This window comes from Mytilus californianus, unplaced genomic scaffold, assembly GCF_021869535.1.
Source record: "Mytilus californianus isolate M0D057914Y unplaced genomic scaffold, xbMytCali1.0.p SCAF_9, whole genome shotgun sequence".
In the NCBI taxonomy this organism is placed as follows: Eukaryota; Metazoa; Mollusca; class Bivalvia; order Mytilida; family Mytilidae; genus Mytilus; species Mytilus californianus.
In genome coordinates this window covers 96,958,543-97,019,490 of record NW_026262745.1, presented here as the reverse complement: position 1 = coordinate 97,019,490, position 60,948 = coordinate 96,958,543, and the positions used below count along the sequence as shown (strand labels likewise).

The 60,948-nt window shown below is 31.7% G+C and overlaps 1 protein-coding gene across 1 annotated transcript; it reads left to right on the top strand.

Annotated features, from left to right (window-relative positions):
- The first annotated feature begins 273 nt into the window (after positions 1 to 273).
- Positions 274 to 20,766, top strand: LOC127714551 (transcription intermediary factor 1-beta-like). The gene is made up of 9 exons (XM_052220632.1): positions 274 to 318; positions 626 to 1,466; positions 5,192 to 5,236; positions 6,295 to 6,312; positions 7,595 to 7,627; positions 8,291 to 8,323; positions 9,111 to 9,128; positions 11,369 to 11,395; positions 20,594 to 20,766. Exons 2-9 carry the CDS (start codon positions 703 to 705, stop codon positions 20,634 to 20,636), a joined length of 981 nt encoding a protein of 326 aa, XP_052076592.1. The 5' UTR covers positions 274 to 318; positions 626 to 702; the 3' UTR covers positions 20,637 to 20,766.
- Positions 20,767 to 60,948: the final 40,182 nt, after the last annotated feature.

The following is a 60,948-nucleotide window of genomic DNA, read 5'->3' as shown; positions in this document are numbered from 1 at the left end:
ATGGGTCTTTGCATTGGAAATAAACACTTTTATTCTAAAACCTCGAAAAACTGAGCCCAATTCCCATTTTCATTCAGTAATGGAACATTTAAATAATTTAATAAGAATAATAGAAAATGTACTATATCACTAACTTATAGCACTAACCAGGGTATATACCATTTTTAAATGGATCAATATATGCATGTTTACTAGTTAGCATCCATGCACTAAATAAATGTGTGTAGTCAGTCAGGTAAAACGTACCAATATCCTAGTCAGTACAGGTAAAGATATTTGTTCATGGCCAGGTTTGATTATTTATCATTGTAAGGTCTGGTGAGTTAAAGGTTATGAATTGCTAACTAATTAAGGAATCAGATCAAGCTAATGTGATTCAATATACACCAATTGATTAGTGTTAAAAAAGTATTTTATATGTAACAAAACTTCTTTATGAGTTAGATTTCAATGGTTGGTACAATGTGTTTTTTATTCAATATTCAATTATTGATTATGTTTGGAACATTGGATATAATTTGACATATTTGTTGTATAATGTTTTAAAAACACTTATTCATTTCAAAAGCTATGTTGATTAAATCATTTATAAAGATTGCTTATCAATTATATTATATATTTATAGTTATGCGGCCAGAGTACGCGTTAAAGTTAAACGAACTAGACAAAGGTTGTTGCCAGTGATAACAAGAAAGAATCAAAATGGCTCAAACTGCAGACTCGACTTGTGAAATCTGTACCGGCGAACCAGGTGACCATTACTGCCAGCAGTGTGATCAATTATTTTGCGGAAACTGTAAATTATCTCATTTACGCACAAAGATAAGTAAAAACCACACGTTTCTAAGTGGAATAAACATCAACAAGGAAGAAAAACTCCTCTGTACAGAACACGAAGAAATGTTTTTTTTCTTCTGTCAAGATTGTGATACTCCTGTGTGTAAAACTTGCAACGTAGAAAAACACAGCCGCCATTTGATGACAGACCTTACTAAATCTACTGAAAAACTTAAATCTGAACTTGCTGAGGACATTAAATCGAAGGTAACAACATCGAGGCAAAATGTCAGCAAAATTGAAAAAGAAACGAAAATCTACAGCGAAGAAGTCAAAGCAGTCATCAAGACCATTACTGATGAGGGTAAACACTGGAAGAAATTGATCGATCAAAAAGTAGAGAGTTTTATAAAGCTCGTGCAGGATAAGGAACAAAAAGCATTACAAAATATGTCTGTTCTAACGAAGGTTTTTCGTGGAGAATTTGAAATCTTTCAACATTGGCAAAAGACCATTACAGAAATGGAAACAATAGCAGACGTACTAATGTTACGAAAGCTGAAACAACTAAAACTTGATGTTGACAATATAGATTCTAAACCTGTTCCCGAAAGGTCGTCTGTATCATACGAAAAGAAAAAGCCTGCAGGCACAGAAATCGACAGCCTGTTCGGAGAGTTGAAGTTTAAGTAAGTTATCGCTTCATAGAAAAGGACAATTATGGTGTTAACAATTGCATCCTTATAAGAAATGTTTTCTTAAAAACATGATTTCCCTACAATTTGAAGGTGTGTCGTGTAGCAATGCATCAGATACCAAATGGAAATTCAAACGCATACTTAAAAAATAAACACTATGACAAAAAAAAAATTAAAAATAAAATTAAAAAAAAAAACAGTTCACCAAATAAAGATGCATAACACACCAACTAGAATTTGTTAAAAACAAACGCATATATATAGCTTCATAGAACATTTTCCAAAGGCTGTTTTATAACAGTGGTATATTTTCATAAGTGATACAGCTGTCACAAAGGAAAGAAAATATTGCTGGGGATTGTTTAAAACTGAAATGTCGTACAATTTTTTTCATACAACAAGGTTTTATGTATTGCATAAGTCGAACAGTAGCTTACTTAACAATTACATTTCTTATAAAACACTACAGACGGTTATGCTAATAAACAATCAGATTGCAAGCATTCAGTATTACAATATTATTTAAAGTTCATTTAAGCATGAGATAGTGCAGCTTTAAATTCAATTTATAATCAAACTTGTATCTGAAAATCAGCAAATCATTTTCGCAATAATGAAATAGTCGCATTTGTAAGCATCATTGTCTTGTTCTGCTTCAATAATAAATATTATACGTGCACCTCAATATCAGGGTGTTCCCTCTCATAACGTGTATAAGGTGATTTTTATTATGTTTCGAGTATGACGTGTATTTGGCTTTTCTTTTTTTTCCACGGAAAGATTTGTAACATAGTTTCTGAAATAAATGTTGGATCTTTTCAAAGTGAAACTTTTATGAAATAAAGGTTCAAAGAACGCATTGAAAAAAAGGAAAATCACAAAAAATACTGAACTCCGAGTAAAATGTTTGGAGTAAGGCGTATATCACGAAGACCAAACTAAGGAGGTATAAATTTTTGAATATACTATTTGCATTTTTCTAGCACTAAGTTAAAGCCGCTAATGTTGGACTTGTACATTTTTTAGTCACCGAATTATTTATCTGTTGGGTAGCCAATCCTTCCTTCAACAATTTAGTTATTGTCTCATAGTTTTTTTTATTAAGACATGCTATTCTTACTTGATGTGAAATGTGTTGTTTTTTTTTTTTGGTAATATAGGACCTCACATTTCTAAATAAAAATACCTCTCCAGCTTTCTTCTGTCTTTACTATAGCTTTCTTCATTTCGTTTAAGGATGTTTGCTCCTCTTGTTTTTGCATTTTTGTCAGATATTCGGAAACCTCTGGTTTTATCCATCTAATGGCTATTAAAACATTTGCTCACTAAGCCCTAACTATCTTTTTTATAATTTTATTGCATATAATCTTAAAAATCATATTTCAAATTCTTCTAAGATCCTTGTTATATTTTCATAGTTTTTGAAAATAAAATGCTGCCAATGTTAACTGTATGAAAAATCTAGAGAGAATCATAAACCGCAAAACTGTCAATGACTTATATCTCAAAAGCAAGCCCACACACCCATCAATTCTTTCTTTCTTTATAAGTTCCTTTAGTTTTATGCTATCAATTTATACCAATCTTATAAAAAGTTTGTTAATTTGAAACAGAGAAGCAAACATCCTTAAGTATGAAAGGCGTTTCAGACAAATTATATGTATATCATTGTTTTCTTTTCCATTACTATTTCGTGTTGTATAACATTAGCATGGTTTGAATGGTGTTTACTATGATTTGTACAGGTAACGTTATTATGTCACTGTCAATAGACAATTTATTTCATCCTACGTTTGTAACCTTTGGACGTATGCAATAATATTTTTTGGATCATAACTTATTAACCTTACCAGAACCTGTCATATGCTTATTGAAAAAATGAGTTAAGAAATATTTGCTGTACATTTATTCAACATTAGTTCAGCTAATTATGGAGTGATTTGTTTGTGTTTTAGGGAAGGTAAAGCGTTCCTGGAAAACACTGACATCCACTGTAATGTTTCGAAATATATCAATACATTAAGCTTATTTTGTTCCTTAACTAATACCCTTTCTACTTATAGTATCAATTTTTAATTTTTTTTGTTTCATTTCACCTAAGTACTTTCTTAAGAATAATATTCATTATTACATTAATAATATATAGTAGGTATATGATCGCTGTTTACCTAAGTGTGACCACTCATTGAATTTTAGTTGCAAGAGTGACTTATTAACATATTTTACTGATCATGATACAGAGTCATCGTCAATGTTTGCTGATGTTGAACATTATGTAGGAATGTACATGAAATGATTTTATTTGAAAAGCATTATCATGGTCGCACATAAATAAAGGAGCCCACACACATGTATTCGCAAAATCATGAAATTTATATCCAACGAATATTAATGAATATTAATGATTCAACAGTACATGTCTTTTTGTATGTGTTTTTTTATGACATATGTTTTTGTTGTTATAGTGATTAAGATTATAACACAAATTTGACTTCTATACCCCTGTTTTTGACATTTTTACCTAATTAATATATCTGTTTGTTTTGTAAGCACATTGTTGTCGATTTGTTAGAATTGTATTCTACTATCACACAAATGAGAGGTTAGGCTAGTTATAAAACCAGGTCTAAGCGACCATTGTCTACAAAAAGAAAATGTCTGTACCAAGTCAGGAATATGACAGTTGTTATCCATTGGTTTTGTCTGTTTGAGCTTTTGATATCGCTATTTAGTTAGGGACTTTCCGTTTAGAATATATTCGGATTTCGGTATTTTGGTGTTATTTAACTTTTTGTTACTAGACACATATATCAGTCAACCGTACAACAAATCAATACGTATATTTGTACAGGTACAATATTAGAAGCTGGAAGTCATAAGGAGCAGAAAAAAAGTTGACACTACTTTAATAACTATAGGTTCAATTCTTTTTTTCAATATGGATTTTGTTTTAGAAATCACACTATCATACGATTGTCTGTTATCAAAATTCACTGTTATCATTGATATTAAATCTTTTGGATACTAAATTCCCCTACCAGCGCTCATGAGACCATTCTTGGGTTTTGTAGGTGTTTACATAACTCGGTCGTTTATTGTGTTTTGTGTCTTTTGATCGTGTTTTTGTTTTATTTTAAGCCACAACTTTGTCAATAGATCACACATGATGTAGTACGAGTGCAAATGAGAAAGTCCTTAACCAAGTTACAGTTTGTAAAAAGGAAACTATTAAAGGTCAAAGCACGGCCTTCAACACAGAGCCTCGAATCACTATCCTCCAGAACAGCAAACTAGTACTGGCCTCAACATTACTAGTGTAATAAAATGCAAACATGAAAACTTACGACCTAATCTATATAAAAAAACGAAACGAGAAACACTTATGAACCACATCAACAAACTACAACCACTGCACAACATGTTTCGGACTTTGGACAGCTGCAATCAAATACAGCGGGTTTAAACGTTTTAACAAACGCCAACATCTACTTTAACCTGTAACAGCAGTATATTATTACAACATAGAAAAGCACATTATGAAATATCGATTGAAATGGCTAAACTGGATCAAAGAGAAATATTAACAAAAACATACAAACTTTCACTGAACAATTAAGTTTGACATCTAAAGATATGTCTTGTACTTGTCGCATTTTGCAAATACCTGCAGGTTGTTGAAACACATGAGGAATACACTCTAAAAAATCATATTTTAGGTCACCATCAGTGCAATGGTACATCTACATGTGCACGAATTGCTGGTAAGTTAAATATTTGCCACATTGACAATGTTGTTTTTGTAATGGTGTGAGGTGTGTAAACTGACTTATTGTAAATATTATTTCCATTATGTTTGTAAATGTGAGATCAATATAATAGCAATTGTCATTACTAACATTTTTGGCCTTGATATTTATTTTCACAAATTGAATGTTTTTGATTTCAAGTAAAATTATAACTTATTTCCATTATTTTAATGATAAACAATAAATAAAGACATTTAAACATATTGACTAAAAGTGAAAACTATTTCTAATTTACTCAAACAAACATCTACATTAGGGGTTTTCTATGAGCCCAAAAGGTATATTAGTATACTGGTCTACAGTGCTCAGTTATTCATCATTCAAAACATATCTATTCATACCAGTTGGATTAGTTTAAATTGAATTATATTGAAAATCAACAAATAGTTATGGCATACTGTAATATGGAATTAAAACAAAGATTTTAACCCATGTACATTTTTCAAAATAAACGTATTTGATAATGTCTTCTAAAATTGATGAAATTGAAACCAATTGTGACATTTTCGAAATATGATTAGGGTTTTAAGCAGTTGTCATTGAATGACACTAAACACCAAATTACTGATGTGTCTGTAAAGCTTATAAACAGTATGATATGGACTGTAAGCTAAATTTCCGAGAGACATATCTACAAAAATGTTAACGTGACTAAACGATTGAACATCATCTGATAGTGTTAAAAAGGCAACACATTAAAATGCATATAAACATCAATAAATGTTATATGTGTCCGGTGATGTGTTTTATTTGTAATGAACAATGTATTTAAAATATTCATAATACTATAACCCTTATACATGTATGGGCAGCGGCATAACTCTTCTTGCTGCATCACTTGCCTGGTCTTGGAATGAGACAGTGTGTAGAGATATAAGTCTGTTAGATTAAACCTGCTATGAATTGCTAATAAAAAAATGTGTCTGAACTTTTGAACAAAATGTCATACTCCTTTAAAGTTTTGTGTGTTTTTGTATTGTTAATTGATATCTTTTCTGTATTTTTTCTTACAGTACTGAGCAGGTTTCAACGTAAGTATATGTTTCTAAAATAAGCAGTAATAGAAATCAAATATACAAAGGTGGTCTTTTTTCACACGGAAAACGTCATTGGTGTGAACGCTCTATTCATACATGCTATAATTTACTGAGTTGTTTATGGGTATCAAGTAAAGTTTGTCAATATTAAAAATATTCTTTATCTTTTACTAAATTTTTATAAATAAGAATCACAGCAATTTGCCTGTTTTGCCAAAAAAAGAGTAAATGTTTGCACTTAATAAATGGTGGTATTTGGACTCGTTTTCCTAAAAAAAAATGTAAATGTACACAATACAGTATGTAGTTTTAGTCGGCTATCGAAGTACGCAAGTAGTTTAGGTAAATGATAAATTGTATAATGTCTTATAGCAAAGTTAAGCGGGGCTGAATTTGGCTAATCTTTTGAGGTTTCCTTGTGGTTATGTAGTTTCTAACGTCAAAACGTCTTATATATTCCCTGGCTTTCAAATGGTTATGTTTGTGCGTTGTTTTTTTTTTGGTATTAATATCAACTGCTATAGTTGTCCAGGAGATGATTTCTAGTATATATAATATTAGAAAGGTTTTTCTTTAAGAGGAGACAGAGTGATTTAGTATTTTGAAAACATAATTTTTGTTTTTTGTACAATGTTTCAAAATACTTAACGACTCTGTCTCCTCTCAAAGAAAAACATAGCCAGGGAATGTATAACGGAGATAATTCTAGTAAAGAAATGCAAATTTTCGGTAAGAACTAGTTATTTAATACTTCGATGATGCTTAACTTTTTTTAAACATCACTTCGAATTTTATATCATGAGATTTTCGTACCAATCTTTCACTTTCAATTTTGTTGATTTTCCCTGCGTCTGACGTTATAGATAAAATAGAAAAAAATGTCTATATCAAACGAATATTATTATATGTATTTGCATGTCCTTTATTTTCTTTCAATTCTTGTGAAGTAGAAAAAATTGAAAACTGACACTATTTTAAAAAGATAGATACATTTAAACGCAAAATCACACTGTCATTATACATGTTATAGAGAAAAGGTATTAGGGCATCAAGGGGCGCATGTCAATAGAAAATTAAAAAAAAATCAAAATCAAAGAAATAGAGACCACACAATGATCATAATTTAAACGACAACTAGACATTCAAAACATAATGTGTGAAAGAAATATTCCAGTAATAATCACACAACATATAAAAATATACTGCTCTTCAATTACACTTTTTGATGTGTGATTCTAGTGAAAACTAGTAAAAAGTGAGTTGATTGTTTTTGCAGGATAGAGCCAGAACGCAGCAGTAGCTTGGATGGGTACGTATTCAACATTTAATTATTCTTCCCTGTTTAAACATTGTTAAGGTGACTTTACTAACATGCATAACTAAATTGTCGAAGTGTTAAATTATGCTTTGCAGAATACGTAAGTTGTTGTGAATTAAGTTGAAAGAAGAAAACATCGGTTATCGATGAAACTGTATTGACCCAATAGATAAAAGTACATACTTCAGAGAATTATAAGTGTGTTTCTCCGACTATCAATTTTGTACAAAAGTAACATAGATAACAAACAGACTATAAATATCAATGAAATATTGGATGATCGTACATACAATATACATATGCAATACGCAAAACACACATAGCTTCTTTGACTTTATTTCGAGTAGACATTATAGAACTTACAAAATGTTATTAAGATTATTAGTAATTATTAAACAAGTCACAGTTTAAATTGATTTAAAATGTTTCCTGAACTAACATTTTTTTTATCTCATATTTCAAAGAAAATCATAGAGATAGAGACCACACAGTGATCATAATTAAAACGACAACTAGACATTCAAAACATAATGTGTGAAAGAAATATTCCAGTAATAAACACACCACATATAAAAATATACTGTTCTTCAATTACAGTTTTTGATGTGTGATTCTAGTGAAAACTAGTAAAAAGTGAGTTGATTGTTTTTGCAGGATAGAGCCAGAACGCAGCAGTAGCTTTGATGGGTACGTATTCAACATTTAATTATTCTTCCCTGTTTAAATATTGTTAAGGTCGCTTTACTAACATGCATAACTAAATTGTCGAAGTGTTAAATTATCCTTTGCAGAATACTTAAATTTATTGTGAATTAAGTTGAAAAAGAAAACATCGGTTATCGATGAAACTGTATTGACCAAATAGATAATAGTACATACTTCAGAGAATTATAAGTGTGTTTCTCCGACTATCAATTATGTACAAAAGTAACATAGATAACAAATAGACTATGTATAAGTTAAATGTAAGGAAGGAATGGATATATTTGTTCGGTTATCTGTTTAAAAAGCCAATGTATTTTTTAGTGACGAAAGGCGTGTGGTCTTATTTATATAGCGATGACATGAACTATCTAATCTACATCTGCAAAATCATGATGGTCAAAACTAATCACTTTCGTGTCAATACAGTGTGTTCTTTCTTTTTAGAATAATGAATGTCAAATCATAGTAAATATAAACGCTTATTTTTCTACACTCCGATGATTCAACAAGTTATCATACCCTATACCATGTATACCGCAACAAGGTTTTCGGAGAAATCGCCAAATATCATTAAAATATTGGATGATCGTACATACAATATACATATGCAATACGCAAAACACACATGGCTTCTTTGACTATATTTCGAGTAGACATTATAGAACTTACAAAATGTTATTAAGATTATTAGTAATTAATTATACAAGTCACAGTTTAAATTGATTTAAAATGTTTCCTGAACTAACATTTTTTTTATCTCATATTTCAGCGGTGAAGGTTTGTTTATGTAAGTAACAAATATGTATCACTTTTAATTATCATATCACAATCATACATTCATGGAGATGTGTTTATAAAATAAAATTTTCATCTCGCATCAATGCATTGTCCTTGAGAATACACAAATGGTCATGGCAATGGTGTATTTTTTTTATTGCATAATGTGTTGTTCCCTGAAGACCTACACATTTGTTAAAGTATACTTTAGTTTACAACGTGAATTATCCAGTTATAATCTTATTCTATGTATGTTGGCGTTTGTTTTTGGTGCACTTCAGTTTTCCTGTTGTTCTTAAGTTTTTTTCTTATAGTTGATGTGTTCCCATCGGTTATAGTTTCTAACCAAAATTTGAGTTCTCTCAATCAATTTATGATTTTTAAACAGCAGTATAATACTGTACCTTATATTTATGTATATGAAATGGTAGGTTGTTGTGTGTAAAAATGAATTTAAATAAACAGAAATACGATTAAAGAATGGTAGTCCATAAAAGCTGACAAAATCAAAAGTTAATAAAATACGGAACGAGTGGAGACCAATTGTCACATTCCGGACTGGGTACAGATAACTTCACATGCAAATGGTAAGTTAAATCTGGTTTATTTGCTAGCTAAACCTCCGACGTGGGTGACATTTGTTTATAGACAGAATTTGGTGAGTATACCAAACAGGCATAAAAGAATATATGACAATATTTAGAACCAAGAATACAAAACTGTTTATACATACATGTACATCACAGACCTAAAACACACAAGACGCTAACAAAAAAAAAATGTTTGAAAATGTGACGACGCTGAGGAAATAAAATTGAGAATAAAAATTGGGGCGAGAAAATCCCGCACTCGGAGTCGGGCTTCAGCTGGTCCCTAAACAAAATGTGTACTAGTTCTATGAACTCCAAAACACATAAATGAACTAAAATTAAAAAAACATACAATACTAATAAAGGACAGAGACTTGGGACAGGCACAAACATGCGGCGGGGTTAAACATGTTTTTGTACCTTATAGTATATAGCATATATAGTAAATAAATATTCCCACACAAAAGGAAAAAAAGAGTCAAAAAGTCAAACAAGCAATAAAAAATGAAAAGTTTGCTTAGTAACAAAAGAAGACGCTTAAAATATGATAACTCTGTAAAATCTGAAATTAGTGCGTGAATTAGAAAAAAAAATAATTGAGAAAGTCGAGATTAATTATTTTGATTTCACGAAAGTATTCATACAAGAGTATGTATCAGATATCAAAATGCGAGTTATTATTATTATAACTCTATGCCAGTTGCAATATTCGCATTAGAAAATTATGATTGTGTCTCATTTTCTATTATATGTTTTGTGATACCGTATAACATGTGAATTTATATAATGTTTGTTGTTATCAAAGATTGATTTTTGACTGATAATGTATAACATAAGTGAGAATTATAATCAGAATAGTAGCGATTTATTTTGTTTACGCTGTATCTATACGCATTAGCTATATGTATTATGTGTATTGCTCTTTAAGACATACGATACAGTTTTGATATTGAAATTTTGATGAAAATTTGCATGTAAGCTATGTTGTATCTGATTAAATCAAATATGTAATAAAAAACATACCTTCATGTGCTACTTTTTGAGTAAATTGAGTTTCAAATTTCAGATATTTCTACAAAATACGGATTTGTGGACGTATTTTTCCTTTCGATAGAAATACATAACTTTTTGTTTTAAAAGATAAACACGAGCAGTTCTTTGATAAACTATTTGTAATTTATGTTTTATATAAATATTGTATTAATTTGTACATTTTATCTTTACAAATAACTGAAATTTATCAAAATTAATGTTCATGAATGTAGAAAAAAAACGTCATTTTTTGCTGTATATTAATCAAATTAAAAAAAATGCACTATTTACGTTTTCATGAAAATTGGTACACATAATCTTTTTACGTAATTAAACCAAATGTCACTTTATAAAAGAGGGATCCATCAACTCGTTTTTAAGTTAAATCAGTTTGAAGGATAAAAATCAGCCGAAAACTGCATCTTTTCCCGATAAGTCTCCGTTTGACATGTTTGACGTCGCGAAAATCAAATTTACGTTAGCAACGTAATTACCTCCCCTGTAACTGTATCGTATGCCCTTAACATACATCTACTTAGAAATGTAGAAAAACATTCTTTGTAGTATAATCATAACCGTTTTTACGGGTGTTTAGATTTAGATTTTGTTTTTTTTTTTTTTTTTTCAGGGAGTGCATTGACGATGAATGTAGCTGGTAAGTATTTGCTCATATCACTGAAAAACAAAAAACAAATTCGGAACAAAAGAAAACAAACTAAACTTCAATTCGCTTACCAATAGAAACCAATAATAAAATTGACATTGAGACACACACGCATGTTAGATGTTTTAGTAGTTTTATTTGTTATAATCATATCAAAACGGAGAAAAACGTAGTGTGCCGCTGAAATGGATTGTGTTTAAAGTTTACATATTCATTTCACCACCAACCAATTATCGTCTGACACTGATATCATTTGTCCTCGACCATTCATTATAAGTTCATAATTTCATTTTTTAGTTTAACGTAAACAACTGACTTGTGCTCGGTGTATTCTGGATCAGACTAAATTTTGCAAATGGTTTTAGTTTGGCATTTATTTTTATGCACATTGTTATACATACAAATAGACAAAAAACAAAAACAAAAAAAACAAAAAAAAACCCTTGTGTTCCTTTTAGTCTGAGGTTACATGAAAACACAAATTTAACCTTTTCATAATGACCGCCATTTGTTTTATCACGTGATCGTCATCTTGATGCAGTGAGACAAATAATAAATAAAAAAACACAAAACAAACGAACAAACAAAGCCCTTGCATGTAATTAACCCGAGTCTGCCAAAAATACAAATCAAACTTGTTCATATTTTGTCTTTTCCATTTGATCGCCATCTTGACACATTAAGACAAAAAAATCCACAAGAAAACCATTGTATTTGTAAATCCGACTCTGCCAAAATACAAATTAAACTTTTTCATATTGACTGTTTATCTTGACTTTTTCCTATTATACATTTATATACTTTTTTATTTTTTATTGTGATCAGTGTCGGATCGTGCTTGTTTAACGGGTGACCTGAAAATATTGTTTATTTACATCAACATACCCCACAACAACATACTTATTATCCAACAACATACTTATTATCCAACAACATACTTATTATCCAACAACATACATGTCATTGGTAAAGTTAATGAAAAGGGCAAATCGCCCAATTACATCACCAAAAGGACCACAAATATATAGGCCAGTTCTCCTAGTTTACAGTATAGATGCCAAAATACAAAATCAAAAATATCAGTCTCAGCACATACAGGGACATCACATGGTGGTGTGAAAGAGGACGAAACGCTAACTCGGCAGTGTCCTGGATAAAGGAGAATCTGACAACAGAACTTCAACTTATTGAAAAAAGATATGTGGCTATATATTCAAATTGGTACATGTGATTTCACTGATTTAAACATAAATACAAAGCTAATTAAAATTAAATACCAGAGTATGCAGGAGATAGTAGACCACCTGTCAAATATATATATAGAAATTTTAAAAAAGCTGAAAAGACTCACTCAAAACAGCAACCGTACTATCCTGGAAATTCCATTTTTTTTATCTTTGCATGGAATGAAAAGCAAAAAGAGAAAACAATTCAAGTACACAAACGCTGTAGATTTGGCAGAAAAAAACCAAACAGATGAGGATCATTTAGTTGAAAGCCACACTATAGAAGTAAACAAAGAAATCTAAAAGATAAATCAAGAGGACAACCACAAACCAGCAAACTTCAACTCGGATCTATACCGTGCATCAATTAGGCAAGCAAAGCAATATAAAGGAGATACTGAAAGCAAAAGACACGGAGACACCAAAAGTCGCAGACTGTATAATATCGTCCTTCTCTACGACGGAATACACCCAAGTTACCCTCTAGCCAGAGCCTGGTTGATGCAATTTATCAATCCAAGACTGTTGGGTACCAGAAAATCAAGTTGAAACCAGAGAAAAAGATATAAATAACAACTGCATCATGGTCAAATATATATAAAATAAAAGTAGGTATATATAGATTTACGGCGCTATACAATTTATTAGCAGGTTATCCAAATACTGAGTATAAGGTCAGTGTTGGATTCCGCGCTAAACCCTTGTGCTCTCTTGGAATAACTAATTTAGATCATAATCCTGAAGCCTTTAATAGATAAAGCAACTTCATGTGATAAATAGATTAAGCTGCATCAAATTTAAGGAAGATATCAAAGGAAATATTTATATACAAAAATGTATACCTAATATATAATGAAAAAGAAAATATGGAACTAAGACAGATACATGTAAAGAAAATCTGTTCCATAGGGGATCTCCACCCATTCTTAAAAACACAAGAGCATATACCTTAGACAAGGGGGAAAGCGTTACAAACAAAATCAGATGCCTGCAAAAGACAACATCTCAGTTACAAATTAAAAATTCAGGAATGAACTTTGTTGTAGAAATGAGTACTGGAGCTTACGAAATTATCAAGAAAGAGATCAATGAATTATTATATAATTCTGAGGAATGCAAATAAGATGGCGAGGAAAATGCAGGGCTTACCGTTGATTGCTGCTACAGAGTATCAAATTAGAAGCAAAAGTGACTTGCTGGCACCATGCTAAAGTTTACTAACCATATATACCACACAAGCTGCTCAATGAATGTAAATGGTAAAATAGTGGACCTAATTATAAATGATATCTTTGGTGGATTATGTGAAAAATTAAAAGATGAGTACGGCAAAATACATTTACTTAACAAAAATATACAATCTTATAGTTCACAGATGGAAAATTACACTTCTAAAGTGGTACGGAAATCTAAATCAACAAGGAAATAAATCAGGAATGTAAGCAGACTGAAAAATTCATAATCTGAATAGTAGCCAGTATAAGGACTTCAGCAGTCAAAATCTAATTACAAAATATTCCGAATCAGTATAAAACATATTTGGCTTGGCTGCAGGAAATAAATGATAGTATTGGTTGTAATAGGTGTGATTTTTGTATCAATATATTTGTGAAAACATCCAAAATTACATTGGCAATGGAGCATTGAAACATATTGAATATATATGCCGATTATGAAACTACGATATGTTGAATGAAAAAAGAAATGTATTGGAAATTTGATGCTAACGTTGAATTCAATCATAATGGAGCACTCCAAAATTTACAGGAATATTCAACTCAAGTATAGAAGTTGACCATTCACAAAGTGCAGAGAACATAAAGAAAAATAAGGATACAAACACAGACAGTGGCGATACAATAAAGTACTGGAACATTGAAAAGCAAAGATAAAAATTGTCCATTAAATGAAGAAGATAAAAATACAATTCAATCAGCTTCATAAGAAACATCAGTGATGTCACCGAAACCAACCATAATTAATCAAATATTAAAATCATGGAGGATAAAGAAATTGGGCAGTCAAATGAAAGAAAACAATTAGGTGATAAGAAACATGTACCAAACCTTATCCAGAAATTAAAAGATCTGATAAAGATCAAACAATAGTGACACAACAAACTATGACTTATGTATTACTGAAAAATTATTACACCAGGGTTTTCGATATCATAAACTAGTCAAAACATTTACTAAATTTTATCATCAGTATAAGGACATCATTCGTAAATATAACTCATGCAGACATCTTATACGTTCGGGTATTTCACATCCAATCTTTTATGGTAACATTCTTTACAAAGCCCAAAAATGTCAGTATTCACCTCAAAAGCTAACAAAACCTTTAAACAGACTTATTAAGAAGGGATATAGTTACGATACTGTTGTAAAGTCATTAAGGATTGCATATTTTGGTATTAGCATTGATTCACTTATAGGGTCTTTGCATCGGAATTAAACACATTTATTCTAAAACCAGTTGTTGGCATGATACGGGTTATGTTCTTCTCATATATATTATGATGGTATGATACTAAACCCCTAACGGGAGGGATTGTACTTGATTTTCATATGATGAAGACATAATCTTTCAATCAGTTTAATTGAGGTCTGGAGCTGGTATGTCAGTAACTGCTAGTAGTCCTTTGTTCATTTATGTATTATTGTCATTTTGTTTATTTTCTTTTGTTTCCTTTTCTGACATCGGACTCGGACTTCTCTTAAACTGAGTTTTACTGTGCGTACTGTTGTACGTTTGTTTTTTCTACATTGGCTAGAGGTATATGGGGAGGGTTGAGATCTCAAACAACATGTTTAACCCCGCCGCATTTTGCGCCTGTCCCAAGTCAGGAGCCTCTGGCCTTCGTTAGTCTTGTTTCATTTTTAATTTTAGTTTCTTGTGTATAATTTAGTTTAGTATGACGTCCATTATCACTGAACTAGTATATATATTTGTTTGAAGACCCATTGGTGGCCTTCGGCTGTTGTCTGCTCTATGGTCGAGTTGTTGTCTCTTTGACACATTCCCCATTTCCATTCTCAATTTTATGATACTATTACTAGAAATTTAGCATCACCTGTCATTGATGCTATTCAATCTGAAACGGACACGTCAAGTCAGAATGAGACGACAAATGAACATGCACATGGGACAGACCAATACCAACAATATCAGATGGCACAGAACCACCGCAGAGACATGCTTCTTGACCATCAGATACGACCGATTGAAACTCGCATGATGCAGAATATGTGCATCCAAACTGCTTTGACAACTCAAATTGCACTGCAAGCAAACAGCATCCTCCTGTTTTACCATTTATTCAACACAAAGCAAGGTTTTAAGGCCGCACGGTGACCTATAGTTGTTAATTTCTGTGTCATTTTGGTCTCTTGTGGAGAGTTGTCTCATTGGCAATCATACCACATCTTCTTTTTTATATTTAGTACACCCATACACTGTGCATTTGGGACAGCAAATAATTTGAATACAGCATACATGAACCCATATATCATAGTACCAACATACCTTCAAGAATGTGTAGACCATATCAAGCGCCGACACATATGGATCAAAACAATGGAACACCAACATATATGAATCAACATTAGGGAACACCAACATATATGAAGCAACATCAAATGCCAAGAACTAATATTCCCTCAACACCAATAGTAAACCATCACATTCAACAAGGAACACGTCTTCATGGTTTGTCTCATTCCTATAATAATGATCATATACATCAACAGAACCACCAAAGACGTACATGTAATATGTCAAGCCAAAATTTGAATACCCAGACTATCCAACAGAATACGAAACCTGGACGCCTACCTCATCTTATTAGTAATGTTCAGAATCGCAATGTAAAAGTAAATCATACAGATGATCTAACTACAAACATGCCTACAATGGCATATCAATCTAGCCAAGATCTCACAAATATAGAAACACAGAGATCCCAAGAATAACACAGTAGCTGTAGTGAAAGTACGAATGGGATCAAATAGAAAACAAGCAATACAACAACCTCATTCAACAGGATGCTACAACAATTATGGAAGAAAATTAATTAAAAATAGCCTCTTAAGAGCAGGAAATAATACAATTCGAAAAAAAGTACTGCAACTGAAGAAACCAAAATGGAAATCATCTCCAAGGTTCAAATACTGCTAATAGAAATTTGAAAATAAGAATGGAACAAGCTAACAGTCAGCAAAATCTATACTAATAGATAATGGACAACCTCAATTCTCAAATTTCTTTATAGACTTATAAATAGGAATCGCAGCAACCAACACACCCCAACAAATTGTCGGAAAATTGATGATGCTTGAAATTTTGTCAACTTTTACTACTCTCGACACATTCATACAACACATTTGTACAAAATCTATTGATAGAACTAGAGCAGAACTCATTAGAATGTCATTTGGGAGACATATATGTAGGAGCACCAACTTGTGCAGATGATATAGCCTTTATCATGTTTATCTCAAACAACGAATATGAATTACAAATAATGTTGAATGTAAAAGACATATATGTTAAAGAGCATAATTCTAAAATTCATCCTACTAAAACAGAAATAATCGATTGATAAAAACAGAAAACAGATTAAAACTTGACAATGGAAGGCTACATAGTAAAATCAACTGATTGTAATGAGCATCTAGGAATAAAGAGAACAAATGATAAAGAACATAACTTCAACATAAAAGAAAGAATACAAACAGCTAGAAGAGCAAAGTATGAAGTTATGGGTTCTGGTGCGCATGGTGCAAACGGACTTAACCCTGCAGTATCATATATATAAGACATATGTTACACCAATGATAACATATCATGCATATGGATGAGAAGTTTTACTATTGACAAAATCAAATACAGAGGAACTAGAAATATTCCACAGGAAAATGTTGAGGTATCTGTAGTCTCTACCAGAGAGAACATCAAATGCTGCTTTCTTATTAGTATGAGGAACCTTGCCTATAGAAGCTGAAATACGTATAACTTTCACTTTTATACACCATTATATCATGTGACAACAGCAAAATAAATAGAAGTTATGAATAGACAAATTGCCACTAATTATGACAACAAGATATGTTTTTTTTCAGCAGAATACTGAACATACTCAAGATGTATGATCTATCTTCCAACAATTATCTACAGAAAAACATTCGAAAAAGAAATGACTGGAATTGAGAAACTAAGAAAAAAATAAATCAATATAGGAACGATCAAATAAAATATGAAGCTCTTAATATAACCAGTCTAGAATATATGAACATAGAAAGCCTAGAAATTGGACAAACTGCACAAGTCGTTTGGAATTTGGAAAATCAACCAGAACTAGAGCTAGGAAAAGCTATTTTAAAAGCCTAAATGATTACTTGATCATATATCTTACAGTCATACAAACACAAGATTACACACTTTTTAGCAGAACTGTATGTCAATTGTGTCATGCAGAAAATGAATACATAGTGTATATGGTTACATCATGTACAGTGTTAAGTACCATAGGAAAGAAATACTATGTAGAGATGAAAGGTGAAATATTGGATAATATTGATCCAACTAACTGGAATTCATTTTGCTTAAACAAGATAGAAATAACCTGTTTGCTACTGGAGTATAATAATTTCAAAGGAATTTGAACATACGCAGTAAACTCGAAACCAAGATAGAGGAAAACAGTAAAAACTTATTGTTTCAACTTCATGTCAAGATAATAGAATTAATTGATGAATTAAACATCAAATAATAACATGCGAAAGTAAATCTATAAATAGCGACAGGTATACTAGTGAATAGTTTTGAAATAAAAGCTTATATTTCGTATTCATGAAAAAAGTGAAGAATGAATAGAAATGTAGACCCATAACTTTATATTTTGATAATATTATCATGAAGAATCGCAAAACGCCCGTATACAAGCACGATACTAGCGATATACTATTATGATGCAGTATAAGTAACAAGAGTTCCATATACTCAAATGTTCAAGTGAGGCAGTTATAGTATAAATCATTAATATTCTCTATTATATTAATTTCATTTTGTTTTGCTTTTATTGGTTTTTGTTTTATCTTTAATTTTAATTTGACATGAATATCATTATAGGTATCCTCTGTATTTTAAAATAGGACAAATATTTACAATATGGCACAAAATTATCTTTATATTCGATGTATAATTTTGATATAATTTTAATCATATTGAGTATTCTAGTTATCACATTATTAAACAGTATGTAATGAAAGAGATATATTTTAGATTTTCATCATTGAATAATATTTGAAGAAGACAAGACAAATTCAAAATTATATATATTGTAAGCCCAAGCTGCTTTTTAAGTTATTAAAACATTCATACTTTAAACATATATATACTTCTTATGAGCATCTCTTATTTTTATAATACTAATGTCATAGACACACATAATACACACACACACACGTAAATAAGATAAGTTTGTAATGATAAACAAAATAAAAGCTAAAACTGTATATATTCTTTTTAAAGTCACATTCATAAAAACATATACTAAAAACCATCTACATATTGTGCTGTACATAGTTTTCTGAAACAAAACAAAATTATTTCTACGCTAAAAGTAAAATCACAAAAATGCTAAACTCCGAGGAAAATTTAAAAATGAAAGTCCCTAATCAAATGGCAAACACATCAAACGAATGGATAACAACTGCCATATATCTGACTTGGAACAGGCATTTTCTAATGTAGAAAAATGGTGGATTGAACCTGGTTTTAAAGCTAGCTAAACCTCTCACTTGTATGACAGTCGCATTAAATTCAATTATATTGACAACGATGCGTAAACAAAACAGACATACATTTCATGTAAAAATGTCAATAATACAGCAGTCAACATTTTGCTTTAACCCTAATCACTAAAACAAATACAAACATGAAACAAAAAAGCAAACAATGGCATACAGACCAAGCATATTACAAAACATTTAAGGACAAGAAGACAATTATCGGACTTTATTGGTTCTCAAATATTTTCATTAATATGTTACACTGATAAATCTTTCTTTATATAAATACATATGTATTATCAACTGTCTGGTTGTGTTTAGATTAATATTGAACTCAAAATAAAAGAAACAAATGAACGCATAACAGAAACAGAACTGCACACATTAAACAAGGGACAAAAGCAAAATATTATTTGACTATTTTCTAAGACTTAATCTACTAGCTCAATTGAAACATATTACCAATTATGCATTACAGACACATCATGTTACATTGTCAGTTAGTCAAATAGTGACAATTAGGAACAAATCACTCGCATTACCACGTTAAATTATAACAAAGAAGTATTTCCAACTTTTATTAACAAAGTATTCAAATTTACAAGCCTAATACCTTTGATTGTATATTTGTGACATTTGGATCAAGACTTGCACTTTTACTTTGGAAGCCTAGATAATATATATCTTTGATGAGAACGCGTCAACGGAAGAACACACTGTATACGTTAACAAATGAGGAACACCTAAATAGCACAATTTGTTTTTTGAAAATGTTTAGCCAAAAGGTAAATCACCAAGTGTTTAGTTTCTTTTTAATCTTACAGTATGTATGTATCCGGCAAATTATCCTGATACTTTAATATTATTAGAGGTGTCCTGTCTATAGTTACATATGTAGATAATACAAAGAAAAAGAAGAAGTTCGACTATTACTATTTTGTAGTAATTTATGCCTAAGGATTTTAGGATGTTCATAAAGCAGATGTTTCGGACCCTTTTTTTTTAACTTGCCCATTTATAAATGATTAAGTCAAAATTGTTTTTAAAATTCGATGTAAAATATAATCATTTAACTTCCATTAAACAATCCAGGCAAACATTTAAAAAATGTAAAGCTATTGTAATAACATGTATGTTAAGGTTTAAAGTGTTATCAATTGTTATTATAGCGAAAAGCAGTTACGGTGGCATGAGTTAAGTGGAAAAGCATAGAACAAACCCGCAACTCACGGACTTTAAAAGATGTCATGGCATTCATAAAAATGATGTGTGTTAAGACAAAAACAAATACAGATCATCATATTAACCGTCTGAATGATAAGAGACAAAAAACATTCGTTTTTCAATTAACTATACCAAAATAAATGTAGTTTTTAGAGTTAAATTATCAATAAGTCTTTCGTTAGAAATATATCAATACCTTATGTATCATACAACTTTATTCTTTCTAAAATATTTTCATTAATATGATGCATTGATAATTTTTTATTATATATGTATATATCCACTCTAGTCTGCTGTGTTTAGATTAAAGATTGAACTAAAAATAAAAGAAACAAAAGAACGCAAAAAGGAAAACAAAAGCACACAAAAAACAAAGGACAAACGTAAAATATTAATTGGCCATTTCCTAAGACCTAATCGACTAGCTAAACGGAAACTTGTAAACATTAATGCATTATAGACACATCATGTTACATTGTCAGTTAGTCAATTAGTAAAAATTAGGAAGATTCACTCGCATTCTCAAATTGAATTATAAACAAGGTATTTCCAACTTTTTTATAACAAAGTATTCAAATTGACAAGTCTGGTACCTTTGAATGTTTGTTTTGTGACTTTTGGATCAAGACTTGCACTTTTTTCTTTGGAACCGTAGATAGTATATATCTTTGATGTGAACGCGTCAAGAGCACACTGTATACGTTAGCAAATGAGTAATACCTTAAATTAATTTTGGACGACCTTTATTGTTAAAATAAACAAAACGTGTAAATGGTAATTATTAAATAGTTATTAATATTACATAAACATTTTTTTTTTTTAAGACAGCCAAACAAATAATAATTAGCGTTAGTTTTGCAAGTCATTGTTCAATATTGTATATATAAGAAATGTCTTTATTAGCACGATTAAGATATGAATATGAAAAACATTGTTTGATTAAAAAGTTATACTCGAAAAAAAGGATTGTAGAATCATTAGATAAATAGCCTTAGGTGAACATTTACTTTATCCCTAACACCTTATATACAATATCATTTACAACAAACGCCTCACTTAATTGATGCATTTGTGCATCGGATCGTTCAAATATCCTTTAAACAGCTGCGAAATGCAGAATTGATAGCTGCAAATGTCTTCTTAAAACTTCAACGAAAACTATCACGACCCATAAATTCACACTTCCTTTAGAACATTGATGTTTGTTCAAATAGCATGCAGTTACCTTGTTATTGATGAGAATAAGATAAGAACATCTATATTGTATAATACCTTGCAGGCTTTTTATTACTTGCAACAAGTCGTATGGTAGCTGTTAAGTATTTGTTTGCTATTATTATAACATGAAAAAACATGCAAGTCATAGACAATGAATAGTGTAAAAGCGTAATGTTATCAGGGAAGCATATACCAGTATACAGAAAAAAGTAAAATAAAAAAAAAATACTCCGAGGAAAATTAAAACCGGAAAGTCCGTAATATAATGGCAAAATCAAAAGCTCAAACACATCAAACGAATGGATAACAATTATCATATTCCTGACTTGATACAGGCTTTTTATTATGTAGAAAATGGTAGATTGAACCTGATTTTATAGCTAGCTAAACCTCTCACTTGTATTGGAGTCGAATCAAATTCCATAATATTGACAACGATGTTTGAACAAAACAAACAGACATAAAAGGTAAAAGTGTCAGAAACTTGGATGTGAATTTTTTGTTGAACATTTCAATAGAAGCAGTTTTTGTGGAAATTTTATTCAAATTTTCCCCAATTTCACATATTTTATTCATGTTTTAAAAGAGCCTAGAGAGACATTAACTCTCATTTGTCTGAAATAACAGACAACGCAATTGCTAAAAAAAACGACCAATAGAAACACAATATAACATTAAACACAACCTTTCAAACTTGATCCTAAGAAACACGAACCCTGCTAAAAACTCAGGTGCTCCGGAAGGGTAAGAAGATCCTGCTTAACATGTGCCACACGTCGTGTTGATCATGTTTTTACAAATCCGGTATTCAAGTATAATTCGGTAGGTCATATTACTCAAGGTTTTTGCTTACAGTACATTTACTTGCTGTGCCTCCTGAATTCAGGGAAATTATGTTAACCGAAGTCATACATACATCTTAACTGAGGATTTATTAAATTTTAAGGTGATGATTTAACCAGTAGTTTGTGTCTGCTGTGATCCGTCGCAGTATTTTTTTCAATTCTGAGTTTCATTACATTTTCTAAAAATATTGTCATTTGCTTTAGTTCTGTCACATGTTTTTTTTATAACATCACTGTATAACCATTGATTAATTTATGCGTGTAACTTTGAACATAGTTGAAACTGAGTAGGTAGTGAGTTGAGGGGAGCTATATATTTTACAGCTTTAGTTGTAAAATTTTAGACCCCAAGAAAGCTAAATTTTAAATTGTATACTGTTATTTCTAGTATTATGTACAAATTATTCAATGCTCCTTTTTTAATGCACTTGTGTTCTATAAATTATTTTGATCAATTCGAAGCAGAAATGCTTATTCAGACTTATAAAATAATTTGGTATTTGAAACAGCAGACAAAGACTTTAAACACTTAGATATATGTACATAACGTTTTAGATTATAGGCACATCCAGTAAATATAGTTTTGTTTTCCTAGTTGAATATGATCATCAACATTATATTATGTATACATACACTGATTGAATTGTTATTATTGTTTTTCCCTCTATCTGAATGTATTGTAAAATCCACTAACGTATAACATGTAAAATGCATAAAAAAATCGTTCTTTTTTCCATAACATTGACTTTGGTGGTTTTCAGTTTTTGTAGATATGGTCAATGTGTATGCTTATTATATATTATGCATTCCTTTAAGCATACAAGTTCTAGCAAAGACGCGTATGATGGAGATAAAAATGGGGATTATCATATCATGTAATGCCACTTTCAACTAATTCATAATGTACTGTTACTGAGAAATATAAAATATTGTGACTATGCTGGTTGCATTCAAACGTGAAGCAGATACAGTTATGCTGATTCAAAGAAGTGATTGAAAACCATACACTATGAGATGCGATTGTATTTCAATATTTCCTTTGTAAAGCTTTGTATGTAGATTTAAAATTGATATACACAGTTATGCTGGCATACGAGTTATATATTGATCAAACGATTAAATTTTTGTTTTTGTGTTTTCTATAAAAGCAACAGTTCAAAAGTCATAAATCGATTGAGAAAAACAAATTCGGGTTACAAACTAAACCCGAGGGAATCACATCAACAATAAAAGGAAAAACAAAGAAACAACAGAAACACTCAAGTGCAACAAAAGCCAACATACATAGAAACGAACTATTTCATAACAACTACAATATTTCTGACTTGGTTCAGGATATTTTAAGAAAAACCTCAAAGGTCTTTAATGTATCCGGTTTTTCTTTCCATACATATATTTTGAATCTTTCTCAGAACCCCTTATGAGGGTGGGTGGGTAGGAAGGACTGTCAGAACTTGAACTTGAAAATATGTAAGTTCTATGTAAGCCCAAGTATTAGCCAATGCCTTGATACTGTTTATCTTGGATGTAGAACTACATACAGTCTTATCTACTTTTGTCCAAACATTTTTTGCCGATGTTGTTCAGACGAAGTGAGGGCTAGACAATCAAGATATGAAAAAAGCAACTAATGATTTATTTTCCATTAAATGTAATTCAGTTTTATAAAGAATAACATGTTACGTTTCTTATATTTTATTGTGTATTGCAAATAACCTCAGACTAGGTCAATTATACGCAATGAGCCGTTTACTTGTCAACATTAAATACTGTTGATCAGGGTATTTAAAGATACAATCTTTTTACCTTAGCAAATGAAATAAATGCCAGACACATTTTTCAACGTTAATCATAATTGAAACCGAAGTTGATTTAAGGGAAACACATTTCCAATCCGACTAACAACAAGCCAACAAGATGGAAGGTAAACGTTTGACTTTATATATTCTTACAGATATGTTAATATATGGTGATTAATCTCTTTTTTTTAAAACTTTTTTTTTGGTGATAATTCTGACGATTAAATGTTATCTATGGTTTCTCTTTTCACATGACTATAATGGTCTAATGCTTTATCTAAACACATTATATAAACCACGATTGTATACGCCTGACTCATTAGTGACGCTAATAAAATCGTTTAAAAGGCATATGAAAGGACGAAGTTGACAAGCCTTGAGGACCTTCAATTCAGAAAAGTTTTGCCACATAAAGCTATGGGAATCTATTCAATTCAACCTTGGTACCTAAGCATAGACATGCCAATCACTCATAACATTCAACCAATCCAATTTTACAAAAGTTGATATAGGCACATATTCATGTTAAATAAAAATATATAAGCCAGATGCGTATCTAAGATGCTTCCTTCTCCGAAAATGCTCAGTTATGTTTACATTTTTTTTGTGATTCACTCTTTTCCCTATATAAAACATCACATAGTCTTAGATGCATGATTTTTCATTAGTTTTTAGTTGATTTTAACTAGCTGTCAGTAACTGCGAGTACTCTCAGATGTGTACTTAGTGTCTTTTTGTTGTTGGGATATACAGGTACCCGGTCACGTCCAGTCTGTGTAGTATTTCTATTTGTATCCATCTGATGAGTTTAACCTTTTTCAACTGACTTTTATATTTTGTTCTTATCTTTTTACTGTTACACCACTGTCCTAGGTAAGGGTGGGGGTTGGGGTGTCCCGCAAACATGTTAAACCACGCTACAATCTGTAAACATAACAAACTGTTGAAGAAAAACACTGAACTATAGGCTCCTAACCTGAGTGGAGCAGTATCATGAGCAACACGACGGGTGTCACATGTGGAGCAGGATCTGTTTACCCTTCCGGATCCCTGCGATCACCCCAAGTTTCTTGTTTTCGTGTTGAACAGTCTTTAGTTTTCTATGTCGTGTCTTGCTTTTATATTATTTGTCTTTTTTTTTTCTTTATATAGCAATGGCGTTTTCAGTTTGTAAACGCATCAGATCGATACAAAGCACAAACATTAATTTGTTAAATTTAATAAATCCTTTTTTGTGCTTCTTTGTTATATATTTGTTTGTTTTTGTTCTATTGAGATTGTGACACGGTGATGATGGATGTATCCCTATTTTAGACAATTTTACTTATTATGTCTGTTTTGTTCACGCATCGTAATAAATATAATTAAATTTGATGCGACTGTCATACCAGTGAGAGGTTTAGCGCTATATAGCCAGGTTCAATCCATCATTGATGTGTTTTATCGTTTGATATTGCCATTTGATTAGGGACTTTCCGTTTTGAATTTTCCTCGGAGTTCAGTACTGCTGTTATTTTACTTTTTTTATAAGGATATCAACAAATTGTAGTACCGTGAGAGTGCATTTGTGTATCACAACAATAGTAATTTTAATTTATTGATGAAAAAACCAAGAAAACAATATTCAAAAATTCATTTACAGCCTTTTATATTAAGTTTTTTTAATGAAATATTACGTTTACCAGGATCTTTTCAAAATTTTGGGTCTCGGTTAAAACATCAATGTAAAATTTAAGCCCCAGTCCCACTAGACCACAATCGTACCACGCTCACTGCGATCTATAATACATTCAGATCGTGGTGAGGTCGCGGTATGAGCGGCATGAAAATGTAAATTTTCGTTTCTTTTACGTTGCTACTACGCCCTCATTACGCTTCTACAACCATCCTACTACGATTATACCAAGTTCTCACCACGCTTATTCTTCGACCTCACTACGATTATCACGATCTTTCTACGCTCATCACGTCCTCACTACGACATACTACGATTTATCCGATCGCAACACGATCTTACCACGCTTTTACTGCGCTTATAACACGCTCTTACCATGATCATAACACGATCATCCCACTTTCATATCGCGATCTAACTACGCTCGCAGCAATAACGTCAACATCGTGTTCCATATAAATACTGATCCATTCATTCTATTTCTGATTAATACGTAGATTTCTTGAAACAATACAGTCATGCCAACAAAATCTACTAGAACACGTGGTCGTGTTGATAGGGCTAGATGTAGAAGCACAAGGAGCACTGATAGTAACGAATTCTGATCCAGTAGAGATGTCGGACCGACCAATCCAACCTGAATCACAACCTTATGTTGGTCCATCAAACTTAAAATAACGATGTTTTAGTGAACGATAGCAAGGATGACACAGATATGTCAAGAATGGTTGAGCCGTTAGAGTAAAAGGACAATGAGTCCAAATTAAAAACAGACAAACAAAATCTGGAGAGCTTTTATATATTTGATGTGAAAATGACAATGAGCATAATGATCGTAATATGAACGTAGCCAGGTCGCGAGAAGAGCGTGATGAGGAGGACATATAATCGTACTATGGTCTTAAACAGCAAGGTGTAAGCGTGTATAAGTCGTAGTAGAAGCGTAGTTGGGTCACGATGAAAACGTGATGGTCGTAGTGAGGTCGTAATAACGTCATTGTGAGATCGTAGCGAAGTCTCTAAGAAAACAATCACGCTTTTGTTACACTATCGCTACGTTGGTACAAAGACCTTTGCGATCTTTCCACGACCTTACTGCGCTCTCACTACTCTTCTACTACGACTTTATTTCGCCACGACCGCACCACGATTGTTTTGAACATGTTCAAAGTTGGCCACGCTCATCACGATTATGGAGACCTCACAACGACCGTACTACGACTCTACGCAGTACAATCGTCAACATTTTCATTTTTTTCACAGATCGTAGTGCGATCGTAGCCTAGTGGGACTGCGGTATTAGGATGTGCTTTTCTGTTTCAAATACGTTTTCTACAGTTGCCTGTTTATGTTAATTGCATAAATGAAAAAGAACGGATAGTGGGCATTTGCACGAATACACTATCAAAATACATAAAACACTTTATGACATCTTAAGCTTACCACGTATTTTTCAATGGAACAAAAATTACCTACCACCAGTCTGTCAGCTCTTGATAACCCAAAACACAACACGAGCAAACAATTTGAAGGGGGATCGGGACTATTCGACTGCGCATATTTTCACGCATGAATTACCATGCACACGACAAGTGTGTGTCGTAAATTCACTATTTTTGTATATATTTTGATTGACTAAAAATGTTAAATTATTGTATGTGTGTCACTAAAAGTTATTAACGTTTTTATTTGTATCTGTGAAAGGCTCAAAATGACATTTCACCCAATTTCACCATTTTCCCGCCAACATTTTGGGTTTTAAGGCAAAATATCTATTTTTTTTATCGATGACCTACATTTTTTATTTGCTTATTCTTTGAAACTATATTTCAGCTTTTATATTACAGTTTTAGACCAAGTGTCAAAAACAGTTTTTTTTTGATATTCCAATACAAATATGTCAACACCTCTATTTACCCAATCATTTCATCTAAAACTGGTCCCTTTTATATACCTGTTTAAAATTTAATTTTTAGCTTAAATGATCCGAGATTCCCTGTTTTTTTCGACCAATTTGATTCACTCTCTGTAAAGATTAAAATAACAAAAAATACGGCACTTCTGACAGAAACTACGAATAGGCCCGAGCCACGTTAACACGACACACCAATAACACCTATTTAATTTTACTCTTATATCAATAAGATCTAATATTTATAATTTGTCAAACTTGATGAATACCTTCCTAGATATTTTGGTTATATTTTTCACCAAAAAGAGCAGTCAAATATTTGACACATTCTCGTTTAACAATGTTTATAGAAAGTTGTTACGTCGGGAAATGTCAAAACATATGTTTATATTTCCTGTCTCCAATTAAAATGCTATGACGTTACTGTTTTTAAATTTGGTTTGTTGTCTGCTCTATACTTTTTGACTTCATTGGATTTCCAACCATTTGTTATCAAGCATCATAAATTAAAACAACTGTTAAGACGTTTTGTCGAAATTTGCATAGGATAATTGGTATCTTTCAATCTACTCTAGTGATCAATGACTTCTTTTTCTTCATCAGCATATATATTAAAGTTGACAGCGTCTATTCATAACAATGGATGCAAAGCAAAAATCAAATAGTTGCCTCCTCACACAAACAGACTGTTTATCATGTAATGATTCAATTAAACAAATCGTGAAAAAATAGATTTGTCTTAACATCAATTCATGGTTTTTTTTTCTGTTTGTTTTTTGTGTTTTTGAATATTGATAATAAACTCTTTTAAAACTTGTTCATTATTAAATTGAAATGAAATAACTTAACTTGGCAAGCGATAGCTAAACAATACTTGTCATGAAACCAACAAATCTTGTTAAATATGGCAACTAAGTAACTTGGTAATGTTTGATGATGTTTAGGTGCATAAATATGACTTAAATCCTAAGTAGCTGATTTTAAAATGTTCCTAACACATATAAAACGTTGCATGCCTGAATTTTTATAACTTCCAACTAAAATGATGTTTTTTTTTCTTTTGTTATTATTGATTTTTTGTAACCTATACTATTTTGGTTTGATCACAGGAGTCTTCATCATAAATCAAAACGAAACGTTACTTTACATACAAGATCATTTCACAAACATGTATACCAATGTTGGTTAACTACTTCAAAGACATTGATATTCATTGCACAAGTTGTTGTTTAATCATAACATAGTCTATGTACCCGATCAAATATAGGCCGATGAATTATCCTCTAAATTAGTATGCAGTAGTGTTTTTTGGTGCAAGCTAAAGATCGTCTCATGCAGCAGCCGATTCTCACTTCATTAATGTCCAATTGGTGATCTTGTGCTGTTTTCCTCACGTTGTTGTCTCTTTGACACATTCCCTTAACCTTTCTTAATTCTATTGTATGTGTATTTTTTATGTAATTAGGATTATGTCGCTTTTATAAATGTCTGCATATGTTTCATTCTTTAATTCGGATTATTCTCGTTATCTTACGTGTTTTATTTAACCAATCATTTAAACTTTGTGTTGTTTAATTAAAAACAGCATTTGAATTTTCAACACTAACACCAAAAGTGCATGGAATGTTAGCTATTCGTGTATTAATTACTTTCTTGGTCTTTAAAAGTGATTTCATTATCCCGCATGCTCAACTACACCGTCTCATTAAAAGATTTGTTTTCTACAAAATTGGATGCCCATATATACATTCCTAAACTTATGTTTTAAAGCATCTTACTTTTGAAACAGCTTACTGATTCCAACAACACATACACAAAAGATCAAACATTCAAATATTAAACTTTTAATCGACAAGTTGAACATACTAGTTGATTTTGGAAAACAGATTTTTCAGGCTACAATCAGTATGTAAATGAATATCTATTTTGCTCTACTACTTACCGATTTTTGTAAGAAATCATGTAAAGCACAGTTCATTCAATACATTCCTACAAATAACAAGAGGGAAAAAGCAGCATGCACAAGCAGCTTCTTAATTTCACTAAGAGACATATCAATGATGTCCCGCTAACCAATAACCCACATGTCAAATAGTGCTAACATCACATAAAGCACAGTGAAATTGATAGTAAAAACAATATCGGAGATACCAGGTCAGCACTATATCTTAATATTTTTTCTCGAAATTGAGACGGATGGACGACTTTAAATTCGAATCTATGACAGACGTGATGATTTCAATTTTCCGATTGTAAGAATGTGTATGCACACACTTCACGAGATTTTGGTAACTGGAGTTTTGCATCAACAGAGTCTGAGAAAGAACAACAGAAAATCTACACTAGATAAGTTTTACGGTCACCATCATGAATAGGGTTCTTTATTCTTTGGATATCGGTAAAGGTGTCTGGAATGTCATTTTATATATTGTGTCCTTTTCCCGATGGCGGCTTTATTATATTGCAGGAGACATTTAACCTGTCAGTTTGGCTCCTTTTTGAGTTCATTCGGCTCCTCTGTTCGAGTGGCTTTCTCAATTTGTTTGTTTGGACTAGATTTCTTAGATTAGATTTAACCATCGTCAAACTAGTTTATCTTTTTTTTTCACGGACATAGACTATGCGAGTGTGCTAGAACCATTTCACTATTAATATTTATTTGACGTAAGTGTTCTTAAACTCTCTCAATAATTTCCATTGTAATATTCAACGGCAACGACATGACTTATCACTTTCCGTGGTATGTCTTCAAATTTCGCTCTAGTATCAGATCTTTAACAATTTCAGGGATGTATCTCACATTCCCTGTGTCTGTAATGAAAACAAATATCATCACCATGTTTTACAGTAACATAATATATATTATATCAATTCATAAAATACTCATGGGCAGAAAATAGACAAAACAGAACATTCAGTGGAAAAGGGATAATATATACTTCGTTTTTTAAAAGGCCTGCATCAGACATTATTAAAGCTAACTGTAGTTTCGGAGAAAGGATCTGACGAATAATCAAATTCAGGGATTGCCTTATATCATTAATTGAAATGGTGCAATTCGCCTATTCAGAATCTAATGCATTCTGGGTAATATTTTCAAAACCGTACACCAAAACGTTGTGATTGGTTTAAAACGTTCTAAACAATTGAAATTCAACCAATGACGTAATGTTATTTTCATGTTGGTGTACGAACAAACGGAATACCAATAGTCCTTTAGACTCTGAAAAGGCGAATGGTTCAACATATCAATTAGAAATATTCACTCAATTACCAGTCAAACAAGTGAAATATGTATAGACAATCCGATCCGGGTCAGTAATTAATCTAAAAACATCTGCAAAATGAAGTCTCTTGCTGCCTATGCATCCTTCCTTGGTCCTACAAAAATCGAAATGTTAAAGTAACTATTGGTTCACGGCTATGCATTAATAGTTTGTGTATGGCTAGGACTCATCTTTGATTTATTGCTATGTACCAACAGTTTGTTTATGGTTTAGCACAAATAGTTGTGTTATAACTATGCACTGATAGTTGCTTTCTGGCTTTGCACTAATAGGTGGTAACTGACTATGCACTAACGGTTGGTTTGATTCGATACACTTATATTCTTATTTTTCATAGCACCCATGTTAATTCATCTATTACAACATTATGGTTTAAAACAGTCAGTATTAGTTAACACCATAAAACGTTTTAACTGTCGATACACTTTGACGAGAAATCTTTACAGTTATATATAATCGTTGAGAACTCACCTTTAAATTCAGGGAAGTAATCTATAAGATTGGACACCAGAATTTTTTCTTCTAAAAGGTCTTTTTTATTTAAAAGCAACACTATTCCACAGTCCTTGAACCATATATTATTAATATATGTCTTAAACAGGATTTTAGCTAAATCCATACGGTTCTGAAATATGCACAGAATCAAATTTTATATTCATAGTAGCATTTTGCTTAATATATTTGGTCAATGCAATAGTATTGTAGGCAATGCAGTGGCTTTGACCTTTCACTTTCTATGTTCTATAAAATGAAATAACCCTATGAGAAGAACCAGGGATGGCAAACACATGCCATTACTCGAAATACAAACGACATCATAATTAATCATGTATTTTAACAAGGAAGATATATATATATATATATTGTTAGCAGCAATAAGTGAAATTAGGCATTAAGCTTAAATCCTAGGCAATAAGCTAACGCCTAGGCATTACGTTATTGCCTGAAATTTTCAGGCATTAAGCTTATTTCCTGAAATCTGATGATGATTTTTCAACCTATTGCCGAACATAATTTTAGGCAATAAGTGAACTCAGGAATGTATATTTATTCGGTGATTTATTCTTGATATAAAGTAGTTTCTTAATTATATTAATATACATTCATTTGACAGATCTTCAAATTTTAGTATTTTTCATATCCAATACAGAATTAACTCATACTTTCATAAAGTGATGGTATTCAATAAAGAAAAAGGGGGTGAGATTCTATATAATAATTATAATAATTTTTTTTAATTTTTTACACTTCACTAGTCGAACTGGTTTGAACTGGTCAAAAGTAGACAAAATTAAGATATGATTTTTTGCTCACACCATTTTTCCAATGTTTTTATTGGATGAGTAAATTTTCTTTGTTAAAAATTTTGTTAAATACCCCCAGGCCATCTTGTCTTTTTCACTTCTTTGTCTGGATTATTAGCATTAAGTGACAATATGTCTATTGAGGACACATTTCTTGAATCTTTGTGGTCTAAATTCGAATCAGGGAAAACGAGGAACATATACCCTAGAGAAAAGTACCATGATCTTTTGGCAAAGATTAAACTTTTGGAATCATCAGAAAAGAAGGCAACAAAGGATTACTTCAATTTAAGAAGGTATGACATTTTTACCATTGGAGGTTTTGAGAGGTTGATAACAAAAGTCAACGAGAATGATGAGGGAAATTTAAAAATTTATGTATATGATAAATGCAAAGACGTTATAAGTATCATTCAAAACATTGACTTGCCAGGCCCCTCCCCCTCTTTTTAAAAAAGCCAGGATCTCCACCTGGGGAAAATCAGATGCAAATCATTGTCACAAAGATAGTTCAAAATCAACATATTTAACACAGGTTCATTTTGTATTTCACTGCAAATAACTTATTATTCCGACTCTCTCAAATATTATTTTATCGATATTTTAATGAAAATATTCCACCTGCATTCATAAGAATTTCATCCGTTTATTTTGTCAGGTCAATGATGAGGGTAATGCTGTTAAAGCTACAAGATTTGGACAACTCATAGGAACAATATTTGGATCAAATGAGATGGGCATCTGTAAGCAAAATTAAATTCTAGAAGAAGAAATCAATTGTGAAACAACTTTAAGTGGTCCTGAGGCAGCAACCCATCAGTCATTGTCCGGAGGTCAAGGATTTTTCAAATGTGCATGTAAATCCAAATGTTTAAGTAATCGGTGCAAATGCAAGAAAACGGGAGACAGTGCAATAGTCGGTGCCACAGTTCAACAACTTGTGATAACAAATGATTTTAACACAAATTTCTATCAACTTTTCATATTTGTTATAAAGTATTATTTGATGAGTTTAAATGTAAATAACATATTTAATTAGTGATTTTATTTCCGGTAGATGACATTTCAAACTTCAGTTCTCATAATGTTATTATGTAACAAATGTATTTTTTTTAAGTGAATACATGTCTTTTATTTACTTGCATTTATATTTTAGGCATTAAGCTTAATGCCTGCACACATTTTTCAGGATTTAAGCTTAAATTCTAGGATTTAAGAGTAATGCCTAACATCATTTAGGCAATAGACTTAATGCCTAGGCGTTAGCTTATTGCCTAAGATTTAAGCTTAATGCCTAATTTCACTTTTTGCCGCTAACATATATATATATATGACTAAGTTACATGTAAAAGGTGCCTTGTTGTTGAATGCAGCAGTCCCGTATGAGTTAAAAAAAAATATAAGTAACATTTTGTAATATAATTTTATAAAATTTTCCCGTACTTCATTAAACGTTGCCTTTTCCTTTAAATCTGCATTTCTTGTGTTTAACAAACTAGTTACGCATTGTGCGAAGTGATGGTACATCAATATTTGCAAGTGAAATTATAGGAAGTTACTAATTCAAAATAATTCTAAAATGATCATATTTGTAAGATAAATTGACAAATTAGCAATAAAAAAAATGCAGCTTTGTTTGAATTAAAAAAAAAAAAAAATAATCCTGATACACAAAAATGCGGATAACAAATTATAAAATATTTGAATTCAGGCTATCAACTTGACAAACAAAGGAAAAGATGAGACCAACCACAATTTGTTTAATCATTATAAAGGAGTAAGGGCAATAAGCACCAAAATCGGCCCCAATTTTCACAAAAAAACAAAGTTACTTCAAAGTCAGATATTACCAACTAAAATAATCATTGTAAAGTGTAATTTAAGAAAACATGTTATTTTCGGCAAAAATCACGTTCCGTGACGTCACAATAGAACCTCGAAAACGCCATGATTTGTGATTATTGCTTAGAAGACAAAGATTTTCAGTACATTTTACGATATTTCGTATCCTCCGCAGGCATTTGCCAAAATTTCCTTTAAACTATAAACGGAACTATAAACAATCAAAATATTTGCAAAATATGTTTTTGGCACATGCCTGCGGAGGCTATGAATTTTTTGTCAAAAGCGAAATCGTTTTTCCTCGGGAAGCCTTGAACACCTAACGTTATACCCCTTTCAGATAACCAGACTACTCGCAATTTTCCATGTAATGCAAATTAATAATATGCAACTCAATGTGGATTGTTTTTAAACTATTTGTAGTCTTCTTATAGTCTCTTTCATGATTTATTATTGTTATAATTATGAATAAAAAACTTGGGCAAAGTTGTCAATCGATGTCCGGTAAAAAAAAAGAAGAAAAAAAATATACATAAAATAAAAAAAAAGTATCAGAATAGAACTTAATTTTACATTAAAATAATTGATTTGCGACATTGAAATATTTAGTTTGCCTGATCACTTAATATAACATGATCATAGAAAAGTAGTTACGGAAATTTAAAAAAGCCGGTTCAGAATATTGAAGACATCTTTTAGGACTGCCACAAAAGGAAATCGTCTATAGTTATCATGCAGTATTTTTGACCCGATCAACACTATACCGAATGGCATATCTCCCGATTTCTAAACTTTTTGGCACACTTGTTCTTTGAATCGAGTTACATCTGAATATGTAATAAAAATGAGGGTCACCATTGTTGTTTTCTTTGAATGTTTCATAGGAAAACGTCAATTTCGGCAACAAATTTATATACTAGGTATAATGGGGAAAATGCTTTTTTCGGCTTACCTTTTTAGATTTTCCAATGGATGGCTACGTTCTTATATACGGAGAAATACAAAAAAACTAACATAATATCCAGGAATGCATACTGAATCCATACATGTATAGAAACTCATATGTCACCATCCTTGTTTTTGAGAAAAATCGCTTCAAAGTTGATCGATACCATGGAGGGGGGTAGGGAGGGTCTGAGCATGGGTGTTTGGGTACAGATGTGCAGCTGGGATTTCAAAAACACCCCCCATTTATATATATATTGTAGTACTGTGAAATCCTGACCCATAAACATATTTCAAGGAAAAATCATAACCCATTTATATATATATTCCTCAGTTATCACATATTAATCTTTTTCCATCCTGACTAGATTTTAAACGATAAAACAGCATTTATACAAAAATATAATCAAAAGATAAAAACTATTGACAAATTGATATATTACCTTGGTGAAATCGCACCTCATTGATATATTTGATGTGTGAAAAAAGGGACCCATTCCAGCGGCACATCTGTATATACCTTCATATAGGAATAGACCCCCCGTGATCGATACGCATAGAATTTGACCGAAAACGTGTGACGTTATTACATACAAAATTTAACATTATTCCTATTCAGAGGTATTGAAAGCAAAGTATTATCGGGATCTGAATGATGTTTATTTTATTTTCATTTCCCATGTCGGGTTTCGTAAATTTCCTGTAATGCAATATAAAATTCTACTGATATCATTTTATTTCGTCCTGCACATGGAAATTTCTCTCGCATGAACTTACAATAATCTCGTCTGATTTTCACATCAAACGAGCATATACTTGACACTTGCGTGCACTGGTTGGTTCCACGTGAATATGATAATAGTTCATGCATAAAACACCGGAATTTTGTACTCGTTAAATTCACGTAAATTTTTAAAATAGAATTATTCAAATAATATTTGTATTCTACAATTTAATTAAATTCATAAAAAATACTTCCATATTTGTGAAATGTTCACGTGAAAATAACATGAACAATTTCACTTGAGATTCAGTCGAATAACTGATTTTTTTAACTCCATCATATTTGACAATGATGGTGTCATCGCTGCATCCATGCATGGATAGAGTAATTCAAAAATTTGATGAAGTTAACAGTTTTTCAATTAATCGGTTTGATGATTGTTTAACGTTCAGTGGCAAATATTTCATGCATGTTCGGTACGATACAATACAATTTTGAAAACAGTTGTTTATAAAAGACACATTTGATGCACAAGTCAAAAAAGGTCAAACATTCTGTTATTCTGTTAGTTGTGAAAATTATTATTAATCATAGGTCTGTTCTATGTTCCTTTGGAATTTCAACCAAAGACGAAGAACTAGATCTTCCATCACTGTATTGGATACCTAAACTACATAAGTGTCCTTACAAACAACGGTATATTGCTGGGTCTACCAAGTGCTCCACGAAACCTCTTTCTAAATTATTAACATCTATTTTATCAGCAATCAAAGCCGGGCTCCAAAGTTATTGTGACACTGCCTATTCTAGAGGTGGCGTGAATCAAATGTGGATACTAAAAAATTCCAAAGATCTTTTAGAGTACATACAATCTAAGACTCTCTCATCTTGCAATAGTAATAAAACATTTGATTTTTCTACACTTTACACAAGTATTCCCCATTCCAAACTAAAAGACAAATTGAAAGAGTTGGTATTATTTTGTTTCATTAAAAATAATGGCGAACGTAGATACAAGTATCTTGTCTTGGGGAGGGATAAATCCTACTTTGTAAAAAATCACTCTGATTCAATCAAAAAATTCTTTGAAACTGACATTATCAAGATGCTTGATTTCTTGATTGGCAACATTTTTGTTACGTTTGGAGGACGTGTTTTTCAACAGACTGTCGGAATTTTAATGGGAACCAATTGTGCTCCTCTTCTTGCCGACTTGTTTCTTTATTATTATGAGGCTGACTTCATACAGGAACTTCTTTGGAAGAGAGATAAGAAGTTAGCAATATCCTTTAACTCTATGTTCCGCTATATAGATGATGTTCTCTCACTAAATAATACAAAATTTGGTGACTATGTTGAACGAATCTATCCCATCGAACTAGAGATAAAGGATACTACAGATACAGTTAAGTCTGCCTCATATCTTGACTTACATCTAGAAATTGACAATGAGGGTCGGTTGAAAACAAAACTTTACGACAAAAGAGATGATTTCAGCTTCCCAATTGTGAACTTTCCATTTCTATGTAGCAACATTCCAGCAGCGCCTGCATACGGAATATATATCTCCCAATTGATACGATATTCCCGGGCTTGTGTTTCCTATCATGATTTCCTTGATAGAGGATTGCTGCTCACAAGGAAGCTATTTAACCAAGAGTTCCAAATGGTGAAGTTGAAGTCATCCCTTCGTAAATTTTACGGACGCCAAGTTGGTTGACCGTTATGGAATTACTGTTTCACAGATGATATCGGATATGTTCCTTATGTCGTAACTACAATACCCTTCCCTTTTCACGAATGTGACTTACCGAATTAGACTATCTACCGGATTTGTAATAACATAAGCAACACGACGGGTGCCACATGTGGAGCAGGATCTGCTTACCCTTCCGGAGCACCTGAGATCAACCCCAGTTTTTGGTGGGGTTCGTGTTGCTTAGTCTTTAGTTTTCTAGGTTGTGTCATCTGTACTATTATTTGTCTGTTTGTCTTTTTATTTTTGGCCATGACGTTGTCAGTTTGTTTTCGATCTATGAGTTTGACTGTCCCTCTGGTATCTTTCGTCCCTCTTTTAAACAACAAAACGAAAAAGTCCGAAATCATAAGCTTAAAAACATCAAGAGATATTCTTGACTTGATACAGACATTAGTATAGTGTTATCTGCGTAGTATAAATGTGTTGGTTGTGTGCTTAAGTAATTCAGACAAACCTTGCAAACTGTATGCTACATTTCACAAAGTTCAACATTCTGTCAATCGTGGAAAATTATTTACAAAACAAATCTTGAGATCATATATGCATTCTTTATATAAGTAAAACAAACTGCGAAACATAAAAGTTCTAGCTTGAAATTCCACACGTAGGAGACGTAAGCCGGAGTCTGTACTCTGCCTTTATATTTTACCAAAATGCCTAATCCAGCAACCTGTCATGAACCAAAAAAAAAAGAAAATCCGGACGACATGCGCACCTTTAATATAAGTAGTAACACCAGGTACATATTTTTGAATATGCAGTTCATATAGTGGAATGGTAATTTAGAGATATGAAATGTAGTAGAAATGTGAGCAAGCTAACATTTCCGTCATTTTGTCTTTGGTGAAAAGTTGATTAATTGGCAATATTACCGCATCTCCTTTATTCATTATGGTTTGACTTTTCTACAGAAGTACAAAATATTTAAGACTCAAACAAATATGTACTAAGAGACTGAAATGTTAAAGTGATAATTATACTAAATATACTTCCAATTTAGGGGTCCAACGTTTACTAAAACTACAAATTAGAAATAAAAAGATACTCGTCTTATAAGCATTAGTCACGATTTTCTTGATTTCTATGGTTTTGATGTCGTTAAATGCCCAGATGTTGCTATCTTATTAATTGTATATTCCATATCTCCATTTATCCTTCAATCAGCCAACTAATGTACAAATAGCATGTACACAAATATTTTTTTGTTTTATTTGTACTTGTACTTTTACAAATAAAGTCTCATGTTACCCCACTTCCATAATGAGCAAGCGCTAACGTAGATATTTCTTTTTGCGTAACTGTTCATTTATGGTCCTCTTCGCTTTCCGTGTTTAAACATTGACAAAATTAGGGGCAATGATTAATATTTTTACAACTTAAGTTTCAATTGACGGATGTAAATTAAAGGATAAAAACAATATACAAAAATTATGTACCTTGTCGGAAATACAGACTACGAAACAAGTTGAAAGGTCGGCGAGTTTCGCTTTTCGTCGTGTATCTAAAGTGCGTACACATCCATTTTATATTTAAGAAATAATTCATGGGGGCTTGAATATATCGTGATTTTGCCACGGGTTGTCCCTTTATGACAAATATTTTACCCTGAGCGATTCTAATATGACAAATAAGGCAAATGTTTTGGATCGAAGCGCTCTAGGTAATGGCAAATATTTGCCGTTCCCATAAATATACGCACTACTACATTGAAGTTAAAGAACGGAGCAAATTGAATAAGTGACATGCTAAGACTATTTACAATAACGTATTTAGATAGCTTTGGATACATTAAATTGATAAAAAAAAAATGTATTAAAAAAATTACTTATAACACATTTCAGCATCGTTTCATTACGTTTCCTTGTTGTGATGATTTTCGGTTTCACAAGCGTGTATTTTCCTGTAAAATGTATATATTCTTAAGTCATCGTTCTATGACGTCGGGTAGTTCATTCATAAAAAGGCATATGACGTGGGAGTACGATCGGATCAGCCCAAACAATATATTCATATATTACCACGGGTGTGTACTCAAAGCGTTTGAAGAACGTCATGTTGGAATTTCCGACAATATACATACAAATTTTATATTTATCCAAACAAAGAAATAGCAACACTTCCTTTTTACATGTATACTTTGCTCATTGTTGAAGGCCGTACGGTGACCTATAGTTGTTAATTTGTCATTGTGGTCAGAGTTGTCTCATTGGCAATCATACCACATCTTCTTTTTTATATTGTAAACTTGTTCTAAAAACTCCTTATACGACTTTGAAAATCCTCAGATTTTCCCGACGGCCTGTTTGAGCAATATGATTTCAAGATCTCGCTTTTTGTTAGGTCTCTTTCTGCCGTTTGAATGATAATTAATGAGCCGTTTTCATGTAAATATGAATTTCAACGTCTGCTTGTGTTGTACTCTTTCGCCTAATTCTATCCGTATTCTCATCCAGATTAATTTCCATTTTCCATTTTCCATTATGCCCGAGCAGAGCTTTTACGAATTTTAAAACGAATTAATAATTGTACCTTTCCCAGATTTCTACTTTTAAAACAAAATGGTATGGTGGTACGGCGTGCATCTTGAATGCCTTCATATTGTCAGCGGCCAACCGAATCAAGTTGTAGTTTGTGTGTATTATTTTGAATCTCTCAGACAATAACTCCAAGTTTTCTGATATGCTGAGTTGCTAATTCAACATATTTCTTGATATACATGTTTTTCTTATGACTATTTGCAATAAATAGTAAGATTTAAGAAATAGGTACAAAACTCATTAAAACATATGTTCATGATAAAGCACAGTGTCTGTACTTCAGCTTGTGACTTGCGTATTTTGAGTATACCCATTCCTTGCTAACGAATATTTGCGGACTGCAGAAAATATAGCATAATCCGTCACATTATGCAGAACCAATAAATAATTTTCAAGATTCTTTGATAAAAATACTGTATACATATACCTATTGTTAATTCTATTTCCTGTGCAGATGTCAACATTGAACGGGATCATATGATAGTTCAAAGCGACAATTAAGATAGCATAGGAATACGACCCAATAACACATAAATTAATAAAACCAAATTACATTTTTTTTCTTTAAATTGGTATACTGTTAAAGGTAGATCTGGTTCTTTGTCTGAACATGTCACCTGGGCGTCTTGGAAAAATAATTTTGGTTTGAGAATATATTAGAAAGTATTATCCAAAAAACAACAGCAACATCTAAGACTTGAAATTTAAAAATTGAACTTTCAAGAAATAAAATGTCTTCAAGTGTATCTTAAATATCTAGAGAGAATAATCCTTTTAAAAGGAAGAGCAAATAATTATACAGAATTTTATAGGACAATTTGAATTTTTTTTCCATGAAAATAAGCCTATTACTGTTTTTTTTTTTGTTTGATGTTTCGGAAATATTCATGAAAAGCAATCCTCTCCTTTAATTTTGAACAATTCTCTCCTTTATTTTTAAACAATTTTATCGTTTAATGTTTCCTCAATAAGGAAAATGAGGTTTCTCCTTTTTAAACCTTATAAAATAACAGTGGTATCCAGAGGTCTTTTAAAGAAGTTTAAAATCTATCGTCCAACATTTAGACACCAAAGCTACCTGAAAGCAATTAACTATGTTTTTATTATTTTTTTAAATATGTTACCATGGTTACTGTTGCCATAGCAACGGTAACCATGTTATTATAAGTATAATGAATTGTAGACAAATATCATGAAATAGCATTTGTTCACTGTATGAGTTGATAAAGAACATTTCCCTGATCAACTGAATGTTAAAACAGTATATACTACATTAAAATTTGAAAACGGCTACAAAATAAAGTATTTTATGAAAATACATGATTTTTTAATTTATCTGTCATTAGTTTTAAAAGTGTCTCACGCTAAAACGGCTTGAGATATGAATAAAATCTTTTCTGTTCTATAAAGTAGATAGTTTAGGCATGTTTTTCTAAGCTGGGACTGATTTTAGCCCTTATTTCCCTATGCGAAGAACAAACACATAACACGCATTTTTCCCCAAAAAAAATATCCTATAATTTTACAACAAAACGACACCTGCAGTAATACTAATCAAATTTGGTGAATGGGTGGGGATAATTATTGGTGAATGGGGGTAATTATTGGTGAATGGGGGTAATTATTGGTGAATGGGGGAGATTATTGGTGAATGGGTGGAGGTAATTATTGGTGAATGGGGGTTATTATTGGTGAATGGGTGGTGGTAATAATTGGTGAATGGGGTAATTATTGGTGAATGGGGGTAATTATTAGTGAATGGGGGTAATTATTGGTGAATGGGTGGTGGTAATTATTGGTGAATGGGGGTAATTATTGGTAAATGGATAGGGGTTATAATTGGTGAATGGGGTAATTATTGGTGAATTGGGGTAATTATTTGTGAATGGGGGTAATTATTGGTGAATGGGTGGGGGTAATAATTGGTGAATGGGGATAATTATTGGTGAAAGGGGTAATTATTGGTGAATGGGGTAATTATTAGTGAATTGGTAGGGGTAATACTTAGTGAATGGGGGTAATTATTGGTGATTAGGGGTAATTATTGGTAAATAGGTGGGGGTAATTATTGTTGAATGGGTGGGGGTAATTATCGGTGAATGGGGGTAATTATTAGTGAATCGATGGGGGTGATTATTGGTGAATGGGTTGGTTTAATTATTGGTGAATGATCGTGACTATTGGTGAATGGGGGTAATTATTGGTGAATGGGTGGGGGTAATAATTGATGAATGGGGATAATTATTGGTGAATAGGTGGGGGTAATAATTGGTGAATTGGGGTAATTATTGATGAATTGGTGGTGGTAATTATTGGTGAATGGGGGTAATTGTTTGTGAATGGGTGGGGGTAATAATTGATGAATGGGGGTAATGATTGGTGAATGGGGGTAATTATTGGTGAATAGGGGTAATTATTGGTGAATAGGTGGGGGTAATAATTGGTGAATGGGTGGGGGTAGTTATTGGTCAATTGGGGTAATTATTAAATGCATGGTATCTCAACATTATAATACTTTTCAGTGTTAACAAAATTTTGCACATACTTACTGTTTTATTATATTTTATTTGATCATTATCACTTAGAGCTACGATAAACATCTGATAACGTTGAAAAGAAAAATATCAGTATACCAATACGCAACAAAGAAAACAACGACTAACAACCAATAACATCATCCATAATCCTGTAGTATTAACAACATTGAAGACCTATTGGTGACCTTCTGCTGTTGTCTGTTCTATGGTCGGATTTTTATCTCTTTGACACATTCCCCATCTCCATTCTCAATTTTATTCTGAATGAAAAAGCACTGTATCTTTGCATTTAACAATCATATATTTTCCAGCTTTTTTGAAAAAAAATGTTAAAATAAAAATACCTACTTCATTATCTTCGCACTTGTCATAATCACTGAGAGCCATAATAAACATCAGGACTGAAATATTGTCAAGATAATTACTCCATTTACGTCTCACTTTCGTTGAGCCGCTTATATCAATAAATCTGTTAAAATTAAAAAAATTAAATAAAATAAATCTATGTTGGTTTCCCCGAGATATATATCAAGTAATCATTTTAATTAATACTTTTGTTATATGTCAACTCTTCGTATTTAAATGATATTAAATTGTCCTTGCATCTGATCTGATTTAAAAAAAAAATTAAGGCATTGCACAGCTTCTTCTCTGGCAGTTATTTCAGAGGTTGTTGGCCTCCTATTTTTTTGTTTGTATTTTTTTGATTGAATTTACTTTTTTTGTAGCTATTCTTGTTTGTAAGAATTGTATTCTGGTTTTCATGATAAAACATGTATTGCAAATCAAAATTTGTTTGTTTCTCTAACATTTGTCGAGGAATTGTATATCAACGAAATATACCGCTACTTTAACTAACTACTAATTACCTTTGTAGATGACCATAAATATTATAAAGATGTTCTGTTATCCCACAAAAAAAATGAACAGCACAGTGCAGTATATCATGTAAAGTTAGTAAATAGTTAGATTCTGTAATTCGGTCGATATGAGCCATAAAGCTGAAATCATATGAAATAAAAGCAAACAGCAAAATACCGCTGTTAAAAAATCTTAAATCAATCGAGAGAAAACAAATCCGGGTTACAAACTCAAACCGAGGGAAAAACACAAACTGCAAGAGGAAAACAACGTTATAACAGAATACATACGTGCAACAAAAACAAACAACATTGTAACATTCATACATCTGTAAGTTTCTAGGCCAACAGATAAAATCCACAGAAACTGATTATTAATGTGAAACATAAAATAGTTTTAGAAATGCATCATTCAGCATAACTTACTATCGCTGTGTATCTGTAAGCTGGCATACTTTAACGTCCTCATAACATTTTCGCATGCCCGGATCTGACCATAAACTCTTTATTGTATCCATATCTTCCTGGTTATCTGTTTGTTTGCACGTATAATTCCTTTCTTTGATCTTTTTTGGCATTTTCCAACATCAACAAAATAAATTCAACAAGGCTAATCAAAAATGCATAACAAATATTATTTTAAAAACTAGCATTTGCAATCGACAAAATGATGTTATTTCTAACGAACTGTCAACTGTTTAACAGCTGTAGTAATATCAATCAATTTTTAAGATTTAGATTGAGTATTTTTCTCTCGATCGATTGATCTCAAATATACATAATACGATTTGTTATAAAAATATAAAAAAAAAAGAACAGCACTAAAACGAGCAAAGAAATTATACAACCATATAACTAGTTATTGAGATGTTACCTCATTTGCATGTGTCTTGTTATGTTTTTTGCAAATCCATTTCAAAGACTAATTCTTGAATTGCATTTACTATGTGATTATATATGTATACAAAAAAACTGTTCTTCTCATCATCAGAGTAACCGTCTCCATGGACAACCCTCAACATCCGTACAAGTGTGCTTTACCACTCTGGTGTGTTCCTTTAATATAAAAATATCGCTATATAACTCTTCTATGGCAGTTTTAGTTCACATTTGGAACTGTTATTTAGGAGGTAATGCTTGTTTTGTAATCCCTTTCTTGAAGATAGATATTTCATAACAGGTCAAATTTACGGTTGGAATGTATTTTTTTTTAGTTCATCGCTCCACTTTGTGTCGAATTTAGACCTATGTTTTTGCTGAATAAATTGTATCCGATATGACAATGATTACCGGTTTACTTATCTATGTTTGTTTTGCCTGAATTAGTCTTTTATAAATTGAATTGACGAGAATTGACGAGATTTGACGAGGTTTGACGAGATTTGAACATTTGTAAACTACTGTAGTTTTTATTTTACTCATACATCGGATGATTAAAGTTTAATCCAACAATAATTTAATTTGGATGTAACGCGTCTTCTGATTGGCTGACGTCGTTTTGTTTATCATATCATAGACACAATTTTGTCATGTGACCATGACGTCATCAACGTTTTTTCATGATTTACACCAGTTTCATTGGAATTTAGAATTAAATTATAAGAAATAACTGTAATATACTGAACCGCAAAGGAAACGTCGCAGTAATTTAAGGCAAACATAATGGAAGAATAAATGCTAATTTTTTATTTATTGAATGGGCGTATAAATACCCTTGTTATATAACAAATTCACATCATTTCAGTTCATTCACTGTTCATTGATAAAGTTTTTTACCACCATATCACAGATTTAATTAATTCAGGTCACCAGTCAGTAGCCTGTGTGTCCGCCATTAGCGTTGAGTACGTTGACGGTCATTTGTACTGTTTGTTGCACTGTGGCGTTCACGTAGACATTGGATGGTACATACAATGCAGTGAAATGCATTTGTAACGACTTGAGGTCGCTGTCCAGCATTCAAACGTCCAATTGCCTGTTTTCTTTGTCGTGGGTTAAGTCGTGGCATAAGTACTGCATCAAACAGATTATGATGACACAAAAAACTTTGCACCTCTTGAATACCCATATAGAGGCACGGATTCAACGTGCATCTCAACTCCATGAAATTTGACTGCGAAACGTGTCCCACGGACCTTTCGAAATCACTATTGGAACGACCGAATTAATGAACGCAGTCAGCCGTAACGGAGATTTAAACATAATCTTTGCATCATTTGAAGGTAATTTACCTCAACCAAAATTAATAGATATTTTTTTCAGTGCATTTGAAAATTTGAGTTTTCCAAAAATACAACGTTTCTTTTGCGGTTCAGTATATTTTATTTGTCTATTCGAAAAAAACATAAAAGAAATGTTATGCACACTGTTAAATAAACCGCTACGCGCGTTATTCATTGTGCACCATATTTTTTATGTTATTTCTTGAAAAATATTACAGTCATTCCTTAAATGTGATACTCTACCATTTTTCATTATATAATTATGATCAGCAAATAAGGCGATCGGGACCTTTTTAACCTGAGATTCCTTCTTCATTGCAGTTTTTTAGCCGATTTTATTAACTAATGTCGAAAACTCTTTGATCGAGTTGTTATTTCTTTGACAAATTCCCCATTTCCGTTCTCAATTTTAATGAGACCCTCAATACATATATAGCTATAATGATAATCAATTCAAACCCTTATCTATAACATGTATCAAAACCATTTTTCTTCGGGTACATTATACAGTAACGTCGCAAAAAAAAAGAAACCATAACGTTGAAATAACCCAATCGGTTATTTCATCCTTCCACTGTTTATAGCTTGTCATTTTTATGTTCCCTGTATATTATCTATCGTACAACCATATATATATATAAAAGAAGATGTGGTATTATTGCTCATGAGACAACTCTCCACAAGAGACCAAATGACACGTACAATTCTCTATAGGTTGTAGCCTTTTATGTATTTTTTTCATTTAGAGAAAATTGTCGTATCACACTTCACGAATTAATTAGTTCCCATAAAGATAAATGAATCAACAGTATATATAAAAAAGAATGTGGGATGGGATTGTGAATGAGACAATTCTTTACAAGGGACCAAACGACACAGACATTAACAACTATAGGTCACCATATGAACTTCAACAATTAGCAAAATTTATTCCGCATAGTCAGCTATAAAAGGCCCGAAATGACTATATCGATGGGTTAATGCAACAACAACAATTTAGAAAGTTGTGATTTCTCAGAAACCGACATACAAAGTTTGACTGTAAATGTAAATTCTATTTTACTTCAGAAATGTATCAAATTAACATAGATTGCAGAAATAGACACAGTTATTATCCTTTTATAATTTGATGCTAGTTAGTTGTCAGGTAAAAGATATAAATGCACTTGAAATGTTAACGGATATAGGCATTCCATAATGATTAAAAAGTAATGCAGATGTTTTTTGGCAAAAGGTCGTTACTAACGATAACAGATTTAAGCCTATGTGGTATATCATATTTTGAAATTTTTAAGAAACAAAGGTTTCAGCTCCCTCAGGCAAAGTCGGTTTATATCAATTTGGCTATTTATTTTGGGTATTTTCGACATATAGCTCTTCAACGGTTTCGGTACTTATGCATCTTCGGATTTCAAATGTTTGGCTTTAGTTGTTCCAGATGAAGGTAAATCCAGAAAAGCGCTTCGGACGCAAATATTTATTAAACGTGTTGTTTTCAATTTTCTTAATGTTGTTTGATATGCATCATTGCATTTGCAAGCGATAAAAGATTGTGAAATTTGAAAAAAAAAATAACTATAACTAATTACTTTGTTTGTTTTGAATGATATACTGTGAAAAAAATTCAAATAACACTTGATATAATTAAACATTGTTAAGTGAAATAAAACAATACATAAGATGATGTAATTAGAGGGAAAACTATGCACAAACTAATGACAGAAAGTGAATTTGAAATACATAATTATACACAAGCAAAATTATTTTTTTTTGTCAAACTGACAATTAAAATATTTTCCTTTCAATTTTTTGTTTCAAGAGGTTACATTATTTTAAGAATTCATGGTAATGGATGATCTTTATTATATTTATGATAAATATTCTTTTGTTTTAAAACACATGATATATACATAAAGAAATTGAATTGATAAATGTATTGTGTGAAGTAGTTTTCACTGAATCTTAAAGAAGAAAAATAAAGATCCAAAAAAAAATTCGATGTTGTCAATAAAACTAAATATAGTAATATAAAATTGAAATCATAATGGAGCAACAACGACTTTTTTAAACTTTCCCTTTAGAATATTGCTTTTCTTCCAAAATTAAAACTTTCCTATATTTCCTTCGACCTTAGCAGCAATAAGACTAAAATAAACCCATGTATTTGATTACAATAAAATATAACACAGCAAAAATCAATGAATTTCCTAAGGTTACGTCAACGGAAAATGAAATACATAATTTACTATATTAGTTAATGTTACAAATGTCGCAATTGTTCTTCTTCCCAATATTCACTTGTGTTTTATTATAACTGATAAACCAAGATTCGTCGATTGGTTTTTTTTTGGAAACAACTGATGCAGTTTTCAGTAATAATCTTTATTCTTTTTCAGACTCAATTTCATCCTCCTCAAAATCCGGATCTCATTCTGGGAGTATATCTGGTGTTTTGTTGTCAGATTGTAATGCTTTGTAGAAACGATGGTACTCTCTTGGAATAACACCAGTCTTACAAAGATTCAGTAAATCTTTCTTTTCAGCAGCAGATACTATCTGTTTAGCTGTATATCTCCATTACATTTACTGGACGCCCTTTTTCGTCTTTTCTGTAACTCTCATTTTACGGAACGAATCATCAAAATTATGATTAAAGGATATGTGATATGGATCCTTTCTTTTCAAATCTCAACCATCTCATTTTCAGCCATTTGATTATTTTCCATTTATGTCTTCTTTTCTGTATCGGAAAATCTGTTTCTGAAGTCGTTTGAAGTCGTATACATTTTCAAATGTAAGAGGAACTATCAAATATGGATCCTTCTTCCTGGTCATGCGGATAACCGTCGACCATTGCTGCGGAACATAAATCTCGGTCTTGTTTTAGCAAATTCAAAGGCAGAAGGCATACTGTCACATTCCATCGGAGTGTGTCCACTTTTTAGGAATTTATGGTCAATTGTTTCGATATTTGGAAGTGTTGTAACAGCATGCATTATGCAAGTAGCGATGAACTGATTCCTGTTCTGACCAGCACATGCATCGGAATACAAAATAACATGATTGATGTTTCGTTGGAGTGACATAAGCTGGAGATACAAACACGTTCCAATTTCACAGGATACACGCTTCGCATCAACTTCTGACCAAAGATAACAAGTGGCATGTTTGCTTGCAAGATTGTATATAGACAAGTTATAACTGTTTAATTTTCTCATATAATGTATCTGACTGACCAGCGAACATGGGATCTGTAGAACAGATTACGGTCAAATGTTGCCACCATTGTATCCAAATTTTCTTTAGCATGGTCTTTGTCTGCTTTTTTCTCTTGTTGAGCTCTTATTTTCTTAGTAATATGTTTGTCATAAATATGTCTCCTCTGGTGCCAACGTTCCATTCGATGTTGCTTTCTGGTAGTTGACACATATGTTACATTGGTCTTTCTTTGGAATGTGGAATCAAAAGTTGTATTCCTCATTAAATATTTTTCTGTATATAGCTTGACTGACAATCTGATTGTCCGGAAGATTGTCTTTGTTCTTCTCTTGGTACAATTGGTACATTCTTGAAATATTCAGTTCTGCTTCAGGGTACTTTCTATTATAATTCTTATGCGTGAAGTGACCATCTACGACTGCAAAGGATTCTATATGATTTCTTATGGCTTAAGTGAAAGTTACATCAGCATGCTGGATAGTTTATTACGTCACGGGATCGAAAGTTACATCTGCCTGTTTGATAGTTGATTCCGTCACAGGATTGAAAGTTTCATCAGCCTGTTGGCTAGTCTATTCCGTCACAGGATCGAAAGTTACATCAGCCTGTTGGCTAGTCTATTCCGTCACAGGATCAAAAGTAACATAAGCCTGTTGGCTAGTCTATTCCGTCACAGGATCGAAAGTTACATCAGCCTGTTGGCTAGTTTATTACGTCACGGGATCGAAAGTTACATCTGCCTGTTTGATAGTTGATTCCGTCACAGGATTGAAAGTTTCATCAGCCTGTTGGCTAGTCTATTCCGTCACAGGATCGAAAGTTACATCAGCCTGTTGGCTAGTCTATTCCGTCACAGGATCAAAAGTAACATAAGCCTGTTGGCTAGTCTATTCCGTCACAGGATCGAAAGTTACATCAGCCTGTTTGATAGTTTATTCCGTCACAGGATTGAAAATAACATCAGCCTGTTAGCTATATTATTCCGTCACGGGATCAAAGTTACACCAGCCTGTTTGATAGTTTATTCCGTAACAGGATTGAAAGTAACATCAGCCTGTTGGCTAGTTTATTCCGTCACGGGATCGAAAGTTACATCAGCCTGTTTGATGGTTGATTCCGTCACATGATTGAAAGTAACATCAGCCTGTTGGGTAGTTGATTCTGTTACATGATTGGAAGTTACATCAGCCTGTTGGATAGTTGATTCTGTTACATGATTGGAAGTTACATCAGCCTGTTGGGTAGTTGATTCCGTATCAGGGTTTACAGTAACATCAGCTTGTTCCGCATCAGTCTGTCCAATTCTGTTTACAATATCAGTATTATCAATACTCACATCTTCTTTTGTGAGTCAGCACCTGTCACATCAAGGTCAATGACAATCAAAATTTCCTCCAAGTCGTCATCTGAGGACCACTGTATGTATGTCATATTTTTTTATATATAAAACAGATACGAAATATAATGCAGATATTTGCATCCAAACATTTTTTCTGAAAAAGCACAAATTATTCTTAGATTAAACCATGTTTTTTCAATTATTACATAATTCTTTTATATATGAGATAATCGCGTACATTTTTCTTTGTATTCGAAATGCTTAAAATCAAAAAGCAAATATATATATATTTTTTCTTACATACTTATGCAGATTATTTATCTTTTGAAAAAAAAACTATGTCACGATTTATTCTTTGCATTTAATAAAATATACTTTCGATACTTTACTTGTATGTTATGTTAATTAATGGACTCCATATACTGCCTTTTCCGTAATAACTTACCAAATAATACCTTTAGACATACATTTTTTTCCTTTTTCTTTTTTCCTTTTTTTCTTGATTCAAATAACATATGTTCAACTGCAAAAACAAAAAGGATGAGCATATGATATAAATGAAATTTAGAAAGATGCAAACATATTAAATTTATTATTATTTTTTATATTTTTCTCTTAGGAAACATGTTTAATGAAAATAAATTGTACGTAAATATGTTTTGTAATAATACCAATTTTAATTATTAACGTAAATTAAAATGTAAAAGTTTAGTATAATTAAATTGAAAATTAAATATTTATTTTAGTATGCATTATATTAAAACAAAATATACATACCTTTTTTTCTAATTTCCTGCTTTTTGCTGAATATCAAAATTCCATGTCAAAACCTATCATCAATCAAAACAATTACTTGGTTTAATCTCAGTTGATGTTTACAGTATCTAGTATGAGGTCATGCCAGTAACACTTAATTGACCTTGTTTGTTTGATAACCTGCTGATATTCACATTTCTTTAACAGCTGCAACACATTATCTGATTTTGTGGGGGAAATGGTTTTAGGTGTTGAAATAAATAAATCAAAATATCAATTGCAATATGCAAGTTGTTTTAGTTACAGTGTTGAGGCATATGTATGTTCAAACATTTTTTTGTTAATAGGAATGCAACAAACTTGTCTATAGATACTGTGTTGAGGCGCTTGGTGCAAGCTTTTTAATCATAAGCGTGCATTTTTCATTTACATAGTAATACGGGATAAGTCGTTCCTGTTGGCAGACGGTCGTTATCAAACTTATAATAGATTGATGAACATTTCAATTGAAAAATTATTTTATAACTTATTGCTCTAAAAAAAAAAGGGAATATTATTTAATACTTTTGTGTTTGATAAATCAATAAATCTTAAAACTGCAAATATTTCAGTTAAGTGGTTGATACATTAAACCCTCGATATAAATTTGTAAATAAAACGTCTATTTATATGCTATGCATGTTCAATAGGCCGATAACATACCTGCTTAGTTACATATATCATAAAGTAGTTTCTTTCTTGCGTGTGACGTGGCTTTGTACTTATACATCCCTTCATTGTGGTATTGTGTCATGGTAAATGTTTGTAAACATATCTGTTTGTTTTTTTAAATGATTGGGATAATAACACAACGTTGACTGCTATACCCCTAGTTTGACATTTTTTACCTTTCATGTCTGTTTATATTGTTCACACATCGTTGTCATTATAATGGAACTTTATAAGACTGTCAAACACGTTAGAGGTTTAGCTAGCTATTAAACCAGGTTAAATCCACCATGTTTTACAACAGAAATATCTGTAAAGTCAGGACTATGACAGTTGTTATCCATTCCTTTGATGTGTTTGAGCTTTTTATTTTGCCATTTGATTTGAGACTTTCCGTTTAGAATATTCCTTGGCGTTTAGTATAAAGTTAAATCAGAAAAATACTGAACTCCGAGAAAAAATATTTGTGATTTCCCTTTTTTTAGCTAAATGTTTAGGTAAAGTTTGGCTTTTCTTTTCTTCTTCTAAATACTGTAATAAAAGTCTTGCTTTATTGTGTATTGTAAAGGCTTTGACATATTGTAAATGCAATATGTCTTAACGTGTAGAAATGCTGTGTATTCACTTAAAAAACCTATGGCTATTAGAAAGAGAGAGAAAACCCAAATCAAAACGGACAGTTCTTGAAAAAAACGTACATAAAAGATATGATTTAATCTTCAAATGACGAATCAAAAAAAGATTTCTGTAAAAAAAAGTCTGTAATAATCGGATACATAAAGTATGAGGATGCAATTTGATTTAATTTTTAGTAAGTTAATAGTTTCATTACATACAATGGCAATAATGCATTTAGGGAAAACTAAAACTCTCAAGCTTAAACTGGTTAAACTTCTAATTATGTAAAATTGATAACAAAAAACATAATAAACTAACTTTAATATTCGTCTTCAAACATTTTTTCGTTTATCATGTTTATGTTATACACTATTTCTGTATGTTAACATCTACATTATATACACACCAAGCAGATCGTTTCATTCGTAAACAAAAACACGATCTCAAACAGAATTTCTAGAGAGACATTGAAAGAGATTGTTTATTGTTGTAACTATAGTGACTAACAAGATTTTGTGAGGTAGTCGAAATTGACCTTAAAACGATCGTATTGACTTTTGTTGTCCATAAATAGGCAGATCGGACATATTTTGACCTTATTTAATGACAACTTTAGTTTGGGATTAATTGTAATTTATATATTCAAATATGACTGAAAATGCCCTTTTTTGTTCAGATAAACAATAATTTTACCTGGCAAAGCAGTGCGTAACATGTATTTCGGCATTTTATTTTCGAAAAATGACTTGTTTAATGGAATATAACGTCTTAATTGTAAACTTTCTCTATTTTCTCCGCAATGGGCTTTTAAAAAATAATTTATTAATTGTGTATTCGGAAAAGTCTTACCTTTCATACCTTTACTTTCATTGTTAAAACATAAATTGACCCGTCCAGTGTCCAGTTTGAATGTCATCTAAGTTACTGTACATATTCATGCAAGTTCCGATTTAATCAATACACATGTATGAAAAGCATAAACAGTTTGAAGGTAAACTAATAATAACTTAAACCAATCAAATTGCACAACATTCCATAACAATGACCGGTCTACACCATAACAAGTGATAGGGGTATAAATTTGGAAGGGAGAAAATGTAAAATATTATAAGTTCATTTTTTTTGCTATCATTTCATAAACATGTCGTTCATGTAACTGTATGCATTAAAGGCAATACAAAGTTTGGGCATCAAAAGTAACACAATTATTGACTCTATACAGAAGATTCGTCCTTTTTAACCATTAAATGTTTTACCAACAATACATGACTACACAGTAAACCATTTCTCAGAACACTTCAAAAATTGTCGTTTCGATTGGTATAGTAGTATTGTTATAAAGTGGGCTGTAATGAACAGTGGTATAGCAAACATCGAATTCCCTCACAAAATGTTCAATATAGTTGATCACCAAATGATAAAGATTTTCAAATTAATGATACAGTCAAAACTGTAAACAGTATTAATACATTAATAAATCTATCAATACAATTACGACTAGCTTGTTTTCCTTTCAATTTGTTTTTCAATAGTTGGGTACTAGCTGATCAATTGTTTTATTTTCATCAAACTACGACTGATTACCTATACCAATAGCCCGTCACGTTGCTGATTATAATCTAATGCTTATTTATAGATAGACTATGAATAATCGATGTGTACGTTTTTGAATAGAAGTGTGTAAAGCGTTCGTCGGTCATCAATAAACAAGTTACCTTGATTTGAATCGAAAATTAAAACTTACCTAACAATAGAACTTTAACCTCTTTTTCTAAGTCGTCTTTGTCCTTTTTTATTCGCTTCTCGATTTGTTTATTTACTTGCTTTTGTTTACTTCTACAACACAACATCTTTGTAATGAATAATATTTTCAATCGCCAATGACATAATTATTAGATCTCCTACTTTGGAGCACCAGTATAATAGCTGAACGGGACGGTAAAGTGTTAGCCTCTCAAACGTGTGAAGATAGTGCTAGATATATATATTAACGTCACTGCCAGTCGAAAAAAAATAAGTTATTATTATTTCACTCTGTTGATTACACTTTGCACAGTTATTTCATGAAGACAAATCTATATGAGTTGCGGTTTTACTATTTATAAATTATATTCTGATCTAAAAAATGATTTACTGATATCAAAGGAATTCGATTTTTTGATATCAAGAAATAAAACATATTTTCTGATATCAAAAATTCGAATTCTTGATATCAAAAATTCATTTTTTGATATCAGAAAATAAGAATAAACGAAGGATCCCTGTGTGTCAATAAAAGCATTTCAGCTCACCCTTGAGCCCAAACATTAGAAAACATATGAAATAATGTAGTCCGATGCCCTACAAGACAATGTATTGAAGATTTTTGAAATAATTTAAGGAATAACTGTAATAGTTTGTCTGTCTATAAAGAAATAACATCAAAAATGTGGTGCACACTGAATAACCCGCGTAGCGGGTTACTTTAAAGTGTGCACCATATTTTTTATGTTATTTCGAATAGACAGAAAAAATATTACAGTAATTTCTTATAATTTAATTCTAAATTCCATTTTAAACCGGAGTAAACCATGTTAAAACGTTGATGACGTCACGGTCACATGACAAAATTATGTCTATGAGCAGATAAACATAACAACGTCAGCCAATCAGACGACGCGTTACATCCAAAATTGAATTATTCAAAAATGTAACATATTATTTACTTTTGAGTCGAACAATCCCAATTGCAATCGAAGGAGTTAGTAGACCTAAGAATTTACTAAATACTTGAAAATGTTTAACAAAACTTGACTAATCGAAAACAAATATTGATGTGTTCAAGATTTAGATACGATGGCTGGATGATATATTCATGTTCAACTGACGTAATACTCAATCTTTTTGTTTAATACGAGGGTTGTCCGTAAAGTTTGTGGACAATCTTAATAAAATATTATTTACCCGTCCGAAAAAAATAAAACAAGTATATAATTAATTTCATGCTTTACTGATTAAAGCTGAAATGCAAAGGTTTTTAAAAACTTTTTTTGTTTTACATTTTAATAAATTGGTCAAAATAAATACTAAAAAAAATATTGGTAGTCGTGAATGTTTCCTCGTATTACCTATAAAACAGGTAACTTCATGGTTCATCGGGGAAACTGCAACATGATTATCTCCCTTTATTCAGGAATGCTAGTGACGTCATTCGTGTCAATGTAAACAAACCAGCATGGAAGCAATTGTTAACTGACAAACTACAATACAACCATGGACTATTGGTTCACAGACGATGAACGTGAACAGAATGACATTCCCGAGGTTAAGCTTGTGATATCAGTACAATCGTACATGTACATGACCTGTAAGTCAGAGGATTGCCGGTGCCGAATCGGCTACTATGATGAAGAATCTACATCCGATGGTGAAGATGGAAGTAAAGAAATAAATCTTTTATCAGTCAGCTGGCTTCAAAATCTCTCATGGTGCGTAAATTAGTTATTTAAAGAACGTATGGAGGCATAATTATTGTACATTGCGACCCGACTTTAAATAGCTCTCGAGGGAGGGGTGGGCAGGGGAACATGAGAAATTGAGAGGGGACCAGGGAGTAAGGAGATAGCATTGGAAGTAGAGGGTTTGGACAGAGGAAAATTATCAAGGACTCCTATGCACCCCTCTTTAGTTTAAAGTTAAAATGAAAGATTAAATAGTGGGTGAGAGTAGAATGTAGACATTGTTAGTTTTGAATGAAACTATAAGTAAAAGAAAGCCTGAAATGGAAATGTCTTCGAATGATATTATCAATTCTTCCCTGTCTGGTCTTCCCTGAAAAAAAAACTATCTTTATGATATGTTTTAGTGGTAAATAGATATTAAAAACAATTGCAGTGAATCTACAATGTGCTCTATAGATTGTATATATGTAGACAATTTTTGTCATGAATTATTGGACATTTTTTCAAAAATCATATGTATAGTCAGCCCTTTTTTTGAACAAATTTACAGTACTTACATGTACTTGAGTTGATGAAAATATCTGCATACATGTACATTTGTGTTTGTCTCTGGTGTGATGAACATGTATATATCAAACCCTGGATAGGGCAGGTGTGTGTTTGAAGTTGTGGTTTATTTAATGCAGACAGATGTTTTTTTATGTATCCAGTGGCTATAACATGTATAAGGATTAAAAAAAGTAGTTTTTCATTCTCAATTTTTAATTAATTGGTCTTGAATTCTAATAATATATACATTCACAATGTAGTACAAAAAAGTAATTCCTGGATTAAATTAAGAATATTTCTCTTTTTAAAATTCAATACATGATGATTTATCAACTTAGCAAATCCTGCTACAGTAAGAGACTTTTGCATAATTTGCTTGAAAACAGAGGGATTCTCTCTATAAACTCAATCTCATAAATACCAAACTTAATAAGGAATGTCATGGCTTTGTTTGTAATCGATTGCACTATAATGTAACTTTGCATCATAAATTTCTCATCAATTTTCCAGAATCTAAAGTTATTCCAGATTGAAGGTTCAAATAATTCCTTGTTTTGACTAGATTCTTTAATTTTGCCAACACAAACCTGTCATTTACCATACATATGAAATCTAGTTTTCAGGAAAACCACATTTCCTGATCTCCTATAAATGACAACTGTTGTATTGTTAATATTTCAAGACAAGAAGTAAGTTAATTTTCTGTGATTAGGTTTTTAACATACTAAATTCAACTACAAACAATGAATCCCACTTGCACATGTATTTGTGACTGGCACAGAGACTGATGCATATAAAGCAATTCATGTTCAGTTTTCATAAATTTTTAGACCAGCAGCTATTTCAGAATGCACCAGTAAATATAAATTTTTTATATAGTTTCTGTGCCATTTGGTCTCTGGTGTATAGTTGTCTCATTTACACCTATTCCACTTCTTTCCTACTAGAGTTATAATAATAGATTAGCGATTACAGCTTATTTCCTAATGCTTGTATAGTAAAACTTTGACTGGCTTGCTAACTTTGTTTGTATAAAAATTAGCTCAAGCATTGTAATTAAGATTGACATTTGCAAACAATATAGACAGGCATTATTAAACCTGTATATATTATATTTAAATTTGATTGAAAATTGTCCCAATTACAATTGCCAATATACAAACAACAAAAGCAAGCTAACCATATTCTTACTCTACATGCATTAGGAAAACAGCTGTAAAGTAAGATTTTGACTTGATTTTAGAATCCGTATCAAGTTTCAAAACAAAAATAAACATTCATAGGATTTTTTTTCAAGGAAACTACTTAGTACATGTATGTATAAAAAAAGAAGCTATTGGGTATACATATATTGAACAGCAACCAAACAAAAAAAAAACAAAGACACTTTGTTTGTAAAATTTCATTTTTAAAATAACTTACTAACTAACTTATGTGACCTACCAAATAAGACTATTTACCGAATTTTTTCTAACATGAGCAACACGACGGGTGCCACATGTGGAGCAGTATCTGCTTACCCTTCCGAAGAACCTGAGATCACCCCCAGTTTTTGATGGGGTTCGTGTTGCTTATTCTTTAGTTTTATATGTGGTGTCATGTGTACTATTGATTGTCGGTTTTCGATTTATGAGTTTGACTCTTCCTCTGGTATCGTTCGTTCCTCTTTTACTCACTGAATACTATTTTGTTTTCAGAAATTACAGATATTTGGCATACAGAAGATTTACCATGTACTAGGAAATACATAAGAGTTGTGTTGTTTGCAAAATTTAGAATAAGGGAACAGTTCCTAGCTGAACTATACATAGGCTTTAAATAGCCCTAATGACTACACAAAAAGTCAAATTGTGTTTACTGTATTGATAATAAAATTTTTATCAAATTTGTTCATAATTAAATTTAATTATAAGTGGTCTCCTTTTTTTGTCTGTTTGCCTGATCTGCTAGCAGAGGTGGCACAACCTGTCTATATCTAAGGCACTTTTGTATGAAGGATGCTTCCATCGTTCATGCACATTACCTTTAAAAATAGAGACTAGAGGCTCACCTTGGTCTATGTGCATATTAAAAAAAGGACACAGATGGATTCTTGATAAAATTGTGTTTTTGGTGATGGTGATGTGTTTGTAGATCTTACGTTACTAAACATTATTGCTGCTTACAATTATCTCTATCTATAATGAACTTGGCCCAGTAGTTACAGTGGACAATATGTTGTAAAAACTTACAAAATTTATGAAAATTGTTAAAAATTGCCTATAAAGGGAAATAAATCCTAAAGAGGTCAATTGACCATTTTGGTCATGTTGACTTATTTTTAGGTCTTACTTTGCTGTCATTATTGTTGTTTACAGTTTATCTCTATCTATAATAATATTCAAGATTATAACCAAAAGTTTTTAAAATTACCAATTCAGGGGCAGCAACCCAACAACGGGTTGCCTGAATGGTCTGAAAATTTCAGAGCATATAGATCTTTACCTAATGAACAATTTTATTCCATAAGATTTGCTCTAAATGCCTTGGTTTCAGAGATATGAGCCAAAAACTGCATTTGATCTCTATGTTCTATTTTTAGCAATGTGTGCCATCTTGGTTCTCCGGCCGGGTATTCGGACACAATTTTAAAACAAAGAATCCTAATGATGATTGTAGACAAGTTTGGTTGAATTTGTCTTAGTAGTTTCAGAGGAGAAGATTTTTTGTAAAAGATTACAATACTTTACGAAAAATTGTTAAAATTTGACAATAAAGGGCGATAACTCCTTAAGGGGTCAACTGATCACTTTAATCATGTTGACTTATTTGTAGATCTTATTTTGCTGAACATTAATGCTGTTTACAGTTCATCTCTATCTATTATAGTATTCAAGATAATAACCAAAAACGGCTAAATTTCCTTAAAATTACCAAGTATGGGGCAGCAACCTAAGAACGGGTTATCCGATTTATCTGAAAATTTCAGGGCAGATAGATCTTACCTAAATAACAATTTTACTCTTGTCAGATTTGCTCTAAATGCTTTGGTTTCAGAGATATAAGCCAAAATTTACATTTTACCCCTATGTTCTATTTTTAGCCATGGCGGCCATCTTGGTTGGTTGGCCGGGTCACTGGACACATTTTTTGAACTAGATACCCTAATGATAATTGTGGTTAAGTTTGGTTAAATTTGGCCCAGTAGTTTCAGAGGAGAAGATTTTTGTAAAAGTTAACGACGACGGACGACGACGACGACGGACGACGGACGACGACGGACGACGGACGCCAAGTGATGAGAAAAGCTCACTTGGCCCTGTGGGCCAGGTGAGCTAAAAATGAAAAGAGTAATTAGTTTAGTTCAATTGTAAAAACGATTTGATTTACATGGGAACAACAAAGCTTGAGTCTTTTAGCATGGCTAGTAATTGTGACAACTTTCTGCGGACGACAGACTCCTAAGTGAGTTTTCTAAATAATCGCACCATAATTAACAGGATTACCATGTACTTTCTACATCATTTAGTCTCTGGTGGAGAGATGTCTCATTGGAAATCATATCTCATCTTTTTATTTCTATATGTGTTAATAAATTAGTTTCAAATTGATGTGACCGACTAGAAAACATAATACCCATTTACTACTGTTATAGACATGTGAACAAAAAAAAACAAGTCAAGCTATAGTAAAACTTACAGCAGGAATGAATATATGCGTATATGTATTTATATATTAACCTTTTATATTCCGTAATATTGAGAATGGAAACAGGGAATTTGTCAAAAATTCAACAATCCGAAAAACGATATAAAAAAAGAACAGTGGTATGATTGCCAATGAGACAACTTTCCACAAGAGACCAAATGACATAGACATTAGCAACTAAAGGTCACCGTTCGGCCTTCAACAATGTGCAAAGCCAATACTGCATAGTAAGCTTTAAAAGGTCTTGAAATGAAAAAATGTAAATGTAAAACAATTCAAACAAGGAAACTTACGGCCTAATGTATGTACAAAAAATTAACGAACAAAAATATGTAACAAATCAACAAATGACAACCATTGAATTACAGGACGTGGCTTGGTACTTATATACCCCAACCACAAAAAGACTAATTACTGATCTGAGAGTACTGGCAGTAACTGACAGCTAGTTCAAAGCCACTAACAACTAATAAAAAAAGGTCTTTCATTTCTTTGAATCCAATTATCTTTTCTTTTTC

Bases quoted from the DNA above. Each gene is read 5' to 3' on its own strand.
- LOC127714551 (XM_052220632.1), top strand. From the start codon at position 703: ATGGCTCAAACTGCAGACTCGACTTGTGAAATCTGTACCGGCGAACCA. The intron at 1,467-5,191 runs GTAAGTTATCGC...ATCATATTTTAG, and splicing joins TTCGGAGAGTTGAAGTTTAA to GTCACCATCAGTGCAATGGT. The intron at 11,396-20,593 runs GTAAGTATTTGC...TTGTTATTATAG, and splicing joins ATTGACGATGAATGTAGCTG to CGAAAAGCAGTTACGGTGGC.